General features: G+C 47.5%; 3 long non-coding RNA genes across 3 annotated transcripts; 1 reads left to right on the forward strand and 2 right to left on the reverse strand.

Moving 5' to 3' along the window:
* Positions 1 to 20,773: 20,773 nt before the first annotated feature.
* On the reverse strand, positions 20,774 to 21,348 carry LOC146769033 (uncharacterized). Its single transcript, XR_014976509.1, has 2 exons — positions 21,242 to 21,348; positions 20,774 to 20,914 (listed from the first exon to the last, which is right to left on the reverse strand). It is a non-coding gene; the product is annotated as an uncharacterized LOC146769033 (long non-coding RNA).
* Positions 21,349 to 25,192: 3,844 nt separating this feature from the next.
* On the reverse strand, positions 25,193 to 25,708 carry LOC146769034 (uncharacterized). Its single transcript, XR_014976508.1, has 2 exons — positions 25,661 to 25,708; positions 25,193 to 25,333 (listed from the first exon to the last, which is right to left on the reverse strand). It is a non-coding gene; the product is annotated as an uncharacterized LOC146769034 (long non-coding RNA).
* A 13,649-nt stretch (positions 25,709 to 39,357) lies between these two features.
* LOC146769035 (uncharacterized) lies at positions 39,358 to 39,858 on the forward strand. Its single transcript, XR_014976507.1, has 2 exons — positions 39,358 to 39,390; positions 39,718 to 39,858. It is a non-coding gene; the product is annotated as an uncharacterized LOC146769035 (long non-coding RNA).
* The last annotated feature ends 31,907 nt before the right edge of the window (positions 39,859 to 71,765 follow it).

Below are 71,765 nucleotides of genomic sequence, written 5' to 3' on the forward strand. Positions count from 1 at the left end.
ACCCATTTGTCTGCCTTCTTTCCCAATTCTTGGGGAGAGGTCAGATCAGAGTCAACCAAGTGTTGATGCAGTTGCTGGTTTTGACAGTTATTTAAAATCTGTTCTCTCATCATCAAATTGTACAATCCTGTATAATCAGATACCTTACTTCCCAGCAACCAACCCTCCAAAGCCTTAGTGGCACATTCAATGTATTCAGACCAGTCCTGAGTCTGTGTCTTCTGTGTGTCTCTGAACATTAACCTGTACTGTTCAGTGGTTAAGCCTAACCCATCAACTAGGACACTCTTCAGGACTCTGTAATTTCTGACATCCTCTTCTCTAGTAGTGAGGAGTCTGTCTCTGCCTCTTCCTTCAAAGGAGAGCCAGAGGATTGCTGCCCACTGGTCTTCAGGAACCTGCTGCACTTTGCAGGCTCTCTCAAGAGCAGTCATCCATTTGTGGATGTCATCCCCACTTTTGTAGGGGGGCACAACCTTAGACAGGTTCCTATTGTCAAAGACCCTATCTTTGTCCTTAGGGACAATGCTGCCACCAGTGGGTATAGACCCACTCTCTTTATGCTGCCTAGATTTGCTCAGTTTCTCTTCCATCAGGGCTACTTCTAGCTCCTGCTTCCTGATCCTCAGCTGGGCTTCTTGCATCCTGGCCTCATGCTCCCTCCTCTGAGGGGTGGTCATCCTTCTCCTGGAGTGACCTTGAGAGCCTCTAGAGGCATGAGAAGCATTAGAGTCACCTGAGTGATTCCTTTGCCTCCCAAGCCCCTGGTTAAGTCCACTAGGGAGATCCAATGGGGTGATCCCATTGTCAGTCCCCAGTAGCCTTAAGTTAGCTGGGCCACGTATAGCACTTGGCACTGGGCTAGTTCTCCCTTCATCCTCACTACCTTCTGTATCCCCACCACTTTCCTCCTCTGTAGTATGATTCTCATCTAAGGGATGGCTATTGGAAAGGGGTACTTCAGTAGCATCTTCAGAAGGGGGGCCTCCTGTTCCTGTCCCTAAGGGGCCTAACTGGGAGGCTTTCCTGAGAGCTTTCTGATCTTCATCAGCCTGTAAAAGCTCCCTGAGTTCAGCAGAAGTAGTATTCTTGGGCTGTTAAAGGCCCCTGATATTTGCCAACTGCCTGAGCTCATTTTGATTAAGGGTAGCAAAGATGGATGGTGCCCTCTGGGGGTCACTCTCAACAGAGATGGGTACAGTGGACCCCTCTGCCCCAGCCATTGCTCTTAAGTGTGGGTGGATGTGTTGCAATCTACCTACACTTGGGTTTACCTACTAAACCTATCTAGTAGTTGTAGTCAGGGTGTGCTACTCCCTTTGCTCTACAACAACTAAGTTCAGTAGAACTTAAGTATATCTAATCTTGTTTTATATGTACCTACAGGTACCTATGTGATCTTTCAATTGGTAACCAAGAGATTACAATGGTAAAACACAGCAAGCTCAAATCCAACCGCTGCTCACCAATGTGAGAAGTTGGCCTGGTATATGATGTTCACTAGTTAAAGTGACCACCTTGTACCATGCCAAGCAACCCTTATGGTGTGGTTGTAAGTCAACCTTTTCGGACTAGCTGCCCTAGTGGTAGCGTAGGCTAAGCAGTCTTTGAGGCTAAACTCGTGAAACGTGTTAAGCAAGCTGTTTTACCAAATGCAACCCCCTTTTATACCAATGAAAGGACACCACACAGATATATATTCAAAATATATATGTATTTATTTCTCAAAGTAACCCCTAGTCTCTTTATGAGCACAGGAGCACAAATCGTCAAACAAGATTACAGTAGAATACACAGAAGTTGCACTTTATATGGATAGGCCCTGGTGGCCGCTCAAACCATATACTAAAATAGTGGTATAAGTACCACGAACAGAAAAGGGAAAAGGCCTAGGGCCTCTAGAATCGCTGGGCCTACAAGGAGCTAACTTCAGTTAGTGACCAGGAGGTCCACGGGTTGCGTGTGCAGAGCAAATAGTCACACGCGTGCTCCCATAGGTTTTCAATGGGTGCGTAAAAGTTACAAAGTTACTGCAAAAAGGATCTTCCGGATGGACTATGAACTCAAGATTGGAAACACAGACACTAGAGATGATTCTCTACACTTGGGCACTGGAGTGCCAGCTTTACCTCACCCACAGGAAGCGGGTGCATAGGCCTCGAAGTGCGTCGGGTTTCTTCTATCTGTTCAATGGAGCCTGTGGACAAAGATGCTGCAGGCGGTCGGTCCGGAAGGGATGCGGTGGATCCAAGAGTGGATCGGAGTTGTAGAAGACCTGTAAGCAGAGGGGACAGTGTTCACAGTCACTAGCCAGTGACCAGCGTGGCACCAGGTGGGTACCAGGCGATGTCGGGTGTAAACAGGAAGAAAGGTGTAGCTTGTCTCTGCAGCCACGTGGTCCCTGAAGGTCGACGACGTCCAGGAGTTGGTTCACGAGCTGTCCCACACAGGCTCTCGCTGTCGGCAGTGTCGGCGACTTGGTCGAAGCAAACAAGCCTTGGCAAAAGCAATTGTTGTGGAAAACGAAATAAGCTGATGGTTCTGACCAGCAAGGTCAGAGGGACTGCTCCTTTGGAGGGGAGCAAGGGCCAGTCTGGAGCAACCAGACCAGTAGTGTATTTCTTGAAGTTCGTCACCAAGATGGCCACTAGCCAGCGGGCCAGCAACTGGTTAGGCGCGTCGAGTGGCAAAATGCAGAAGGGCCCCACGCAGATCGTGGAGATGCTGGAGGGCTCACCTTTGGTGCAGATGCTGCTCGGGTGTTGGGCTTCTCAGATCCCAAAGCACAACTTGGAGGGAGCCTAGGTTGTTGCACTTGCAGCTTGTCATGGTCGTTTCAAGGTGGCTGGCTCCACGTGTTTTGTGGCCTCCACGGGTCTCCTCTTTTCAGGGACTGTGGATCGGGCGGTGAGAGGTCTGGAGGTCCAGGTCTTGTCAGTCTCTGGGCTCGGGCTCCGGCGGGAGGCGGCGGCAAAGCAGACGTTGATTCGCTGGATGGTGCTTGCGTTAGCAAGGTGGTCACTCCCTGACCACAGGGGAGATTTCCTTCAGTCTTCTGTGCAGCAGAATGTCGAAGTTCCCGTCTTCTTCTTAGTTTCAAGTTGATTCCAGGATGTCTGAAGTCTTAGGACACAGCTCCTACCTTTAAGCGGATTCTAGGGGCCGGACTACCTGCTAGGTCCCTCCCTAAGGGTGGGACCAGGAAGGGGGGTGGTTACACCCCCAATCCTTTGTCCAGCTCGCCCCAGGCCCGGGACTGGTGTGCCCCAGGACCGGATTGAACTGGCATATGCACCGAGGCTCCTTGTGAGCCACAGGCATGTCTGGTTTCTTTCAAGCCCTACCTGACCAATACACAAAATCCTGTCTGGGGTGGTGCACGCACCTCCCCTGGCAGGAAACCCTTTGTCCACACCTCCCAAGCTGGAAGGACTCCCAGCAGCAGGAGGGCAGACTTGTGTCTGTGGTGGCAGCATCCATTTTGTGGAGCTGAGGCTATGTCTGATTTTACCCGGGTTTCAGGTACTGTACATGTCGTGTCCCTCTAGAAGGGTGGAATGCTAACCCCGTCGCCAGAATTGGCGAGGGGTTAGTGTGAGAAGTTGGCCTGGTATATGATGTTCACTAGTTAAAGTGACCACCTTGTACCATGCCAAGCAACCCTTATGGTGTGGTTGTAAGTCAACCTTTTCGGACTAGCTGCCCTAGTGGTAGCGTAGGCTAAGCAGTCTTTGAGGCTAAACTCGTGAAACGTGTTAAGCCAGCTGTTTTGCCAAATGTAACCCCCTTTTATACCAATGAAAGGACACCACACAGATATATATTGAAAATATATATGTATTTATTTCTCAAAGTAACCCCTAGACTCTTTATGAGCACAGGAGCACAAATCGTTAAACAAGAATACGTTAGAATACACAGAAGTTGCACTTTATATGGATAGGCCCTGGTGGCCGCTCAAACCATATACTGAAATAGTGGTATAAGTACCACGAACAGAAAAGGGAAAAGGCCTAGGGCCTCTTGAATCGCTGGGCCTACAAGGAGCTAGCTTTAGTTTGTGACCAGGAGGTCCACGGGTTGCGTGTGCAGAGCAAATAGTCACACGCGTGCTCCCATAGGTTTTCAATGGGTGCGTAAAAGTTACAAAGTTACTGCAAAAAGGATCTTCCGGATGGACTATGAACTCAAGATTGGAAACACAGACACTAGAGATGATTCTCTACACTTGGGCACCGGAGTGCCAGCTTTACCTCACCCACAGGAAGCGGGTGCATAGGTCTCGAAGTGCGTCGGGTTTCTTCTATCTGTTCAATGGAGCCTGAAGACAAAGATGCTGCAGGTGGTCGGTCCAGAAGAGATGCGGTGGATCCAAGTGTGGATCGGAGTTGTAGAAGACCTGTAAGCAGAGGGGACAGTGTTCACAGTCACTAGCCAGTGACCAGCGTGGCACCAGGTGGGTACCAGGCGATGTCGGATGCAACAGGAAGAAAGGTGTAGCTTGTCTCTGCAGCCATGTGGTCCCCGAAAGTCGACGACGTCCAGGAGTCGGTTCACGGGATGTCCCATGCAGGCTCTCGCTGTCGGCAGTGTCGGTGACTTGATCGAAGCAGACAAGCCTTGGCAAAAGCAATTGTTGTGGAAAACAAAATAAGCTGATGGCTCTGACCAGCAAGGTCAGAGGGGCTGCACCTTTGGAGGGAAGCAAGGACCAGTCTGGAGCAACCAGACCAGCGGTGTATTTCTTGAAGTTCGTTGCCAAGATGGCCACTAGCCAACGGGCCAGCAACCGGTTAGGCGCGTCGAGTGGCAAAATGTAGAAGGGCCCCACGCAGATCGTGGAGATGCTGGAGGGCTCACCTTTGGTGCAGATGCTGCTCGGATATTGGGCTTCTCAGATCCCAAAGCACAACTTGGAGGGAGCCTCTGTTGTCGCGCTTGCAGCTTGTCGTGGTCGTTTCAAGATGGCTGGCTCCACGTGTCTCGGTGCCTCCACGGGTCTCTCCTTTTCAGGGACTGTGGATCGGGCGGTGAGAGGTCTGGAGGTCCAGGTCTTGTCAGTCTCAGGGCTCGGGCTCCGGCGGGAGGTGGCGGCAAAGCAGACGTTGATTCGCTGGATGGTGCTTGCGTTAGCAAGGTGGTCACTCCCTGACCACAGGGGAGATTGGCTTCAGTCCTCTGTGCGGCAGAGCGTTGAAGTTCCCGTCTTCTTCTTGGTTTCAAGTTGATTCCAGGATGTCAAAAGTCTTAGGACACAGCTCCTACCTTTATTCGGATTCTAGGGGCCGGACTACCTGCTAGGTCCCTCCCTATGGGTGGGACCAGGAAGGGGGGTGGTTACACCCCCAATCCTTTGTCCAGCTCGCCCCAGGTCCAGGGCTGGTGTGCCCCAAGACCGGTTTGAACTGGCATATGCACCGAGGCTCCTTGTGAGCCTCAGGCATGTCTGGTTCCTTTCAAGCCCTACCTGACCAATACACAAAATCCTGTCTGGGGTGGTGCACGCACCTCCCCTGGCAGGAAACCCTTTGTCCACACCTCCCAAGCTGGAAGGACTCCCAGCAGCAGGAGGGCAGACTTGTGTCTGTGGTGGCAGCATCCATTTTGTGGAGCTGAGGCCATGTCTGATTTTACCCGGGTTTCAGGTACTGTACATGTCGTGTCCCTCTAGAAGGGTGGAATGCTAACCCCGTCGCCAGAATTGGCGAGGGGTTAGTATTCCAATTCGTATGACACCTTACTCGACATGTTTTGATAAAGCCAAACCAAAGATAGCATTTAACCGCGAGGTTCATAATGCACTTAAGAGTATATGGTATGACGATATCTGGAAACAGTAGAAGGAAGTGGTTCCGACCACTGCAGACAGGCTCAGCTCATGCCAGAGCACCATCTCACATGGAACCAAGCACTCTGCCTTCAGGATTGTTAAGGCCTGCCATAGGAGTGACTTATAGGTTACCAGGTGTCCCATTTAAGGTTAGGTATAGGTATACTACACCTAAGTAAGAGGTGGTTACACCAACTTACCCCAGCTGAGTGATCAGCCAGTTGTGTCAAATTTGTTAGGCCAGGCCAGGGGTGGCACAATACATGCTTCAGCCCCTGGTAGGCCTTAGATACACCACTGCCCTGGGTACCTAGTGTACACTGGTACAGTGGCTCACAGGGTGATCCACTTCCAATTGGTTATGCACCTAGGGTGCATAGTGTAAATTTAGTAGAGAGAACAGCAGGCTGGGGGTCTGATTGGCAGGCCCACAGCCTCAATATGTCAAAAACCAGTGAAGCAAAAAGCAAAAATTTGGGGTGACCATAGGATAGCAGACCCTACTCTCCTACACAACCCCCCTCCAAACGCAGGGACATTAAACTAGCCTTGACCAGTCTCGTCTTCATGTCCTAAGTGGAAGTACCTGGAGAGACCATCTGCATTCCCATGGTCAGTACCTGGCCGGTGCTCCACTGTAAAGTCCATCCCCTGTAGGGAAATGGACCACCTAAGCAGTTTGGGGTTTTCACCCTTCATCTGATTTAGCCACAAGAGGGGCTTATGGTCGGTCTGAATCTTGAAGTGAGTGCCTGTAGGAGAGTAGGGTCTGCTATCCTATGGTCACCCCAAATTTTTGCTTTTTGCTTCACTGGTTTTTGACATATTGAGGCTGTGGGCCTGCCAATCAGACCCCCAGCCTGCTGTTCTCTCTACTAAATTACAACTATGCACCCTAGGTGCATAACCAATTGGAAGTGGATCACCCTGTCAGCCCCTGTACCAGTGTACACTAGGTACCCAGGGCATTGGTGTACCCAAGGCCTGCCAGGGGCTGAAGCATGTATTATGCCACCCCGGGCTTGGCCTAACAATCTGACACAACTGGCTGATCACTCAGCTGGGGTAAGTTGGTGTAATCACCTCTTACTTAGGTGTAGTATACCTATACCTAACCTTAAATGGGACACCTGGTAACCTATAAGTCACTCCTATGGCAGGCCTTAACAATCCTGAAGGCAGAGTGCTTGGTTCCATGTGAGATGGTGCTCTGGCATGAGCTGAGCCTGTCTGCAGTGGTCGGAACAACTTCCTTCTACTGTTTCCAGATATCGTCATACCATATACTCTTAAGTGCATTATGAACCTCGCGGTTAAATGCTATCTTTGGTTTGGCTTTATCAAAACATGTCGAGTAAGGTGTCATACGAATTGGAATACTAACCCCTCGCCAATTCTGGCGACGGGGTTAGCATTCCACCCTTCTAGAGGGACACGACATGTACATTACCTGAAACCCGGGTAAAATCAGACATAGCCTCAGCTCCACAAAATGGATGCTGCCACCACAGACACAAGTCTGCCCTCCTGCTGCTGGGAGTCCTTCCAGCTTGGGAGGTGTGGACAAAGGGTTTCCTGCCAGGGGAGGTGCATGCACCACCCAAGACAGGATTTTGTGTATTGGTCAGGTAGGGCTTGAAAGAAACCAGACATGCCTGTGGCTCACAAGGAGCCTCGGTGCATATGCCAGTTCAAACCGGTCCTGGGGCACACCAGTCCCGGGCCTGGGGCGAGCTGGACAAAGGATTGGGGGTGTAACCACCCCCCTTCCTGGTCCCACCCTTAGGGAGGGACCTAGCAGGTAGTCCGGTCCCTAGAATCCGCTTAAAGGTAGGAGCTGTGTCCTAAGACTTCAGACATCCTGGAATCAACTTGAAACTAAGAAGAAGACGGGAACTTCGACATTCTGCTGCACAGAAGACTGAAGGAAATCTCCCCTGTGGTCAGGGAGTGACCACCTTGCTAACGCAAGCACCATCCAGCGAATCAACGTCTGCTTTGCCGCCGCCTCCCGCCGGAGCCCGAGCCCAGAGACTGACAAGACCTGGACCTCCAGACTTCTCACCGCCCGTTCCACAGTCCCTGAAAAGAGGAGACCCGTGGAGGCACCGAGACACGTGGAGCCAGCCATCTTGAAACGACCACGACAAGCTGACAAGTGCAACAACCGAGGCTCCCTCCAAGTTGTGCTTTGGGATCTGAGAAGCCCAACCCTCGAGCAGCATCTGCACCAAAGGTGAGCCCTCCAGCATCTCCACGATCTGCGTGGGGCCCTTCTGCATTTTGCCACTCAACGCGCCTAACCGGTTGCTGGCCCGCTGGCTGGTAGCCATCTTGGCAACGAACTTTACAAAATACACCGTGGGTCTGGTTGCTCCAGACTGGCCCTTGCTTCCCTCCAAAGGAGCAGTCCTTCTGACCTTGCTGGTCAGAACCATCAGCTTATTTCATCTCCTACAACAATTGCTTTTGCCAAGGCTTGTTTGCTTCGATCAAATCGCCGACACCGCCGACAGCGAGAGCCTGCGTGGGACAGCTTGTGAACCGACTCCTGGACGTTGTCGATCTCCAGGGACCACGTGGCTGCAGAGACAAGCTACACCTTTCTTCCTGTTTGCATCCGACATTGTCTGGTACCCACCTGGTGCCACGCTGATCACTGGCTAGTGACTGTGAACACTGTCCCCTCTGCTTACAGGTCTTCAACATCTCCGATCCACTCTTGGATCCACCGCATCTCTCCCGGACCGACCGCCTGCAGCATCTTTGTCCACAGGCTCCACGGAACAGATAGGAGGAACCCGACGCACTTCGAGGCCTATGCACCCGCTTCCTGTGGGTGAGGTAAAGCTGGCACTCCTATGCCCAAGTGTAGTATTACATCTCTAGTGCCTGTGTTCCAAATCTTGAGTTCCTAGTCCATCCGGAAGATCCTTTTTGCAGTAACTTTGTACTTTTTACGCACCCATTGAAACCTATGGGAGCACGCGTGTGACTATTTGCTCTGCACACGCCACCCGTGGACCTCCTGGTCACTAACTGAAGTTAGCTCCTTGTAGGCCCAGCGATTCTAGAGGCCTGTGGTAAATAAAAATACCGGACTGAATTTCATACGGAATCTTAAAATAAAGTAAATAGCTCAAAATAACAAGAGGCAGAATCCGTGGTATAAGAGGTTTTCTAATGGGCTTTATTCCATTCAAAATGGCCGACTCGAGTCGCGGCCTTCAGGTTCCGTCACCACGAGGGTTCAGGAAGTGAAGTACAATAATTCATTAACAGACATGTATTTTTATAATAAGTGCATTACAATGAAACGAATGTAGAAGGCGTAACATTTGATAAGAAAAGTGACAAAACAGTGACATAATCGAAACTAGGCGTAATAAGGAATAAAAGAAACATGATTGGTTAGAATTATCAGACATAGGTGGATCTATAAGATAATACTTGGCATAGATGCGCGCGCGGCAGCATGACGTGTAATTGACGTGCAACTAGGGGGTGAAGGGGACTTGACATTTAGCTCTACATGTGGAGACGAGAAGTCTGGGGTCAAGTCAACCTAATCCCAAATCATATCTAACATCCTATGTTTAAAGAACTATGTTATCCACAAGGAAGAACTCTCGGACAGAATCTATTCTATACTGACTGTGTGCGTGTACAAGCGTCTAAGTGTCTATATGAGATGCGAGGGATAGAAAACTTTCCATGGCAACAGGGCTATGAATCACTTGCAGGAGGACGGAAAGGCTGAGTCCTTTGCTTGTGAGCTAAAGGAAATGTTTACCTAAATCACTGGACAGGAATGCATCGGCTGAAGAGTAAAATAGATAATTCGAAGGTGAAATACAACTTCTTGGCAGACAGGCGAAAACTGGCCGAGGCAGTCACCGTTAGCTGCACAGGGAGTAGGACAAAGTTCATGGATACAGATGCGAGCTCAAGCTGAAGCTGTCAAAGACAGAGAGCAGGGAAAGGCTTTGAGGACAGAATCGGGCCTACTTGCCTGAACTGTAAAAATGGAGTAACTTAGCCATATAAAGTCGGTGGCTTTTCATACTTAGGAATCGAATATCCAACCTTGTGATGGCGGATCTGACAGAGAACATGTCAACGGTAGACACACATATGTTTGCGTCTTAGCAACTGGAACTGGAGGGAACATACATGTACTTGTAACATGCATATAGAACCGTTGGGGTCCAAGATAGGGGACATAACTGATCAGGAAAATCCACATTTCCACATTCCCTCCTTGTCCCCTTCTTGCCCTTCACGAGACATCAATCTTCATCATTCCATTGATTTGCTCATGGAGCATCATTTCTTCTTCCTTCTTCTTCCGGTATTTTGAACGAAAACCTTGATGTGGAATACACGATGTGGCACACAGACCACAAATCGCTGGTCCACATTGTAGGCATAAACAACAACTGAAGAGCATAAGAAGGCCAATACCTAGGAAGGATAGAACTCTCCATCCCCAGGCTGATATCACACTCCAAAACCACCCGGACCACGTCCAAGTGCCTGGATTCTCGTGTATCTGGCTTACAATCTTATGAAGGCGTGTTATAGCTTTATATACAGATGGCGAATTTTCTGGTATGAATATGCAGCAGCTGGATCCGATGACCCTGCAAGCTCCGCCCCTATCGGCCAGGATGACGTCAAGGACAAGACGATTCTGGAGAACAACAATTCTCATCACTGATTGTTCCTCTGTCAGATTGCCTAGGGCGGCTATAGTCTCGTTTACTACAGCTTCAAGAGTCTTGGTGAGTCTGCGTATCAGCTTACTATTTGATATTGTACCTATATAGGGAAAGATACCTTTATTGAAATCTACATACTTGTCCCATGCTGTTTCAGTATAATCGACAACTGGGAGATCTCTTTGCTCTCTATTGTGTACTAAATGAACATTTCGATAATAATCAGGGGGAGCTAGGAAAACAGGTGGCAAAAGGAATGCTATGTAACAGGTACCATCCCAATCTAGAGGCAGACGCATATATGCCGTCTGACCACATATAAAGTAAGAATGGCGAGAAGCTCTAAATGAAGATTTACCTTGATCACTATATTCTACTGTAGTAACGCATTGGCTATGGCCCATGTGTATGGAACCAACTTTTCTTACACATAATTCACCCTTAACTGGAAATACTGACATAGTGGGCAGAATTAGTTCAACTTCGGATTTGACATTCAAAATCATAAGATTAGGCGTAAAATTACCTAATTTATACACTTCATTTTCTAAATCAGTTCCTGTTCTACTGGGGTGACCCTCCTTATTAGGGTGACAGACTTTGAATAAAACTAGATTCAGATTTCCCCATATCCAATGTTGTTGATAAACTGCTGTGTCTGGGTCTATGGAATTTAATAAACTAAACCATGCTCCACAGGAGCCATTGTGTGTGAACGGATGTGGAAAGAAAGGCAGAACTCCTTTGTTATTCTGATAGGGAGGGAGTCGGCCACACACCCAACAATTGGTGGCATTACTAGTCTGATGGGAATGATGTAACATACTAATGAATGTGTTATTACGCAGCGCAAGTCTATAGGACAACTCATGTGGCGGTAGGTCACTAAAAGAGTGTTCATCAGTTATATTGAAAACACGTTTAGAATCAGGATAATACATATGCAACAATATACTTGCAGTAACTATTAAAAAACTCAAGAAAAACAAAATTAATAAAGTCACAATACAGTGGCTACGCAGTGATTTACAATACGCCTGTCGTTTCAACATTTCTCGGGTATTTTCTCTACTCAGGTCCAAGGGATACATGTCGGAGACAATTCAACCGCTTCACCTTGGAGAGGACTTAAACAATCAAATTGCTCGACTGTTTGGGCCTAAGCTTTAATTTATAGCACTGAGAGTCATTCTTTTCAACAAAAGGAAGTTTTGAATCAGTCTGTGAGGGAGTGCAGGGCACAGTGTCTATATCTGAAGGTAGTCCATGAAATTTTTTGACGTGACTTGAATGAATCCACCCTTTACGTCCCTCGATCTTCACGGCTGTTCTTGTGGTCAACAGGACCAACTTCGGTGCTTTCCACCTGGGCTCCAATTGACTTTTCCTGTCGAAATTTCTCACAAAGACAAGATTACCCGGAACAATGTCATGGGGTTTCGCCTCAGTGTTGTCGGGAAAGGCTGCAGCTACCTGTGAACGAGAAGATTGTAGTGCAGACATCAAGGAAGCCAAGTAATCTGTCAGCATGTTACAGTCAATGTCAGTTATTTTGCGTGGTATAGGCGTCCCCCACATATTCGGTGGTCTACCAAAGATCACCTCATACGGGGATAGCCCTGTTCTAGAGTGTGCTACCATTCTCATATAAAAGAGTGCAACTGGTAATGCTACTATCCAGTCGACACCTTTCTCTCTACATATTTTGGACAGTCTGATTTTCAGTGTCTGGTTATGTCTTTCTACGAGACCTGCTGCCTCGGGGTGTCGGACACAGTGGAATTTCCACTGATATCCCAACAAGAGTGAGACATGTTTCATTAATTCGGATGAGAAAGGCTGACCGTTATCTGAATATACAACACGTGGTAAACCGTACCGTGGGAAGAATTCTCGAACTAGCTGCTTGGCAGTAGTCGGGGCAGTGTAATCTGATACGGGATACGCCTCTGTCCAACGGGAGAGAGCGCAGACAACTACGAGGACATATTTGAATCCTCGACAACGTTCCATCTGAATATAATCCATCTGGAGGACTTCAAAAGGATGGTCAGGAGGCTGAAATCCACCCTGCTCTACGGGAACACTCTTTCCTGGATTAAACTGACAACATATCATACAGGTACGAACTTTTTGTTTAGCTGCTGCTCGTAAATGTTTGTTGAACCAAATGTGCTGAATGCTGTCTAGCATAGCCTTCTCTCCTAAATGTGCTGGACTGTGAACTGTAGCTATAATGGCTTGAACCATGGAATCAGGGAGAAACCATACAGATTTCTCCTTTGTCATCCACCCTTGATCTGTCTGGATCCCTCCTAGTTCAGTCCACTTCTTTATTTCTTCTGCTGTGGCATGTGTCTGTATGTCAATTACATCAAGTGCGGGATCCTTAATTGTCATACACTGTGTTGGTGTCTGAACTATTGGCTTTGTCATGTCTAATGTGCGATTCTGAGCAGTCTGTTTAGCTGTTCTGTCAGCTAAATCATTGCCTTGAGAAATGGTATCAGTAACCTTCGTGTGTGCTTTACATTTCATAATCGATATAGCAGTGGGTAGATGTATTGCGTCTAACAAAGCATGAATGAGGGGTCCGTGCTGAATGTGGGCACCATGGGACGTTAAATAACCTCTCTCTCGCCACAGCACGCCGAAGTCGTGTACAACTCCGAATGCATAACGTGAGTCAGTGTATACATTAACTTTCTTATTTGTGGCTTGAATACAGGCTTGCGTTAGAGCAATGAGTTCTGCTGCTTGGGCTGACAAAGTATCTATACAATTTGTTTCAATAACTTCAGTGTCTGTTGTGACTGCATACGCGGCCACTAAATCTCCTGTACTTGCTCTCATGCATGATCCGTCTACATACAACGTCAGGTCTGGATCTAACAATGGAACGTCTGTCAAGTCTTGTCTAGGTTTCGTCTTTATTTCAATGATTTCAACACAATCATGAGCTAGTGGGTCTGTTCCAATTACAGGTAATAGTGTAGCAGGATTCAATGTATTACACCGTCGGATCTCTATGTGTGGTTGAAACAATGTCAGTTCATAACCGGTAAGTCTTGCTATGGTCAAGTGTTGTGTTTGTGTTCGGTTCACAAGAACCTCTACTGCATGTGGTACTTGAACTGTCAATGGGTGTCCTAATACTATGGCATCGCTTTGTCTGATTGCTAAAGCTGTCGCTGCCACTGATTTCAGGCATGCAGGCAAAGCCTGAGCTACGGGATCTAATGTACTGGAAAAATAAGCACATGGCTTGCATGATCCTGCTTGATCCTGAGTGAGTACTGACAAGGCAGTACCTTCGCGTTCTGTAACAAAGAGTGTAAAATGTTTGCTATAACATGGCGTTGCTAAAACAGGTGCTTGACATAAAGCTTCCTTTAGGCTTTCAAAAGCTTGTGTATGTTCCTGAGTCCAAGGGAGAACAGTCGATGTGGCTGCCTCCTGTGTGGTTAACTGAATAAGTGGTTTTGCTAGAAATGCGTACTGAGGGATCCACTGCCTACAATATGAAGTGAGGCCTATGAAAGCTCGCACCTCCTTTTGTGTCTGGGGTATTGACATGTTAGCAATTAACTGAATGCGATCTGGTGTAAGCTGCCTTCCCTCCTTGGACAGCGAGTGACCAAGATAAATAACTCGCTGAACACAGAATTGCAGCTTAGAAGGGGACACCTTGTGCCCCTTGTCGGCTAGGAAATGTAAAACTGTCAGAGAAGCTTTTTCACATTCTGACTCGCTTCTTGCGGTGATCAGCAGATCATCGACATATTGAAGCAGTGCAGTATTGACTGGCATGTGGATACTGTCAAGTTCTCTTTTCAGTGCTTGGCTGTAGATGCTGGGGCTTTCTGTAAATCCTTGGGGAGCGCGTGAGAATTTAAAACTGCGCCCATTTAAACTGAATCCGAACAAGTATTGGCTTTCCGGATCTATTGGGACGCTGAAAAAGGCATTCTTGAGATCGATTACAGTAAAGAATGTTGCTTCGGAATCAATTGCTGTCAACAATGATGATATATCAGGGACCACAGGGAATTGTGGTACAATACACTTGTTTAGTTCACGCAAATCAATAACCAATCGGTATACTGGCGGAGCAGTAGGATCAGTTCGTTTAAGAATCGGAATTATCGGTGAATTACATACATTGGAGTCTGTTTCTACAACTACTCCCTGGGCAATTAGCTCATCAATGATTTTCAACAAAGCCACTACAGCATCATGCGGTAACTTGTATTGTCGCATTCGTGGTAGTACCACTCCTGCTTTCAATGTAACTCGATAGGGTGTAATGTTCATGCAGCCAACATCCGTAGGGCCTTGTGCCCATAGATGTACTGGTAAAGTCTGTAGTCGGGGATCCATGTCTCTAGACACATAGTGACCTTTAAAATCACGTAAAAACAACCTTACTCCTTCCGGAGAACAACATATTATGGCTCCTAGTGCTTTCAGAGTCTTAATTCCTAACAGATTTTCTGGGCATGATTTAGTAAGCAATAAATCTGTAGTTCGTGTCAAAGGTCCTAACGTAAGTGGTAGAGGCTGTGATACTTCATTAACAATAGGTTTTCCTGAAAAACCAAGGGAAACATTTTGAGAGCCTGAGAGGGGTGCCCCTGGAACTTCACTACGTTTTATGGTTGTTCGACTTGCCCCTGTATCGAGTAAGAATTTTCTATCTTGACCTAATAATTCACTATGTACATAAGGTCCTTCTTGATCTACAGGAATCTCGATAAGCGGTAAGTCGACTTCCCTCTCTAGGCTGGTTCATGCGTAGCGCTGATACTCAGGGTATTCATACTGTGCAGTCTGATACATTTGTCGTGTTGTGGTTTGTGTGGCAGTAGCAGGCAACGGTGGTGCAGCTGGCACAAACTGTATGGGTTGCTGTGAGGCTGGCATAGACTGTTGCTGAACTGGCATGGACTGTCCATGCTGCATAGCTCCTTGTTCATTCTGATCTTGTCTAACTAATCGTGGTCTCTCTTTTGCAATACCTGTAGCTATATTACGTTTCAGGACTTGACAATCATGTACATAATGGCCTAGTTGTTTACAGTAATTGCAGGTTCCTTTTACAGGAACTGCAGAATCACCAGAATGTGTCACACCCTTTTTGTGACCATCTGCTGGTACTGTCTGAGAAACTAGCATTTTCATTTTTGTATCCTTCATGCGTCTATGCTCGTGTTCTTGTTCATCCCTAATTCTATTGTGATGATACTGTAACATTTGTAGCATTTGCGACGGAGTGTTACTTTGCCAGGTACTCTCGAATTTCAATATTCTATTCTTCACTGGAGGCAATGCATTTTCCACCAATTTTGTCACAAATAAATGTGGATATGAGTCACTACTTGCTTTTATACCACTATTTATACCAAAACATTTTTCAAATCGAGCATAATAATCGCTTGTGTCTTCATCTTGCTTTTGTTTGCAGGCTGTGATTGCACCCCAATCTTCCTTTTTTGTAGTTAATAAACGTGGCAGTACCTGTACTAGTAAACCTGGTAACAGTTTAACTTTATCCCCGAGCCCTGAACCTGCAGCTCGGCTCCTTTCTTCCTCTGCTAATGCTGTCCAGTCTATCTTTTGGTCTCCCACTTCCCACTCTTTTTCTTTCAGTTTTTCATATATGCCAGCAGGCAAAAGCACCTTTAATATCGTCATAATATCAGGAAAGGTGTACTCTCCCATCAGTAACATGTCTTTAATTTCTCGGTGGAAACCCGCTGGGTCTTTGTCATGACTAGGTACTACTTTCTTCATTTCTAATAATTCCATTTTTGATATGGGTGTGTAAACAAATACACGGTGAAACTCATTGTCTTCGCCTTTTATTGGGTGCACTTCTCGTAAAGGATTTTGTCTATCCATATAGTACGGCGTTCTTTCTCTGTGGGGCAGCGAGAGAGAATCCGGACTTACAAAAAGGACGTACTGCTTACGTGACACTAATATCTCTTTAATTAGCTTATTACTAGAACCTCTCCATCTGTTTGTGAGTAGTTCCGTTAATATATCAGGTAAAGGACCAGGGTCAGCATGTTGGCTCTTATATAATATGAGAAGTTGCTGAATCATATAGATTCCAGCTAAGCGTTGTTCATCTGTACTGAGGTTGAGAAACGTGTGTGCTACGGTCTCATCACCGTATTTTTCAGGACTGTCAATCCAGTGAACGGCTGATCTGGCTAATTCTTGCTCATCCATAGAATCGAGGAGGTGGTAACCTCTTCGTTCTCGTAGTATCTTATCTGCGGCTTGAAACGAATGTTCAGGAGACTTCAGATTTATTACAGGCGTCGGATACGTTCTGCTATTATTTGGACATACGGAGTGTATGGGATCAGAAAAACATCTAGTATTTTCACAAGATCTTCCTCTGCCTACATAAGCTATGGTCTCTGACTGTCTTGCGGAATTCCCTGATTCGGACACTTCATCTTGCTCAAACTCGTCTATTCCCAATCTCTCTTCATGAATACGCTCTATTTCTTTACGTATTTTTCGGCACATGGCTATTATACAATTTTGCTTATCGTGTCTCCCTTCTGATATATTCTGACTCCATCTTGTAAGAATAAGCATTGCATTCGGGTCTACCCCCGGACGATCTTGATTTCTGATTACACAGTTTATGAGGAAACGTAACAGTTCCCCCTGTATCTCTACTTTCTGGAATTCCATAGCTCTGTTAATACATCCTGGATCTCGTCCTGTTTGAACAAAATGATATATGTTATCTAGATGCGTAGTCATCCCTGGTAACCTTGCTAAATATTCTGCGGCTCGCCTGATACGTAATGATGCCAGGACCATTTCGTCCTCTTTACCAACCACTGGGTCATATCTACAATTTACAAGGAGTTCTTTAAGCGTACGTTCACTTACGAATTTAGGTGTACGTGAATGCGCTGACTCTTGAAAGACAAGTTTATTTATTCTAGGTGGTGTAAAAGTACTGCTAGCACCTCCCGTGGCCCTATCTGGGGCGTCGGGTGTGAATGGGTTCGTTGAACGTGACACAGCAACTATGGGTGTCGATACCTCTGTAGAGTCGACTGCGGAGACAGATGCGGAAACAGATGTGCTTGCCGAAGCTTGTATCGGGACTTGCTGTTGCACGGGGACAGATACCTGATCCTGACGTTGGACCCCTCCGCCAGACGGTCTATGTGGTGTGGCGTTAGCATACTCGGGAGCTGCATCGTCTAGATATGAGGAAAGAAAAACATCTTCTGCGGTTCTGGGATGCCCCTTTGGATGTACCTTAATTGGAAATAATGGGGGTGGCAAGTCTTTTGGTATCTCTGGAGCAGCCTTAGGTAGTCCTTCGGCTAGAAGGGGATACATACCATTCATAAGAGCATTTCTTTGTCTATTCACTTGTTCTGATTTCACTCGGATACCTTCCTCAATTAATAGATTTTCTTGAACTTTATTTGAACTTTCTTTACTCCTCTCTTCTTGTCTACGTGCTTTTTCTGTTCGTCTATGAGATTCTTTACGCCATAACTCAACAGCGTCTTTCTGTGACTGTCTGACCTTTCTTTTCCATAACTCTTCCTCCACTTTCATGATGCACTCTGCATCCCAGGTTCCCGCTATGGGCCACCTTTGACTTTCCGGTAATCCTTTGGTATAATCTACCCATAGATCAAGAAACAATATGGCATCTAAGCCATGTTTATGGTACATGAAATGCCCTGGAGTATCCCTAGGAGGAATAGGAACTGCTTCTTCAAGCACCCCTTTTCTGGTAGTAATCTGTCTTAACTTCGAGAAGAGCGGCATATTTACAACTGATCTGATACTTACTCTTGAACTTGCTTAATACGAGAAACACAATAATGAACAGTGAACAATGAACAGTCATTCATACCACAATATGCAAGACATTTCTGAATACTTTAAACTTTAAACATTAAACATTATAACAATGGTCGACAATGATGACAGTCTGCCTAACTAATCACCACGCTGAATTCTTGACAATAACTGAATACTTCGGAATACTTGATATACTGCTAAACAGTACATATACACTGCTAAACAGTGCAGACCGGATTTGTGTACCCAAATCCGTCTTGACCGGCACAACCTATGTGCGCGTCAACACGCCTCCCCGGCGATGGTACTCACCGAGTAGCTCCTTGAAACGGAAGGCCTCAGAGAATGGACAGGACTCGATAACTGCGGACATCGGACCCTCTGGACGTCGGGATTTCGGAAAACCTGGTGGGCCTCTGTATACCTCGGATCTTGCTCTCTCAGCTAGGCTCTGGTCGGGATACTTCGCACTTCTCACCGCCTCGTCTGGGTTGATCGCAGCCTCAGTCGCCCCCGCTTGACCGGAGGGAGCTTACAGGAAATCCTGCTGGTACGCGTTTTATGGTCCGTCCAGCTGTGGCAGGAGACCGGGCCTGCAACGCACCGCCGGCGCGTGAGATGAGAAAGTGTCCCTGTTCGGGCGCCATTATGTGGTAAATAAAAATACCGGACTGAATTTCATACGGAATCTTAAAATAAAGTAAATAGCTCAAAATAACAAGAGGCAGAATCCGTGGTATAAGAGGTTTTCTAATGGGCTTTATTCCATTCAAAATGGCCGACTCGAGTCGCGGCCTTCAGGTTCCGTCACCACGAGGGTTCAGGAAGTGAAGTACAATAATTCATTAACAGACATGTATTTTTATAATAAGTGCATTACAATGAAACGAATGTAGAAGGCGTAACATTTGATAAGAAAAGTGACAAAACAGTGACATAATCGAAACTAGGCGTAATAAGGAATAAAAGAAACATGATTGGTTAGAATTATCAGACATAGGTGGATCTATAAGATAATACTTGGCATAGATGCGCGCGCGGCAGCATGACGTGTAATTGACGTGCAACTAGGGGGTGAAGGGGACTTGACATTTAGCTCTACATGTGGAGACGAGAAGTCTGGGGTCAAGTCAACCTAATCCCAAATCATATCTAACATCCTATGTTTAAAGAACTATGTTATCCACAAGGAAGAACTCTCGGACAGAATCTATTCTATACTGACTGTGTGCGTGTACAAGCGTCTAAGTGTCTATATGAGATGCGAGGGATAGAAAACTTTCCATGGCAACAGGGCTATGAATCACTTGCAGGAGGACGGAAAGGCTGAGTCCTTTGCTTGTGAGCTAAAGGAAATGTTTACCTAAATCACTGGACAGGAATGCATCGGCTGAAGAGTAAAATAGATAATTCGAAGGTGAAATACAACTTCTTGGCAGACAGGCGAAAACTGGCCGAGGCAGTCACCGTTAGCTGCACAGGGAGTAGGACAAAGTTCATGGATACAGATGCGAGCTCAAGCTGAAGCTGTCAAAGACAGAGAGCAGGGAAAGGCTTTGAGGACAGAATCGGGCCTACTTGCCTGAACTGTAAAAATGGAGTAACTTAGCCATATAAAGTCGGTGGCTTTTCATACTTAGGAATCGAATATCCAACCCTGTGATGGCGGATCTGACAGAGAACATGTCAACGGTAGACACACATATGTTTGCGTCTTAGAAACTGGAACTGGAGGGAACATACATGTACTTGTAACATGCATATAGAACCGTTGGGGTCCAAGATAGGGGACATAACTGATCAGGAAAATCCACATTTCCACAGGCCCTAGGCCTTTTACCTTTTCTGTTCGTGGTACTTATACCACTATTTTAGTATATGGTTTGAGCGGCCACCAGGGCCTATCCATATAAAGTGCAACTTCTGTGTATTCTACTGTAATCTTGTTTGACGATTTGTGCTGCTGTGCTCATAAAGAGACTAGGGGTTACTTTGAGAAATAAATACATATATATTTTGTATATATATATGTGTGGTGTCCTTTCATTGGTATAAAAGGGAGTTACATTTGGTAAAACAGCTGGCTTCAATTATTGTAATGGGAAGAAAGGCACTCAGTTTTTTAAGAATCTGTTTGAAAAACTAATTTTTAGAAAATCCAAAAAGGAAGGGGTGCTTCCGAAATTTGGGCTGTCTGTCTGATCAGGCCCAGAAGTGAAGTGTTTAGTGATGCAAGTGCTTCGCCTTGCTTCGGAGCAACGTACCCACCAGCCTCAGCTGGAAACGTTCTAAGTTACTTATTCAGTTTCAACAATTTCATAACAATGTGGTTAAATCATAATTAACATATATAAACTTCGCTCTATTAATTTTGCACAGTGATTGATTTAATCAAAATATACATTTCACAGCGATGTTTACATAGTATACAGGTATCAGAATTTCAATATGATCTGATTCGCCCAATGCATTTCGGGCCTTTAGCGGCCCTTCGTCAGGGGCTTCTCTGCAAATGAAAAAAATACAATCATAATAACGTCGGTGTACAGGAGAGCTACATATACAAGCAATACATATTTAAAAACTCCACATAATTTTTTACATAGTAAAAATGTCCTTGTATCAAAGAGAAAAGGTTTGTGATAAGAATGATCCACAGTAAAAACCAGTCACCCTGTGTGGTGAAAAAATCGTGCAAAACAAACTTAACAGAATACCTGATTATCTGGTACTCTCCCTGGCTGCAAAAAGGTAAAACAACTTCTGTAACTAAACAAACTTCCTCCTTAAATAAAAGATAATGAACGGACAGCCGTCCCTCAATTTAACTGACCTGCAAAATGAACCTGATCCTCGTGAACACTCCTTCACCGGATCAACTGTGGGAAAAGCGTATACAAAAAAAATGCTTACTAACAAGGCTTAACTTGCTTCTCTGCGTGCCTACACCACTCATACGTATCCGTCTAAACTAAACAACGGTGACCCTCACCTTTACTGAGAAAACATCTTGACTTCTCGTGACCTCCAGGTAAACAGCTAACCGAGCTCTTCAAAGCCGTGCTTAATCATCTGATCGGCGTCTACCTTATACGGACCTATTCTAATCGGCAAAGAAATAGGACTATGAATCTCTACTGCAAATACGGGCCGCCATTTTCGAATGGGAATCAGTTGCTATAATCCTAATAGATAAATACAGCCACGACTTTCAATGAGAAACGTGATCCCATAAAAAAGTAAACGAACGAAAATGTGAAAATAATGTGCAAAATTAAATAGAAAGGAGAGGAGAAAATTCGGAATATACCTCTAAAAAAAGATAGAAACTAAAACAGTTTAAGGACATTCATAATATAGACGTCTGTATGTCTCCTGTAGCTTGCCAAAGCATCGTTTTACAAAAAAAATGCTAAATCAACTTTTTCATTAATCCCATGGGGATCTTGTGTATTCAACCTCCTGATCCAAAATATTTCTCTTTGTAAAAGAGATTTTGATAGGTTCCTACCCGGGACTGGGACCATTTTATCTATAATTTGAAATTTCAGTTGGGAAATGGAATGTTTGCACCTATTCCAATGTGCCGCTAAACTACTCTTTTGGTTGTTATTACGAATAGTGCTTTTATGTTCAGAGATTCGAATTTTTATTTTTCTCTCTGTTTTCCCTATGTAAAGAAGTCCACACGGACATTTAATAGCATAGATGACGTTGGTTGAATCACAAGTGGAACTGTGATGTAGTTTGATGGTTTCCCCCGTGGTGGGGTGGTGTACTATGTCGCCTGCTATTACGTTGTTGCAATGTACGCAATTGGCACATCTTTGCGTGCCTTTAAATTCCAAGGTGGTGGTCTTGAATGAAGTAGATAAAATTTCTTTGATGTTCTTTGATCTCTTGTATGCAAATAAAGGTTTCTCTTTGAAAAGGTCTTTAAAATCCTCTTCGTTTTGTAGCATATCCCATCTATTCAAGATGATTTGTTTGATTTGTTTGGAACTTGTGGAATACTTAGAAACAAAAACTTGTCTAGTGGAACATTTCTTAGGTGCTTGTTGTAGTAAACTTTCTCTTGATCTTTGTTGTGTCTTGTTGATAGCTTCGTTCAAAATTTCCTCAGGATATCCTTTGGATAAATACTTTTTCTTCATGTACTCCGTGTTAGATTGACATGTTTGTTCTGATGAACATATCCTTTTAGCGCGTAGAAATTGTGAAAAAGGAAGATTTTTCAATAAATTCTGTGGATGGAAGCTTGTGAATCTCAAAGTGTTGTTCTTATCAGTTGGTTTATGATGTATTTCTGTTTGAATGGTACCCTCCTTGATTTTTATCGATACATCCAAAAAAGATAATGAGTGTTTACTGATGGTGTTAGTGAATTGTATATGTTCATTTTTTTGATTGAGTTCCGATATCTTTTTGTCCAACATTTCAGGACTGTTTTTCCAGATTAAAAAGATGTCGTCTATATATCTCACGTACATGAGAACATTATCCATCCATTCACTATCTGAGTAGATGTACTGGTCTTCAAAATGGGCCATGTAGGTATTCGCGTATGCGGGCGCCCCCGCAAAACCCATAGATGTGCCTTTGAGTTGTAGGTAGTATAGATCGTTCCACTCAAAGTAGCTATGATGTAAACAGAAATGCAACATTTCCAGTACAAAGATTTTGTCTGCTTTCAAGGTGGTTTGTTTCAATAATGCCCATTCTACAGCTTCCATCCCTCCGGAATGAGGGATGGAAGTGTATAACGATTTCACATCCAAAGTACATAATAAGCTTTCATGAGTGATCTGAACCCTTTGTAGTTTTTGTAAAAATTGGGTGGTATCTTTGATGTAAGAATTCCAATCCTGAACAAAAGGTTGTAAAAAACAGTCGATGTATTTACCAATGGGTTCAAAAATGGTCCCGCACCCGGTGACTATGGGTCTAAATGGCTGGATTGAAAAGATATTTATGAATTTTTGGCAGCATGTATAATCCAGGTGTACTTGGATTCTCTTGAGTTAAGAATAATCTTGTGTTGTCAGTAATCCATCCCATTTCTTTGGCTTTGGTTAAAATGGTGTTGAGTGTAACTGTGAGTTGGTTAATGGGATCTCCGTCTAAAAGGAGATACGTACTTGAATCAGAGATATGTTCCATGACTTTTTGATGATAAAATGTTTGGTCCATGATAACAATGGCTCCTCCTTTATCCGCCTTTTTAATGTTTATGGCATTGTCATTGGCGATGTTTTTAAGAATGGATTGGTCAGATTTGGTAAGATTGTTCCTGATTTGCTTTTTGGTATTCATCTTAAACAAATCTTTTTTCACCAAATTTTCAAACGCATCCAGGATTTTGTGAGATATGGGTGCTTGAAACGTTGATTTTCTTCTAAACTCTTCTAGTTCCTTTTCGGGAGGTGAACCCTCTACCGTTACAAACGTAGAAAAAAAGTATTTCAGTCTCAAGACTCGCATAAACTTAAATAACGTGATCTCGTTTTCCAATTGGTTGGTATGATATGTGGGAACGAATCTAATCCTTTATTCAGAGTCCTAATCTGATGGTTTGAAAATTGTTTGGAAGAGATATTGACGATTAGGTTATTTTCTGGCTCCTCAATGTTGGTTTTGACCTTTCTTTTGCTTCTCCTTGTTTTCCTGTCGTTTTTCCTGGAGGTAAACTGCTGTCCGTGACCTGGGTTAAAAAAGAACTTGATGTAGAAGCTTGACTCTCAGTTGTTCCTGCTCGTTCTGCCGGTGTTGTTTCACGGGACTTGTCTACATTCGGTGGTGGTCTGTTGATGTTAGTGTCAGTATCTGTTGCCAGACTCTCTTCTGAGGAAACGTTCGGATTTTTCTTAAAAAATACTCTCCTTTGAGCATACACTTCCGCCCATGTATAGACCTCGTTAAGTTTATAATCCAAGGTGTCCCTCTTGTACTTTCTCAATTTCCCCTCTTGTATTTCCTTGGAATAATTCTCTAGTTTCTTATTCATGTCTTCCAAGACTTTATGCCAATCTTCTGAATCCATTCTCGCTTCTATATCTATTTGTATTGTTTTAATCTCTTCCGTGATTTCTTGGATGATGACAGCCAATTCTTCAACTAGTAGTAGTATTAAATCCAATGAACACTTGTTTAATACAGCATACCATCGATCCATAAAGTCTTTCTTTAAATGGAACCTGAAAAGCATAGGCTTAATGGATAATCTTAGACCTCTGGGTATTCTTTTGGCACGATGGTATTGCACAAGCGTGGAGGCATGAAGACGTTGGTTTAATTGGCGTTTTGTGAGGAATTCTAATTGTTTTAATTGTTGCTGTAGAGTGTTCCCCTGTACGTTGAACGTTTTTACTTCTTGAATTAAAGAATAAATTTCGGTTGCTTGTTCATTTGTAAATGCCAGAACGTTGGCGCGATTATCAGTTAAACCACTGATTGTATCAAAAGACATTTTAAGGCAGGTGCTCTTTCTGAAAGGACAGAAGGTGCTTCAATTATTGTAATGGGAAGAAAGGCACTCAGTTTTTTAAGAATCTGTTTGAAAAACTAATTTTTAGAAAATCCTAAAAGGAAGGGGTGCTTCCGAAATTTGGGCTGTCTGTCTGATCAGGCCCAGAAGTGAAGTGTTTAGTGATGCAAGTGCTTCGCCTTGCTTCGGAGCAACGTACCCACCAGCCTCAGCTGGAAACGTTCTAAGTTACTTATTCAGTTTCAACAATTTCATAACAATGTGGTTAAATCATAATTAACATATATAAACTTCGCTCTATTAATTTTGCACAGTGATTGATTTAATCAAAATATACATTTCACAGCGATGTTTACATAGTATACAGGTATCAGAATTTCAATATGATCTGATTCGCCCAATGCATTTCGGGCCTTTAGCGGCCCTTCGTCAGGGGCTTCTCTGCAAATGAAAAAAATACAATCATAATAACGTCGGTGTACAGGAGAGCTACATATACAAGCAATACATATTTAAAAACTCCACATAATTTTTTACATAGAAAAAATGTCCTTGTATCAAAGAGAAAAGGTTTGTGATAAGAATGATCCACAGTAAAAACCAGTCACCCTGTGTGGTGAAAAAATCGTGCAAAACAAACTTAACAGAATACCTGATTATCTGGTACTCTCCCTGGCTGCAAAAAGGTAAAACAACTTCCGTAACTAAACAAACTTCCTCCTTAAATAAAAGATAATGAACGGACAGCCGTCCCTCAATTTAACTGACCTGCAAAATGAACCTGATCCTCGTGAACACTCCTTCACCGGATCAACTGTGGGAAAAGCGTATACAAAAAAATGCTTACTAACAAGGCTTAACTTGCTTCTCTGCGTGCCTACACCACTCATACGTATCCGTCTAAACTAAACAACGGTGACCCTCACCTTTACTGAGAAAACATCTTGACTTCTCGTGACCTCCAGGTAAACAGCTAACCGAGCTCTTCAAAGCCGTGCTTAATCATCTGATCGGCGTCTACCTTATACGGACCTATTCTAATCGGCAAAGAAATAGGACTATGAATCTCTACTGCAAATACGGGCCGCCATTTTCGAATGGGAATCAGTTGCTATAATCCTAATAGATAAATACAGCCACGACTTTCAATGAGAAACGTGATCCCATAAAAAAGTAAACGAACGAAAATGTGAAAATAATGTGCAAAATTAAATAGAAAGGAGAGGAGAAAATTCGGAATATACCTCTAAAAAAAGATAGAAACTAAAACAGTTTAAGGACATTCATAATATAGACGTCTGTATGTCTCCTGTAGCTTGCCAAAGCATCGTTTTACAAAAAACATGCTAAATCAACTTTTTCATTAATCCCATGGGGATCTTGTGTATTCTGTCCTTCTGTCCTTTCAGAAAGAGCACCTGCCTTAAAATGTCTTTTGATACAATCAGTGGTTTAACTGATAATCGCGCCAACGTTCTGGCATTTACAAATGAACAAGCAACCGAAATTTATTCTTTAATTCAAGAAGTAAAAACGTTCAACGTACAGGGGAACACTCTACAGCAACAATTAAAACAATTAGAATTCCTCACAAAACGCCAATTAAACCAACGTCTTCATGCCTCCACGCTTGTGCAATACCATCGTGCCAAAAGAATACCCAGAGGTCTAAGATTATCCATTAAGCCTATGCTTTTCAGGTTCCATTTAAAGAAAGACTTTATGGATCGATGGTATGCTGTATTAAACAAGTGTTCATTGGATTTAATACTACTACTAGTTGAAGAATTGGCTGTCATCATCCAAGAAATCACGGAAGAGATTAAAACAATACAAATAGATATAGAAGCGAGAATGGATTCAGAAGATTGGCATAAAGTCTTGGAAGACATGAATTAGAAACTAGAGAATTATTCCAAGGAAATACAAGAGGGGAAATTGAGAAAGTACAAGAGGGACACCTTGGATTATAAACTTAACGAGTTCTATACATGGGCGGAAGTGTATGCTCAAAGGAGAGTATTTTTTAAGAAAAATCCGAACGTTTCCTCAGAAGAGAGTCTGGCAACAGATACTGACACTAACATCAACAGACCACCACCGAATGTAGACAAGTCCCGTGAAACAACACCGGCAGAACGAGCAGGAACAACTGAGAGTCAAGCTTCTACATCAAGTTCTTTTTTAACCCAGGTCACGGACAGCAGTTTACCTCCAGGAAAAACGCCAGGAAAACAAGGAGAAGCAAAAGAAAGGTCAAAACCAACATTGAGGAGCCAGAAAATAACCTAATCGTCAATATCTCTTCCAAACAATTTTCAAACCATCAGATTAGGACTCTGAATAAAGGATTAGGATTCGTTCCCACATATCATACCAACCAATTGGAAAACGAGATCACGTTATTTAAGTTTATGCGAGTCTTGAGACTGAAATACTTTTTTTCTACGTTTGTAACGGTAGAGGCTTCACCTCCCGAAAAGGAACTAGAAGAGTTTAGAAGAAAATCAACGTTTCAAGCACCCATATCTCACAAAATCCTGGATGCGTTTGAAAATTTGGTGAAAAAAGATTTGTTTAAGATGAATACCAAAAAGCAAATCAGGAACAATCTTACCAAATCTGACCAATCCATTCTTAAAAACATCGCCAATGACAATGCCATAAACATTAAAAAGGCGGATAAAGGAGGAGCCATTGTTATCATGGACCAAACATTTTATCATCAAAAAGTCATGGAACATATCTCTGATTCAAGTACGTATCTCCTTTTAGACGGAGATCCCATTAACCAACTCACAGTTACACTCAACACCATTTTAACCAAAGCCAAAGAAATGGGATGGATTACTGACAACACAAGATTATTCTTAACTCAAGAGAATCCAAGTACACCTGGATTATACATGCTGCCAAAAATTCATAAAGATCTTTTCAATCCGCCATTTAGACCCATAGTCACCGGGTGCGGGACCATTTTTGAACCCATTGGTAAATACATCGACTGTTTTTTACAACCTTTTGTTCAGGATTGGAATTCTTACATCAAAGATACCACCCAATTTTTACAAAAACTACAAAGGGTTCAGATCACTCATGAAAGCTTATTATGTACTTTGGATGTGAAATCGTTATACACTTCCATCCCTCATTCCGGAGGGATGGAAGCTGTAGAATGGGCATTATTGAAACAAACCACCTTGAAAGCAGACAAAATCTTTGTACTGGAAATGTTGCATTTCTGTTTACATCATAGCTACTTTGAGTGGAACGATCTATACTACCTACAACTCAAAGGCACATCTATGGGTTTTGCGGGGGCGCCCGCATACGCGAATACCTACATGGCCCATTTTGAAGACCAGTACATCTACTCAGATAGTGAATGGACGGATAATGTTCTCATGTACGTGAGATATATAGACGACATCTTTTTAATCTGGAAAAACAGTCCTGAAATGTTGGACAAAAAGATATCGGAACTCAATCAAAAAAATGAACATATACAATTCACTAACACCATCAGTAAACACTCATTATCTTTTTTGGATGTATCGATAAAAATCAAGGAGGGTACCATTCAAACAGAAATACATCATAAACCAACTGATAAGAACAACACTTTGAGATTCACAAGCTTCCATCCACAGAATTTATTGAAAAATCTTCCTTTTTCACAATTTCTACGCGCTAAAAGGATATGTTCATCAGAACAAACATGTCAATCTAACACGGAGTACATGAAGAAAAAGTATTTATCCAAAGGATATCCTGAGGAAATTTTGAACGAAGCTATCAAGAAGACACAACAAAGGTCAAGAGAAAGTTTACTACAACAAGCACCTAAGAAATGTTCCACTAGACAAGTTTTTGTTTCTAAGTATTCCACAAGTTCCAAACAAATCAAACAAATCATCTTGAATAGATGGGATATGCTACAAAACGAAGAGGATTTTAAAGACCTTTTCAAAGAGAAACCTTTATTTGCATACAAGAGATCAAAGAACATCAAAGAAATTTTATCTACTTCATTCAAGACCACCACCTTGGAATTTAAAGGCACGCAAAGATGTGCCAATTGCGTACATTGCAACAACGTAATAGCAGGCGACATAGTACACCACCTCACCACGGGGGAAACCATCAAACTACATCACAGTTCCACTTGTGATTCAACCAACGTCATCTATGCTATTAAATGTCCGTGTGGACTTCTTTACATAGGGAAAACAGAGAGAAAAATAAAAATTCGAATCTCTGAACATAAAAGCACTATTCGTAATAACAACCAAAAGAGTAGTTTAGCGGCACATTGGAATAGGTGCAAACATTCCATTTCCCAACTGAAATTTCAAATTATAGATAAAATGGTCCCAGTCCCGGGTAGGAACCTATCAAAATCTCTTTTACAAAGAGAAATATTTTGGATCAGGAGGTTGAATACACAAGATCCCCATGGGATTAATGAAAAAGTTGATTTAGCATGTTTTTTGTAAAACGATGCTTTGGCAAGCTACAGGAGACATACAGACGTCTATATTATGAATGTCCTTAAACTGTTTTAGTTTCTATCTTTTTTTAGAGGTATATTCCGAATTTTCTCCTCTCCTTTCTATTTAATTTTGCACATTATTTTATATGATGCTCACTAGTTAAAGTGATCACCTTGTACCATGCCAAGCAACCCTTATGGTGTGGTTGTAAGTCAACCTTTTCGGACTAGCTGCCCTAGTGGTAGCGTAGGCTAAGCAGTCTTTGAGGCTAAACTCGTGAAGCGTGTTAAGCCAGCTGTTTTACCAAATGCAACCCCCTTTTATACCAATGAAAGGACACCACACAGATATATATTCAAAATATATATGTATTTATTTATCAAAGTTACCCCTAGTCTCTTTATGAGCACAGGAGCACAAATCGTCAAACAAGATTATCACAGAATACACAGAAGTTGCACTTTATATGGGTAGGCCCTGGTGGCCACTCAAACCATATACTAAAATAGTGGTATAAGTACCACGAACAGAAAAGGGAAAAGGCCTAGGGCCTCTAGAATCGCTGGGCCTACAAGGAGCTAACGTCAGTTAGTGACCAGGAGGTCCACGGGTGGCGTGTGCAGAGCAAATAGTCACACGCGGGCTCCCATAGGTTTCAATGGGTGCGTAAAAAGTACAAAGTTACTGCAAAAGGAATCTTCCGGATGACCTAGGAACTTAAGATTTGGAACACAGGCACTAGAGATGTATTACTACACATGGGCACCGGAGTACCAGCTTTACCTCACCCACAGGAAGCGGGTGCATAGGCCTCAAAGTGCGTCGGGTTTCTTCTATCTGTTCCGTTGAGCCTGGGACAAAGATGCTGCAGGCGGTCGGTCGGGAAGAGATGCAGTGGATCCAAGAGTGGATCGGAGATGTTGAAGACCTGTAAGCAGAGGGGACAGTGTTCACAGTCACTAGCCAGTGACCAGCGTGGCACCAGGTGGGTACCAGGCGATGTCGGGTGCAAACAGGTGATGAGGGGTAGCTTGTCTCCGCAGCCACGTGGTCCCTGAAGGTCGACGACGTCCAGGAGTCGGCTCACGAGCTGTCCCACGCAGGCTCTCGCTGTCGGCGGTGTCGGCGACTTGATCGAAGCAAACAAGCCTTGGCAAAAGCAATTGCAGGAGGATTCGGAAATCAGCTGTTGGTTCTGACCAGCAAGGTCAGAGGGATTGCTCCTTTGGAGGGGAGCAAGGGCCAGTCTGGAGCAACCAGACCAGCGGTGTTTGTCGTAGATTTCGTCGCCAAGATGGCCACTAGCCAGCGGGCCAGCAACCGGTTAGGCGCGTCGAGTGGCAAAATGCAGAAGGGCCCCACGCAGATCGTGGAGATGCTGGAGGGCTCACCTTTGGTGCAGATGCTGCTCGAGGGTTGGGCTTCTCAGGACCCAAAGCACAACTTGGAGGGGGCCTCGGTTGTTGCACTGGTCAGCTTGTCGTAGTCGTTCCAAGATGGCTGGCTCCACGTGTCTCGGTGCCTCCACGGGTCTCCTCTTTGCAGGGACTGTGGATCGGGCGGTGAGAGGTCTGGAGGTCCAGGTCTCGTCAGTCTCTGGGCTCGGGCTCCGGCGGGAGGCGGCGGCAAAGCAGACGTTGATTCGCTGGATGGTGCTTGCGTTAGCAAGGTGGTCACTCCCTGACCACAGGGGAGATTTTCTTCAGTCTTCTGTGCAGCAGAATGTCGAAGTTCCCGTCTTCTTCTTAGTTTCAAGTTGATTCCAGGATGTCTGAAGTCTTAGGACACAGCTCCTACCTTTAAGCGGATTCTAGGGGCCGGACTACCTGCTAGGTCCCTCCCTAAGGGTGGGACCAGGAAGGGGGGTGGTTACACCCCCAATCCTTTGTCCAGCTCGCCCCAGGCCCGGGACTGGTGTGCCCCAGGACCGGTTTGAACTGGCATATGCACCGAGGCTCCTTGTGAGCCACAGGCATGTCTGGTTTCTTTCAAGCCCTACCTGACCAATACACAAAATCCTGTCTGGGGTGGTGCACGCACCTCCCCTGGCAGGAAACCCTTTGTCCACACCTCCCAAGCTGGAAGGACTCCCAGCAGCAGGAGGGCAGACTTGTGTCTGTGGTGGCAGCATCCATTTTGTGGAGCTGAGGCTATGTCTGATTTTACCCGGGTTTCAGGTACTGTACATGTCGTGTCCCTCTAGAAGGGTGGAATGCTAACCCCGTCGCCAGAATTGGCGAGGGGTTAGTATTCCAATTCGTATGACACCTTACTCGACATGTTTTGATAAAGCCAAACCAAAGATAGCATTTAACCGCGAGGTTCATAATGCACTTAAGAGTATATGGTATGACGATATCTGGAAACAGTAGAAGGAAGTTGTTCCGACCACTGCAGACAGGCTCAGCTCATGCCAGAGCACCATCTCACATGGAACCAAGCACTCTGCCTTCAGGATTGTTAAGGCCTGCCATAGGAGTGACTTATAGGTTACCAGGTGTCCCATTTAAGTTTAGGTATAGGTATACTACACCTAAGTAAGAGGTGATTACACCAACTTACCCCAGCTGAGTGATCAGCCAGTTGTGTCAGATTGTTAGGCCAAGCCTGGGGTGGCATAATACATGCTTCAGCCCCTGGCAGGCCTTGGATACACCAATGCCCTGGGTACCTAGTGTACACTGGTACAGGGGCTGACAGGGTGATCCAACCAATTGGGTATGTACCTAGGGTACATGGAGTCCATTTTACAGAGAGAGCAGATAGCCTGAGAGCCTGAATGGCAGGATCTCAGGCCAACTAAGTCGAAAAACCAGCTAGACACTAGGCAAAAATTTGGGGGTAACCATAGTCAGATATCCACCTTCCTACACAACCCCCCCCCAAACGAAGGGAGATAAGGCTGACCTTGACCAGGTAAGCCTATATTGCCCAAGTGGCCATATAAGGAGGAACCAGCACTGGCATGGTTACCCCCTGTCTCATGGTCCACTAAGCAATCCCTCACCCTAAGGGTATCAGAGGGTCTCCACCATAGGGAATCTCTACCTGTGGTGTGTCTTGGCAAAGTAAAAGGCTGGTGTTGAGATGGAGTACTGAAGTGAGTGTCCTCAAAGTGAGGCCTCAGCTTCCTCCAATCATCCTCCACCATGGATGCCTTTCTTCCTTTAACTGAGTTGCACTGTGCTCTCAGGGTCAGCCTCTGGCTACCTAAAGCTGGAGGCTGGGTCCCTTTTGTGGGCTTACTGGAGGGACAGGTCAGGTTTGGGGCCCTAAGGTCCCATGTTTGCCTGTGCCCAACAGAATCCCCCTGGGGGAGGTCCCTAACTACCTGTAAAGGAGATCCCTCAGGAATGTTTTTACCCATCACCTGACTAGGGCTACTAGCCAGGCAATCCTCATTCTTTTGATGGGGGGGTTCTTGTGGACAGGGGCCCTCTGGGGGTCCACTGGCCTCCCTGACCTCTGCAGCCCTGGGCTGACTGAGGCAGGGTAGAGAGAGGCAGGCTACCTGCACCAGACTGGATCCCACCTTGGAAGGGGCCACTGACATCAGAGGCTCTGCCAGGCCAGGCCTGGCTACCTCTGGGGCAGTTCCTTCACAAGGGGTGAGGTCAGATCCCTGAGGAGGCTGACCTTTTCCTAATGTCTGGGGAGAGGGAGACTTTTCTTCCTCCCCACTACTCTCAGTTTGTGTGGAGTGATCCATTGTTTCAGGCTTCACTACACCTATGTCAGTCTGAGTATAGGCTGAGACCATTACAGCCTTGCCAACCTTTTCAGGGGGGCACTCAGTTTGTGTTTGAGCTGTGACTGTCACAGCTCTGCCAGTCCCTACAGGGAAGTCTGTCTGTGCCTGGGCTGTGGCTACCACTGCCCTTCCAACCTTTTCAGGGAGGAAATCTATTTGGACAGGGGTTGTGAATGGCACAACCCCCCTACCCTTTTGTGAAAGGCCTACCATTTTAAAATGGGTGTCTTGTTCAACTCCAGCCCAAGCTGAGAGTTCTAAGTCATTCCCCAGTAAGCAGTCTACAGGCAAGGTTGGGGACACTGCTACCCTTTTAGGGCCAGTGACCCCTCCCCAGCTGAGACATACCTCTGCCATGGGATGACTGTTCTGTTTGCCATCAATGTTAGTCACCTGGTAGGAGAAACCGGGCAAAAGCTGCTCAGAGGGAACTAGCCAATGGGCCACCATTGTGATGCTAGCCCCAGTGTCTCTGTAGGCCTCAGCTTTTGTACCATTGATGTAGGGCTCCTGTCTGTACCTACCAAAAGTGTTGGGACAGGCAGTGAAGTTGGCAAATCCCATGCCACCATCACAGACAAGAGTGGTTGCTGTAGGGGAATTGGCTAAGCCAGGGTCCCCCTGTGTTCCCCAAGTAAACCCACCCAGATTTTTGGGGGCACTCCCACCACCTGGGGGATTACTGCTGACAGTAATAGGTGGTGTGACAGGAGTAATTGGAGGAACAGTTTTGTTTTTAGCCCTTGGGCAACCGCTGTCAGTTTTCCAATGCCCAGGAGTTTTACACTCATGGCAGTAGGGCTTTTTAGCTGTGGTAGAGGAGGGAGCTTGGGACCCACCACCCTGTGTGGAGTTTTGGGGCCCTGAGGAAGGTTTCTCTTTTTCTTTATCCCCACCCTTCTCTTGAGGCTTGGTGGTATCTTTCTTTTGGTCACCACCCTGGTTTTTAGGCCTGATCCTGGTCCTGACCCATTTATCTGCCCTCTTTCCCAATTCTTGGGGAGAGGTCAAATCTGAGTCTACCAGGTGTTGATGGAGAAGCTGGTTTTGACAATTACTTAAAATCTGCTCTCTCATCATCAAATTGTACAATCCTGTATAATCAGACACCTTACTTCCCAGCAACCAACCCTCCAAAGCCTTAGTGGCACATTCCACATATTCAGACCAGTCCTGAGTCTGTGTCTTCTGGGTGTCTCTGAACATTAACCTGTACTGTTCAGTGGTTAAGCCTAACCCATCAACTAGGACACTCTTCAGGACTCTGTAATTTCTGACATCCTCTTCTCTAACAGTGAGGAGTCTATCTCTGCCTCTCCCCTCAAAGGAGAGCCATAAGATTGCTGCCCACTGGTCTTCAGGAACCTGCTGCACTTTGCAGGCTCTCTCAAGAGCAGTCATCCATTTGTGGATGTCATCCCCACTTTTGTAGGGGGGCACAATCTTGGACAGGTTCCTATTGTCAAAGACCCTATCTTTGTCCCTAGGGACATTGCTGCCACCAGTGGGTATAGACCCACTCTCTCTATGCTGCCTAGCCTTGCTCAGTTTTTCTTCCATCAGGGCTACTTCTAGCTCCTGCTTCCTGATCCTCAGCTGGGCTTCCTGCATTCTGGCCTCATGTTCCCTCCTCTGAGGGGTGGTCAGTCTCCTTCTGGAGTGACCTTGAGAGCCTCTAGAGCCATGGGAAGCATTGGAGTCACCTGAGCGATTCCTTTGCCTTCCAAGCCCTGTGTTAAGTCCACTGGGGAGATCCAATGGGGTGAACCCACTGTCAGTCCCCAATAGCCTTAGTTTAGCTGGGCCAAGTATAACACTTGGCACTGGGCTAGTTCTCCCTTCATCCCCACTCACATCTGTATCCCCATCACTTTCTTCCTCTGTGGTAGGCATCCCATCTAAGGGGTGACTATTGGGAAGGGGTACTTCAGTGGCATCTTCAGAAGGGGGGCCTCCTGTTCCTGTCCCTAAGGGGGCTAACTGGGAAGCTTTCTTGAGTGCTCTCTGATTCTCATCATTCTGTAAGAGCTCTCTGAGCTCAGCAGAGTTTGGGTTCTTGGGCTGTTTAAGGCCTCTAAGAGTTGCCAAATGCCTGAGCTCATTCTGATTAAGGGTAGCAAAGCTGGATGGTGCCCTCTGGGGGTCACTCTCAACAGAGATGGGTACAGTGGACCCCTCTGCCCCGGCCATTGCTCTTAAGTGTGGGTGGATGTGTTGCAATCTACCTACACTTGGGTTTACCTACTAAACCTATCTAGTAGTTGTAGTCAGGGTGTGCTACTCCCTTTGCTCTACAACAACTAAGTTCAGTAGAACTTAAGTATATCTAATCTTGTTTTATATGTACCTACAGGTACCTATGTGATCTTTCAATTGGTAACCAAGAGATTACAATGGTAAAACACAGCAAGCTCAAATCCCACCGCTGCTCACCAATGTGAGAAGTTGGCCTGGTATATGATGCTCACTAGTTAAAGTGATCACCTTGTACCATGCCAAGCAACCCTTATGGTGTGGTTGTAAGTCAACCTTTTCGGACTAGCTGCCCTAGTGGTAGCGTAGGCTAAGCAGTCTTTGAGGCTAAACTCGTGAAGCGTGTTAAGCCAGCTGTTTTACCAAATGCAACCCCCTTTTATACCAATGAAAGGACACCACACAGATATATATTCAAAATATATATGTATTTATTTATCAAAGTTACCCCTAGTCTCTTTATGAGCACAGGAGCACAAATCGTCAAACAAGATTATCACAGAATACACAGAAGTTGCACTTTATATGGGTAGGCCCTGGTGGCCACTCAAACCATATACTAAAATAGTGGTATAAGTACCACGAACAGAAAAGGGAAAAGGCCTAGGGCCTCTAGAATCGCTGGGCCTACAAGGAGCTAACGTCAGTTAGTGACCAGGAGGTCCACGGGTGGCGTGTGCAGAGCAAATAGTCACACGCGGGCTCCCATAGGTTTCAATGGGTGCGTAAAAAGTACAAAGTTACTGCAAAAGGAATCTTCCGGATGACCTAGGAACTTAAGATTTGGAACACAGGCACTAGAGATGTATTACTACACATGGGCACCGGAGTACCAGCTTTACCTCACCCACAGGAAGCGGGTGCATAGGCCTCAAAGTGCGTCGGGTTTCTTCTATCTGTTCCGTTGAGCCTGGGACAAAGATGCTGCAGGCGGTCGGTCGGGAAGAGATGCAGTGGATCCAAGAGTGGATCGGAGATGTTGAAGACCTGTAAGCAGAGGGGACAGTGTTCACAGTCACTAGCCAGTGACCAGCGTGGCACCAGGTGGGTACCAGGCGATGTCGGGTGCAAACAGGTGATGAGGGGTAGCTTGTCTCCGCAGCCACGTGGTCCCTGAAGGTCGACGACGTCCAGGAGTCGGCTCACGAGCTGTCCCACGCAGGCTCTCGCTGTCGGCGGTGTCGGCGACTTGATCGAAGCAAACAAGCCTTGGCAAAAGCAATTGCAGGAGGATTCGGAAATCAGCTGTTGGTTCTGACCAGCAAGGTCAGAGGGATTGCTCCTTTGGAGGGGAGCAAGGGCCAGTCTGGAGCAACCAGACCAGCGGTGTTTGTCGTAGATTTCGTCGCCAAGATGGCCACTAGCCAGCGGGCCAGCAACCGGTTAGGCGCGTCGAGTGGCAAAATGCAGAAGGGCCCCACGCAGATCGTGGAGATGCTGGAGGGCTCACCTTTGGTGCAGATGCTGCTCGAGGGTTGGGCTTCTCAGGACCCAAAGCACAACTTGGAGGGGGCCTCGGTTGTTGCACTGGTCAGCTTGTCGTAGTCGTTCCAAGATGGCTGGCTCCACGTGTCTCGGTGCCTCCACGGGTCTCCTCTTTGCAGGGACTGTGGATCGGGCGGTGAGAGGTCTGGAGGTCCAGGTCTCGTCAGTCTCTGGGCTCGGGCTCCGGCGGGAGGCGGCGGCAAAGCAGACGTTGATTCGCTGGATGGTGCTTGCGTTAGCAAGGTGGTCACTCCCTGACCACAGGGGAGATTTTCTTCAGTCTTCTGTGCAGCAGAATGTCGAAGTTCCCGTCTTCTTCTTAGTTTCAAGTTGATTCCAGGATGTCTGAAGTCTTAGGACACAGCTCCTACCTTTAAGCGGATTCTAGGGGCCGGACTACCTGCTAGGTCCCTCCCTAAGGGTGGGACCAGGAAGGGGGGTGGTTACACCCCCAATCCTTTGTCCAGCTCGCCCCAGGCCCGGGACTGGTGTGCCCCAGGACCGGTTTGAACTGGCATATGCACCGAGGCTCCTTGTGAGCCACAGGCATGTCTGGTTTCTTTCAAGCCCTACCTGACCAATACACAAAATCCTGTCTGGGGTGGTGCACGCACCTCCCCTGGCAGGAAACCCTTTGTCCACACCTCCCAAGCTGGAAGGACTCCCAGCAGCAGGAGGGCAGACTTGTGTCTGTGGTGGCAGCATCCATTTTGTGGAGCTGAGGCTATGTCTGATTTTACCCGGGTTTCAGGTACTGTACATGTCGTGTCCCTCTAGAAGGGTGGAATGCTAACCCCGTCGCCAGAATTGGCGAGGGGTTAGTATTCCAATTCGTATGACACCTTACTCGACATGTTTTGATAAAGCCAAACCAAAGATAGCATTTAACCGCGAGGTTCATAATGCACTTAAGAGTATATGGTATGACGATATCTGGAAACAGTAGAAGGAAGTTGTTCCGACCACTGCAGACAGGCTCAGCTCATGCCAGAGCACCATCTCACATGGAACCAAGCACTCTGCCTTCAGGATTGTTAAGGCCTGCCATAGGAGTGACTTATAGGTTACCAGGTGTCCCATTTAAGTTTAGGTATAGGTATACTACACCTAAGTAAGAGGTGATTACACCAACTTACCCCAGCTGAGTGATCAGCCAGTTGTGTCAGATTGTTAGGCCAAGCCTGGGGTGGCATAATACATGCTTCAGCCCCTGGCAGGCCTTGGATACACCAATGCCCTGGGTACCTAGTGTACACTGGTACAGGGGCTGACAGGGTGATCCAACCAATTGGGTATGTACCTAGGGTACATGGAGTCCATTTTACAGAGAGAGCAGATAGCCTGAGAGCCTGAATGGCAGGATCTCAGGCCAACTAAGTCGAAAAACCAGCTAGACACTAGGCAAAAATTTGGGGGTAACCATAGTCAGATATCCACCTTCCTACACAAGAGATCAAAGAACATCAAAGAAATTTTATCTACTTCATTCAAGACCACCACCTTGGAATTTAAAGGCACGCAAAGATGTGCCAATTGCGTACATTGCAACAACGTAATAGCAGGCGACATAGTACACCACCTCACCACGGGGGAAACCATCAAACTACATCACAGTTCCACTTGTGATTCAACCAACGTCATCTATGCTATTAAATGTCCGTGTGGACTTCTTTACATAGGGAAAACAGAGAGAAAAATAAAAATTCGAATCTCTGAACATAAAAGCACTATTCGTAATAACAACCAAAAGAGTAGTTTAGCGGCACATTGGAATAGGTGCAAACATTCCATTTCCCAACTGAAATTTCAAATTATAGATAAAATGGTCCCAGTCCCGGGTAGGAACCTATCAAAATCTCTTTTACAAAGAGAAATATTTTGGATCAGGAGGTTGAATACACAAGATCCCCATGGGATTAATGAAAAAGTTGATTTAGCATGTTTTTTGTAAAACGATGCTTTGGCAAGCTACAGGAGACATACAGACGTCTATATTATGAATGTCCTTAAACTGTTTTAGTTTCTATCTTTTTTTAGAGGTATATTCCGAATTTTCTCCTCTCCTTTCTATTTAATTTTGCACATTATTTTCACATTTTCGTTCGTTTACTTTTTTATGGGATCACGTTTCTCATTGAAAGTCGTGGCTGTATTTATCTATTAGGATTATAGCAACTGATTCCCATTCGAAAATGGCGGCCCGTATTTGCAGTAGAGATTCATAGTCCTATTTCTTTGCCGATTAGAATAGGTCCGTATAAGGTAGACGCCGATCAGATGATTAAACACGGCTTTGAAGAGCTCGGTTAGCTGTTTACCTGGAGGTCACGAGAAGTCAAGATGTTTTCTCAGTAAAGGTGAGGGTCACCGTTGTTTAGTTTAGACGGATACGTATGAGTGGTGTAGGCACGCAGAGAAGCAAGTTAAGCCTTGTTAGTAAGCATTTTTTTTGTATACGCTTTTCCCACAGTTGATCAGGTGAAGGAGTGTTCACGAGGATCAGGTTCATTTTGCAGGTCAGTTAAATTGAGGGACGGCTGTCCGTTCATTATCTTTTATTTAAGGAGGAAGTTTGTTTAGTTACGGAAGTTGTTTTACCTTTTTGCAGCCAGGGAGAGTACCAGATAATCAGGTATTCTGTTAAGTTTGTTTTGCACGATTTTTTCACCACACAGGGTGACTGGTTTTTACTGTGGATCATTCTTATCACAAACCTTTTCTCTTTGATACAAGGACATTTTTTCTATGTAAAAAATTATGTGGAGTTTTTAAATATGTATTGCTTGTATATGTAGCTCTCCTGTACACCGACGTTATTATGATTGTATTTTTTTCATTTGCAGAGAAGCCCCTGACGAAGGGCCGCTAAAGGCCCGAAATGCATTGGGCGAATCAGATCATATTGAAATTCTGATACCTGTATACTATGTAAACATCGCTGTGAAATGTATATTTTGATTAAATCAATCACTGTGCAAAATTAATAGAGCGAAGTTTATATATGTTAATTATGATTTAACCACATTGTTATGAAATTGTTGAAACTGAATAAGTAACTTAGAACGTTTCCAGCTGAGGCTGGTGGGTACGTTGCTCCGAAGCAAGGCGAAGCACTTGCATCACTAAACAAAACAGCTGGCTTAACACGCTTCACGAGTTTAGCCTCAAAGACTGCTTAGCCTACGCTACCACTAGGGCAGCTAGTCCGAAAAGGTTGACTTACAACCACACCATAAGGGTTGCTTGGCATGGTACAAGGTGATCACTTTAACTAGTGAGCATCATATACCTTGCCAACTTCTCACAGTGCCAAACAAGTATGGCCTCAGCTTCTTCAGGGCCCACACCACAGCAAAGGCCTCCCTCTCAATAGCTGACCAATTCTTCTCTCTGGGGGTCAACCTCCTGCTAATAAAAGCAATGGGTTGGTCTTGACCATCTACATTAAGTTGTGACAGCACAGCTCCCACACCCAACTCAGAAGCATCTGTTTGGACAATAAACTCTTTGGAGTAGTCAGGACTTTTCAGGATAGGTGCAGAGCACATGGCCTCCTTCAGGTCATCAAATGCCTTTTGACAGCTTACTGTCCACTGAACCTTTTTGGGCATCTTCTTGGATGTCAGATCATTAAGAGGAGTCACAATGGACCCATAGTTCTTAACAAACTTCCTGTAGTACCCAGTCAAGCCCAAGAAAGCTCGAACTTGAGTCTGGGTGGTTGGAGGGGACCAGTCCTTGATGGATTGTATCTTACTCTCCAGTGGTTGAACTTGGCCTCCACCTACAAGGTGGCCCAAGTACACAACCTTACTCTGCCCTATCTGGCACTTAGTAGCCTTGATAGTGAGGCCTGCCTTTTGCAGAGCCTCAAGTACCTTCTTCAGGTGGATCAGTTGATCCTCCCAGGTGGAGCTAAAGACAGCAATGTCATCAAGATATGCTGCTCAAAAGTCATCCAACCCAGTAAGGACTTGATTCACCAACCTTTGGATGGTGGCAGGTGCATTCTTCAGACCAAAGGGCATCACCAAAAATTGATAATGCCCACCTGGGGTTGAGAATGCTGTTTTGGCCTTAGACTCCTCAGCTAATCTGATTTGCCAATAGCCAGCTGTCAAGTCAAATGTGCTCAAAAACTTAGCAGAAGCTAGTTTATCTATGAGCTCATCTGCCCTTGGAATAGGATGTGCATCTGTCCTAGTGACAGCATTGAGTCCTCTGTAATCCACACAGAACCTCATCTCTCTCTTGCCATCTTTGGTGTGAGGTTTGGGGACCAGAACCACTGGGCTAGCCCAGGGGCTCTCTGAGGGTTCAATGACACCCAGTTCCAGAATTTTGTGTACCTCAGCCTTTATACAGTCCCTGACGTGGTCAGGTTGTCTGTAAAGTTTGTTCTTCACAGGCAGACTGTCACCAGTGTCCACCACATGGGTACACCAGTCAGTTTGACTAGGTATCAAGGAAAACATGTGTTGAAATGATTGTAGAACCTGTCTACATTCAATCTGCTGATGCTCAGTGAGGTTGCCTCCAAGGGTCACTCCTTCAACTGAACCATCTTCAGGGTTCTGAGACAACAGGTCTGGGAGAGGGTCACTCTCTTCCTCCTGTCCCTCATCTGTAGCCATGAGCAAGCCCATGTCTGCCCTGTCAACATATGCTTTTAACCTGTTAACATGGAGTACCCTGTGGGGACTCCTGGGAGTTCCTAGGTCCACCAAGTAGGTGACCTCTCCCTTCTTTTCCAGGATTGTATGGGGTCCAGACCATTTGTCTTGGAGTGCTGCTGGGGCCACTGGCTCCAACACCCATACCTTCTATCCTGGCTGAAACTCAACCAAGACAGCCTTTTGGTCATGCCAAGCTTTCTGTAAGGCCTGGCTTGCCTCAAGGTTTTTGGATGCCTTCTCCATATACTCAGCCATCCTGGAGCGGAGACCAAGCACATAGTCCACTATGTCTTGTTTAGGCTTTTTGAGAGGTAACTCCCATCCTTCATACACTAAACACAGTGGGCCTCTCACAGGGTGCCCAAACAACAATTCAAAGGGGCTGTAGCCAACTCCTTTTTATGGGACCTCTCTGTAAGCAAATAGAAGGCAGGGTAGAAGGATGTCCCATCTTCGCCTGATCTTTTCCGGTAATCCTTTGATCATACCCTTTAGGGTCTTGTTGAATCTCTCAACAAGCCCATTGCATTGTGGGTGATAAGGAGTGGTGAACTTGTAGTTGACACCACATTCCTTCCACATAGCTGTCAAGTATCCTGACATGAAGTTGGTACCTCTGTCAGAAACCACCTCCTTAGGAAACCCCACTCTGGAGAATACTCCCAGCAGGGCCCTGGCCACAACAGGAGCTGTAGTGACTCTGAGGAGAATTGCCTCTGGATTCCTGGTGGCATGATCCACTACCACCAGTATAAACCTGTGCCCAGATGCAGTGGGAGGATCCATGGGACCCACTATATCTATTCCCACTCTTTCAAAGGGGACCCCTACCACAGGTAGTGGTATTAGGGGGGCCTTTGTTGTGCCACCTGATTTGCCACTGGCTTGGCAGGTCACACAGGAGCGACAAAACTCCTTTGTATCTTCATTCATGTGAGGCCAGTGAAAGTGAGGGACAAGCCTGTCCCAAGTCTTGTTGTGGCCTAAGTGTCCTGCTAGAGGAATATCATGGGCCAAGGTAAGAAGGAAGCCCCTAAATTGCAGAGGTATAACCAACCTCCTGGTTGCACCAGGTTTTGGGTCTCTAGCCTCTGAATAAAGGAGCCTTTCATCCAATACACTTTATGGGTACCTTGAGCATTCCCAGCAGCCTCAGCAGCAGCCAGCTGTCTGAGGGGTTCAAGAGAAGGACAGGTTAACAGAGCCTGCCCCAAGTCAGCCCTGGAAGGTCCCCCTGTCCCCAGAAACTCAACCTGATCAGGTTCAAGCTCTTCAGGGACAGTTCCTTCAGGGTTCTCTAGATCATCTTCCTGGGAAGGCTGATCATCACTTGGAGGCAGGGGGGAAGGCACAGCCTTAACCCTCCTGTTCTTCTTCTTGGTAGGTGCTTGGTCCATTGTTCCAGGATCCAAGACCTGAGGTTCAGTGAGGCACTTTTTGGCCTGTGACCTGGTCACAGCAAGGACATGTGGTGATATACCTAACATCTCTGCATGTGTCCTGGACTCCACTTCTGACCATAGAGAACTCTCTAGGTCATTGCCCAACAAACATTCTACTGGGAGGTCTGCACTAACCACAACCCTTTTGAGGTCAGTTACCCCTCCCCATGAGAAGTTAACAACTGCCACACTATGTGAAGTAGTGGCATTGCTGGCATTGGTCACCAGGTAATTCTCACCTGGTATGTACTGTCCAGGATCCACAAAGCCTGGTGTCACCATAGTGACACTGGCACATGTGTCCCTGTAGGCTTGAGCCACTTTTTCATTAATTAAAGGAGTCTGTCTGTACTTGCCCAGGTTACTGGGGCTCACAGTCAGGGACAAATCCATGTCTCCATCACAGATCAAGACTGCCTGTGTCAGGGTTCTGTCTAAGTCAGAATCTCCTTCAGTTCCCATAGTGATTCCCACTACACCCTTTGTCTGGGGACCAACACTGCTAACAGTAGTACTGGGAGCAGGTGCCTTAGGGGCAACAGTGTTGGGGGCTCCACCCTTTCTACAATCACTAGTCCAGTGAGTTGTATTCTTGCAATGTTTGCACCAGGGTTTCTTTGGACCTTCTTTCTTCTTCCCTTTAGGCTGGGACCCACCCTCGTTAGTACTAGTTTGGGGCCCTGTTGAAGACTTCTGGTCTTTAGATTTCTGATCTCCACCCTTCTGGTCTGTTTTCTTCTGATCACCCCCTTGGCCCTGGTTCTGGTTCTTTTGCTTAACCCTGGTTCTGACCCATTTGTCTGCCTTCTTTCCCAATTCTTGGGGAGAGGTCAGATCTGAGTCAACCAAGTGTTGATGCAGTTGCTGGTTCTGACAGTTATTTAAAATCTGTTCTCTTATCATCAAATTGTACAATCCTGTATACTCAGATACCTTACTTCCCAGCAACCAACCCTCCAAAGCCTTAGTGGCACATTCAATGTATTCAGACCAGTCCTGAGTCTGTGTCTTCTGGGTGTCTCTGAACATTAACCTGTACTGTTCAGTGGTTAAGCCTAACCCATCAACTAGGACACTCTTCAGGACTCTGTCATTTCTGACATCCTCCTCCCTAACTGTGAGGAGTCTATCTCTGCCTCTTCCTTCAAAGGAGAGCCATAAGATTCTTGCCCACTGGTCTTCAGGAACCTGCTGCACTTTGCAGGCTCTCTCAAGAGCAGTCATCCATTTGTGGATGTCATCCCCACTTTTGTAGGGGGGCACAACCTTGGACAGGTTCCTATTGTCAAAGACCCTATCTTTGTCCTTAGGGACAATGCTGCCACCAGTGGGTATAGACCCACTCTCTTTAGGTTGCCTAGCCTTGTTCAGTTTTTCTTCCATCAGGGCTACCTCTAGCTCCTGCTTCCTGATCCTCAGCTGGGCTTCCTGCATTCTGGCCTCATGTTCCCTCCTCTGAGGGGTGGTCATCCTTCTCCTGGAGTGACCTTGAGAGCCTCTAGAGGTATGAGAAGCATTAGATTCACCTGAGTGATTCCTCTGCCTCCCAAGCCCCTGGTTAAGTCCACTGGGGAGATCCAATGGGATGATCCCATTGTCAGTCCCCAATAGCCTTAGGTTAGCTGGGCCACGTATAACACTTGGCACTGGGCTAGTTCTCCCTTCATCCTCACTACCTTCTGTATCAGTACCCTTCTCACTTTCATCCTCTGTAGTATGAATCTCATCTAAGGGGTGACTATTGGAAAGGGGTACCTCAGTAGCATCTTCAGAAGGGGGGCCTCCTGTTCTAGTCCCTAAGTGTGAGAAGTTGGCCTGGTATATGCTGTTCACTAGTTCTAGTGACCACCTTGTACCATGCCAAGCAACCCTTATGGTGTGGTTGTAAGTCAACCTTTTCGGACTAGCTGCCCTAGTGGTAGCGTAGGCTAAGCAGTCTTTGAGGCTAAACTCGTGATGCGTGTTAAGCAAGCTGTTTTACCAATAGTAACCCCCTTTTATACCAATGAAAGGACACCACACAGATATATATTCAAAATATATATGTATTTATTTCTCAAAGTAACCCCTAGTCTCTTTATGAGCACAGGAGCACAAATCGTCAAACAAGATTATCACAGAATACACAGAAGTTGCACTTTATATGGATAGGCCCTGGTGGCCACTCGAACCATATACTAAAATAGTGGTATAAGTACCACGAACAGAAAAGGGAAAAGGCCTAGGGCCTCTAGAATCGCTGGGCCTACAAGGAGCTAACGTCAGTTAGTGACCAGGAGGTCCACGGGTGGCGTGTGCAGAGCAAATAGTCACACGCGTGCTCCCATAGGTTTCAATGGGTGCGTAAAAAGTACAAAGTTACTGCAAAAGGAATCTTCCGGATGACCTAGGAACTTAAGATTTGGAACACAGGCACTAGAGATGTAATACTACACTTGGGCACAGGTGTGCCAGCTTTACCTCACCCACAGGAAGCGGGTGCATAGGCCTCGAAGTGCGTCGGGTTTCTTCTATCTGTTCCGTGGGGCCTGTAGACAAAAGTGCTGCAGGCGGTCGGTCGGGAAGAGATGCAGTGGATCCAAGAGTGGATCGGAGATGTTGAAGATCTGTAAGCAGAGGGGACAGTGTTCACAGTCACTAGCCAGTGACCAGCGTGGCACCAGGTGGGTACCAGGCGATGTCGGGTGCAAACAGGAAGGAAGGTGTAGCTTGACTCTGCAGCCACGTGGTCCCTGAAGGTCGACGACGTCCAGGAGTCGAGTCACGAGCTGTCCCACGCAGGCTCTCGCTGTCGGCGGTGTCGGCGACTTGATCGAAGCAAACAAGCCTTGGCAAAAGCAATTGTTGTAGGCAAGGAGTTTAAGCTGATGGTTCTGACCAGCAAGGTCAGAGGAACTGCTCCTTTGGAGGGGAGCAAGGGCCAGTCTGGAGCAACCAGACCAGCGGTGTTTGTCGTAGATTTCGTCGCCAAGATGGCCACTAGCCAGCGGGCCAGCAACCGGTTAGGCGCGTCGAGTGGCAAAATGCAGAAGGGCCCCACGCAGATCGTGGAGATGCTGGAGGGCTCACCTTTGGTGCAGATGCTGCTCGAGGGTTGGGCTTCTCAGGACCCAAAGCACAACTTGGAGGGAGCCTCGGTTGTTGCACTGGTCAGCTTGTCGTAGTCGTTTCAAGATGGCTGGCTCCACGTGTCTCGGTGCCTCCACGGGTCTCCTCTTTGCAGGGACTGTGGATCGGGCGGTGAGAGGTCTGGAGGTCCAGGTCTTGTCAGTCTCTGGGCTCGGGCTCCGGCGGGAGGCGGCGGCAAAGCAGACGTTGATTCGCTGGATGGTGCTTGCGTTAGCAAGGTGGTCACTCCCTGACCACAGGGGAGATTGGCTTCAGTCCTCTGTGCAGCAGAGCGTCGAAGTTCCCGTCTTCTTCTTAGTTTTAAGTTGATTCCAGGATGTCTGAAGTCTTAGGACACAGCTCCTACCTTTATTCGGATTCTAGGGGCCGGACTACCTGCTAGGTCCCTCCCTATGGGTGGGACCAGGAAGGGGGGTGGTTACACCCCCAATCCTTTGTCCAGCTCGCCCCAGGCCCGGGACTGGTGTGCCCCAGGACCGGTTTGAACTGGCATATGCACCGAGGCTCCTTGTGAGCCACAGGCATGTCTGGTTTCTTTCAAGCCCTACCTGACCAATACACAAAATCCTGTCTGGGGTGGTGCACGCACCTCCCCTGGCAGGAAACCCTTTGTCCACACCTCCCAAGCTGAAAGGACTCCCAGCAGCAGGAGGGCAGACTTGTGTCTGTGGTGGCAGCGTCCATTTTGTGGAGCTGAGGCTATGTCTGATTTTACCCGGGTTTCAGGCACTGTACATGTCGTGTCCCTCTAGAAGGGTGGAATGCTAACCCCGTCGCCAGAATTGGCGAGGGGTTAGTATTCCAATTCGTATGACACCTTACTCGACATGTTTTGATAAAGCCAAACCAAAGATAGCATTTAACCGCGAGGTTCATAATGCACTTAAGAGTATATGGTATGACGATATCTGGAAACAGTAGAAGGAAGTTGTTCCGACCACTGCAGACAGGCTCAGCTCATGCCAGAGCACCATCTCACATGGAACCAAGCACTCTGCCTTCAGGATTGTTAAGGCCTGCCATAGGAGTGACTTATAGGTTACCAGGTGTCCCATTTAAGGTTAGGTATAGGTATACTACACCTAAGTAAGAGGTGATTACACCAACTTACCCCAGCTGAGTGATCAGCCAGTTGTGTCAAATTGTTAGGCCAAGCCTGGGGTGGCATAATACATGCTGCAGCCCTTGGCAGGCCTTGGGTACACCAATGCCCTGGGTACCTAGTGTACACTGGTACAGGGGCTGACAGGGTGATCCACTTCCAATTGGTTATGCACCTAGGGTGCATAGTTTTAATTTAGTAGAGAGAACAGCAGGCTGGGGGTCTGATTGGCAGGCCCACAGCCTCAATATGTCAAAAACCAGTTAGACACTAGGCAAAAAATTTGGGGGTAACCATAGTCAGATATCCACCTTCCTACACAACCCCCCCCCAAACGAAGGGAGATAAGGCTGACCTTGACCAGGTAAGCCTATATTGCCCAAGTGGCCATATAAGGAGGAACCAGCACTGGCATGGTTACCCCCTGTCTCATGGTCCACTAGGCAATCCCTCACCCTAAGGGTATCAGAGGGTCTCCACCATAGGGAATCTCTACCTTTGGTGTGTCTTGGCAAAGTAAAAGGCTGGTGTTGAGATGGAGTACTGAAGTGAGTGTCCTCAAAGTGAGGCCTCAGCTTCCTCCAATCCCCCTCCACCATGGATGCCTTTCTTTCCTTAACTGAGTTGCACTGTGCTCTCAGGGTCAGCCTCTGGCTACCTAAAGCTGGAGGCTGGGTCCCTTTTGTGGGCTTACTGGAGGGACAGGTCAGGTCTGGGGCCCTAAGGTCCCATGTTTGCCTGTACCCAACAGAATCCCTCTGGGGGAGGTCCCTAACTACCTGTAAAGGAGATCCCTCAGGAATGTTTTTACCCATCACCTGACTAGGGCTACTAGCCAGGCAATCCTCATTCTTTTGATGGGGGGGTGCTTGTGGACAGGGGCCCTCTTGGGGTCCACTGGCCTCCCTGACCTCTGCAGCCCTGGGCTGACTGAGGCAGGGTAGAGAGAGGCAGGTTACCTGCACCAGACTGGGTCCCACCTTGGAAGGGGCCACTGACATCAGAGGCTCTGCCAGGCCAGGCCTGGCTACCTCTGGGGCAGTTCCTTCACAAGGGGTGAGGTCAGCTCCCTGAGGAGGCTGACTTTTTCCTAATGTCTGGGGAGAGGGAGACTTTTCTTCCTCCCCACTACTCTCTGTTTGTGTGGAGTGATCCATAGTTTCAGGCTTCACTACACCCATGTCAGTCTGAGTATAGGCTGAGACCATTACAGCCTTGCCAACCTTTTCAGGGGGGCACTCAGTTTGTGTTTGAGCTGTGACTGTCACAGCTCTGCCAGTCTCTACAGGGAAGTCTGTCTGTGCCTGGGCTGTGGCTACCACTGCCCTTCCAACCTTTCCAGGGAGGAAATCTATTTGGACAGGGGTTGTGAATGGCACAACCCCACTACCCTTTTGTGAAAGGCCTACCATTTTAGAATGGGTGTCTTGTTCAACTCCAGCCCAAGCTGAGAGTTCTAAGTCATTCCCCAGTAAGCAGTCTACAGGCAAGGTTGGGGACACTGCCACCCTTTTAGGGCCAGTGACACCTCCCCAGCTGAGACATACCTCTGCCATGGGATGACTGTTCTGTTTGCCATCAATGTTGGTCACCTGGTAGGAGAAACCAGGCAAAAGCTGCTCAGAGGGAACTAGCCAATGGGCCACCATTGTGATGCTAGCTCCAGTGTCTCTGTAGGCCTCAGCTTTTGTACCATTGATGTAGGGCTCCTGTCTGTACCTACCCAAAGTGTTGGGACAGGCAGTGAAGTTGGCAAACCCCATGCCACCGTCACAGACAAGAGTATCTGCTGCAGGGGAATTGGCTAAGCCAGGGTCCCCCTGTGTTCCCCAAGTAAACCCACCCAAATTTTTGGGGGCACTCCCACCACCTGGGGGATTACTGCTGACAGTAATAGGTGGTGTGACAGGAGTAATTGGAGGAACAGTTTTGTTTTTAGCCCTTGGGCAACTGCTGTCAGTTTTCCAATGCCCAGGAGTTTTACACTCATGGCAGTAGGGCTTTTTACCTGTGGTAGAGGAGGGAGCTTGGGACCCACCACCCTGCGTGGAGTTTTGGGGCCCTGAGGAAGATTTCTCTTTTGTTCTATCCCCACCCTTCTCTTGAGGTTTGGTGGTATCTTTCTTTTGGTCACCACCCTGATTCTTAGGCCTGATCCTGGTCCTGACCCATTTATCTGCCCTCTTTCCCAATTCTTGGGGAGAGGTCAAATCTGAGTCTACCAGGTGTTGATGGAGGAGCTGGTTTTGACAGTTACTTAAAATCTGTTCTCTCATCATCAAATTGTACAATCCTGTATAATCAGATACCTTACTTCCCAGCAACCAACCCTCCAAAGCCTTAGTGGCACATTCAACATATTCAGACCAGTCCTGAGTCTGTGTCTTCTGGGTGTCTCTGAACATTAACCTGTACTGTTCAGTGGTTAAGCCTAACCCATCAACTAGGACACTCTTCAGGACTCTGTAGTTTCTGACATCCTCCTCCCTAACAGTGAGGAGTCTGTCTCTGCCTCTTCCTTCAAAGGAGAGCCAGAGGATTGCTGCCCACTGGTCTTCAGGAACCTGCTGTACTTTGCAGGCTCTCTCAAGAGCAGTTATCCATTTGTGGATATCATCCCCACTTTTGTAGGGGGGCACAACCTTAGACAGGTTCCTATTATCAAAGACCCTATCTTTGTCCTTAGGGACAATGCTGCCACCAGTGGGTATAGACCCACTCTCTCTAGGTTGCCTAGCCTTGTTCAGTTTTTCTTCCATCAGGGCTACTTCTAGCTCCTGCTTCCTGATCCTCAGCTGGGCTTCCTGCATTCTGGCCTCATGTTCCCTCCTCTGAGGGGTGGTCATCCTTTTCCTGGAGTGACCTTGAGAGCCTCTAGAGCCATGAGAAGCATTGGAGTCACCTGAGCGATTCCTTTGCCTCCCAAGCCCTGTGTTAAGTCCACTGGGGAGATCCAATGGGGTGAACCCATTGTCAGTTCCCAATAGCCTTAGTTTAGCTGGGCCAAGTATAATACTTGGCACTGGGCTAGTTCTCCCTTCATCATCACTACTTTCTGTATCCTCACCACTTTCCTCCCCTGTAGTATGGTTCTCATCTAAGGGATGGCTATTGGAACTGGGTACCTCTGTAGTCTCTTCAGAAGGGGGGCCTCCTGTTCCTGACCCTAAGGGGGCTAACTGGGAAGCTTTCTTGAGTGCTCTCTGATTCTCATCATTCTGTAAGAGCTCTCTGAGCTCAGCAGAGTTTGGGTTCTTGGGCTGTTTAAGGCCTCTAAGAGTTGCCAAATGCCTGAGCTCATTCTGATTAAGGGTAGCAAAGCTGGATGGTGCCCTCTGGGGGTCACTCTCAACAGAGATGGGTACAGTGGACCCCTCTGCCCCGGCCATTGCTCTTAAGTGTGGGTGGATGTGTTGCAATCTACCTACACTTGTGTTTACCTACTAAACCTATCTAGTAGTTGTAGTCAGGGTGTGCTACTCCCTTTGCTCTACAACAACTAAGTTCAGTAGAACTTATGTATATCTAATCTTGTTTTATATGTACCTACAGGTACCTATGTGATCTTTCAATTGGTAACCAAGAGATTACAATGGTAAAACACAGCAAGCTCAAATCCAACCGCTGCTCACCAATGTGAGAAGTTGGCCTGGTATATGCTGTTCACTAGTTCTAGTGACCACCTTGTACCATGCCAAGCAACCCTTATGGTGTGGTTGTAAGTCAACCTTTTCGGACTAGCTGCCCTAGTGGTAGCGTAGGCTAAGCAGTCTTTGAGGCTAAACTCGTGATGCGTGTTAAGCAAGCTGTTTTACCAATAGTAACCCCCTTTTATACCAATGAAAGGACACCACACAGATATATATTCAAAATATATATGTATTTATTTCTCAAAGTAACCCCTAGTCTCTTTATGAGCACAGGAGCACAAATCGTCAAACAAGATTATCACAGAATACACAGAAGTTGCACTTTATATGGATAGGCCCTGGTGGCCACTCGAACCATATACTAAAATAGTGGTATAAGTACCACGAACAGAAAAGGGAAAAGGCCTAGGGCCTCTAGAATCGCTGGGCCTACAAGGAGCTAACGTCAGTTAGTGACCAGGAGGTCCACGGGTGGCGTGTGCAGAGCAAATAGTCACACGCGTGCTCCCATAGGTTTCAATGGGTGCGTAAAAAGTACAAAGTTACTGCAAAAGGAATCTTCCGGATGACCTAGGAACTTAAGATTTGGAACACAGGCACTAGAGATGTAATACTACACTTGGGCACAGGTGTGCCAGCTTTACCTCACCCACAGGAAGCGGGTGCATAGGCCTCGAAGTGCGTCGGGTTTCTTATATCTGTTCCGTGGGGCCTGTAGACAAAAGTGCTGCAGGCGGTCGGTCGGGAAGAGATGCAGTGGATCCAAGAGTGGATCGGAGATGTTGAAGATCTGTAAGCAGAGGGGACAGTGTTCACAGTCACTAGCCAGTGACCAGCGTGGCACCAGGTGGGTACCAGGCGATGTCGGGTGCAAACAGGAAGGAAGGTGTAGCTTGACTCTGCAGCCACGTGGTCCCTGAAGGTCGACGACGTCCAGGAGTCGAGTCACGAGCTGTCCCACGCAGGCTCTCGCTGTCGGCGGTGTTGGCGACTTGATCGAAGCAAACAAGCCTTGGCAAAAGCAATTGTTGTAGGCAAGGAGTTTAAGCTGATGGTTCTGACCAGCAAGGTCAGAGGAACTGCTCCTTTGGAGGGGAGCAAGGGCCAGTCTGGAGCAACCAGACCAGCGGTGATTGTTGTAGATTTCGTCGCCAAGATGGCCACTAGCCAGCGGGCCAGCAACCGGTTAGGCGCGTCGAGTGGCAAAATGCAGAAGGGCCCCACGCAGATCGTGGAGATGCTGGAGGGCTCACCTTTGGTGCAGATGCTGCTCGAGGGTTGGGCTTCTCAGGACCCAAAGCACAACTTGGAGGGAGCCTCGGTTGTTGCACTGGTCAGCTTGTCGTAGTCGTTTCAAGATGGCTGGCTCCACGTGTCTCGGTGCCTCCACGGGTCTCCTCTTTGCAGGGACTGTGGATCGGGCGGTGAGAGGTCTGGAGGTCCAGGTCTTGTCAGTCTCTGGGCTCGGGCTCCGGCGGGAGGCGGCGGCAAAGCAGACGTTGATTCGCTGGATGGTGCTTGCGTTAGCAAGGTGGTCACTCCCTGACCACAGGGGAGATTGGCTTCAGTCCTCTGTGCAGCAGAGCGTCGAAGTTCCCGTCTTCTTCTTAGTTTTAAGTTGATTCCAGGATGTCTGAAGTCTTAGGACACAGCTCCTACCTTTATTCGGATTCTAGGGGCCGGACTACCTGCTAGGTCCCTCCCTATGGGTGGGACCAGGAAGGGGGGTGGTTACACCCCCAATCCTTTGTCCAGCTCGCCCCAGGCCCGGGACTGGTGTGCCCCAGGACCGATTTGAACTGGCATATGCACCGAGGCTCCTTGTGAGCCACAGGCATGTCTGGTTTCTTTCAAGCCCTACCTGACCAATACACAAAATCCTGTCTGGGGTGGTGCACGCACCTCCCCTGGCAGGAAACCCTTTGTCCACACCTCCCAAGCTGAAAGGACTCCCAGCAGCAGGAGGGCAGACTTGTGTCTGTGGTGGCAGCGTCCATTTTGTGGAGCTGAGGCTATGTCTGATTTTACCCGGGTTTCAGGCACTGTACATGTCGTGTCCCTCTAGAAGGGTGGAATGCTAACCCCGTCGCCAGAATTGGCGAGGGGTTAGTATTCCAATTCGTATGACACCTTACTCGACATGTTTTGATAAAGCCAAACCAAAGATAGCATTTAACCGCGAGGTTCATAATGCACTTAAGAGTATATGGTATGACGATATCTGGAAACAGTAGAAGGAAGTTGTTCCGACCACTGCAGACAGGCTCAGCTCATGCCAGAGCACCATCTCACATGGAACCAAGCACTCTGCCTTCAGGATTGTTAAGGCCTGCCATAGGAGTGACTTATAGGTTACCAGGTGTCCCATTTAAGGTTAGGTATAGGTATACTACACCTAAGTAAGAGGTGATTACACCAACTTACCCCAGCTGAGTGATCAGCCAGTTGTGTCAAATTGTTAGGCCAAGCCTGGGGTGGCATAATACATGCTGCAGCCCTTGGCAGGCCTTGGGTACACCAATGCCCTGGGTACCTAGTGTACACTGGTACAGGGGCTGACAGGGTGATCCACTTCCAATTGGTTATGCACCTAGGGTGCATAGTTTTAATTTAGTAGAGAGAACAGCAGGCTGGGGGTCTGATTGGCAGGCCCACAGCCTCAATATGTCAAAAACCAGTTAGACACTAGGCAAAAAATTTGGGGGTAACCATAGTCAGATATCCACCTTCCTACACTAAGGGTCCTAACTGGGAGGCTTTCTTGAGAGCTTTCTGATCTTCATCAGTTTGTAAAAGCTCTCTGAGTTCAGCAGAAGTAGGATTCTTGGGCTGTTTAAGGCCCCTGATATTTGCCAACTGCCTGAGCTCATTTTGATTTAGGGTAGCAAAGAGAGTTGGTGCCCTCTGGGGGTCACTCTCGACAGAGATGGGTATCTTGGACCCCTCTGCCCCCTCCATTGCTCTTAAGTGTGGGTGGATGTGTTGCAATCTACCTACACTTGGGTTTACCTACTAAACCTATCTAGTAGTTGTAGTCAGGGTGTGCTACTCCCTTTGCTCTACAACAACTAAGTTCAGTAGAACTTATGTATATCTAATCTTGTTTGATATGTACCTACAGGTACCTATGTGATCTTTCAATTGGTAACCAAGAGATTACAATGGTAAAACACAGCAAGCTCAAATCCAACCGCTGCTCACCAATGTGAGAAGTTGGCCTGGTATATGATGCTCACTAGTTAAAGTGATCACCTTGTACCATGCCAAGCAACCCTTATGGTGTGGTTGTAAGTCAACGTTTTCGGACTAGCTGCCCTAGTGCTAGCGAAGGCTAAGCAGTCTTTGAGGCTAAACTCGTGAAGCGTGTTAAGCCAGCTGTTTTACCAAATGTAACCCCCTTTTATACCAATGAAAGGACACCACACAGATATATATTCAAAATATATATGTATTTATTTCTCAAAGTAACCCCTAGTCTCTTTATGAGCACAGGAGCACAAATCGTCAAACAAGATTACAGTAGAATACACAGAAGTTGCACTTTATATGGATAGGCCCTGGTGGCCGCTCAAACCATATACTAAAATAGTGGTATAAGTACCACGAACAGAAAAGGGAAAAGGCCTAGGGCCTCTAGAATCGCTGGGCCTACAAGGAGCTAACTTCAGTTAGTGACCAGGAGGTCCACGGGTGGCGTGTGCAGAGCAAATAGTCACACGCGTGCTCCCATAGGTTTCAATGGGTGCGTAAAAAGTACAAAGTTACTGCAAAGAGGATCTTCCGGATGGACTAGGAACTGAAGATTTGGAATACAGGCACTAGAGATGTAATACTACACTTGGGCACAGGTGTGCCAGCTTTACCTCACCCACAGGAAGCGGGAGCATAGGCCTCGAAGTGCGTCGGGTTTCTTCTATCTGTTCCGTGGAGCTTGAAGACAAAGATGCTGCAGGCGGTCGGTCCGGGAGAGATGCAGTGGATCCAAGAGTGGATCGGAGATGTTGAAGACCTGTAAGCAGAGGGGACAGTGTTCACAGTCACTAGCCAGTGACCAGCGTGGCACCAGGTGGGTACCAGGCAATGTCGGGTGCAAACAGGAAGAAAGGTGTAGCTTGTCTCTGCAGCCACGTGGTCCCTGGAGGTCGACGACATCCAGGAGTCAGTTCACGAGCTGTCCCACACAGGCTCTCGCAGTCGGCGGTGTCGGCGACTTGATCGAAGCAAACAAGCCTTGGCAAAAGCAATTGTTGTAGGAGATGAAATAAGATGATGGTTCTGACCAGCAAGGTCAGAGGGACTGCTCCTTTGGAGGGGAGCAAGGGCCAGTCTGGAGCAACCGGACCAGCAGAGTATTTTGTAAAGTTCGTCGCCAAGATGGCTACTGGCCAGCGGGCCAGCAACCGGGTAGGCGCGTCGAGTGGCAAAATGCAGAAGGGCCCCACGCAGATCGTGGAGATGCTGGAGGGCTCACCTTTGGTGCAGATGCTGCTCGAGGGTTGGGCACTTCTCAGATCCTAAAGCACAACTTGGAGGGAGCCTTGGTTGTTGCACTTGTCAGCTTGTCATGGTCATTTCAAGATGGCTGGCTCCACGTGTCTCGGTGCCTCCACGGGTCTCCTCTTTTCAGGGACTGTGGATCGGGCGGTGAGAGGTCTGGAGGTCCAGGTCTTGTCAGTCTCTGGGCTCGGGCTCCGGCGGGAGGCGGCAGCAAAGCAGATGTTGATTCGCTGGATGGTGCTTGCGTTAGCAAGGTGGTCACTCCCTGACCACAGGGGAGATTTCCTTCAGTCTTCTGTGCAGCAGAATGTCGAAGTTCCCGTCTTCTTCTTAGTTTCAAGTTGATTCCAGGATGTCTGAAGTCTTAGGACACAGCTCCTACCTTTAAGCGGATTCTAGGGGCCGGACTACCTGCTAGGTCCCTCCCTATGGGTGGGACCAGGAAGGGGGGTGGTTACACCCCCAATCCTTTGTCCAGCTCGCCCCAGGCCCGGGACTGGTGTGCCCCAGGACCGGTTTGAACTGGCATATGCACCGAGGCTCCTTGTGAGCCACAGGCATGTCTGGTTTCTTTCAAGCCCTACCTGACCAATACACAAAATCCTGTCTGGGGTGGTGCATGCACCTCCCCTGGCAGGAAACCCTTTGTCCACACCTCCCAAGCTGGAAGGACTCCCAGCAGCAGGAGGGCAGACTTGTGTCTGTGGTGGCAGCATCTATTTTGTGGAGCTGAGGCTATGTCTGATTTTACCCGGGTTTCAGGTACTGTACATGTCGTGTCCCTCTAGAAGGTTGGAATGCTAACCCCGTCGCCAGAATTGGCGAGGGGTTAGTATTCCAATTCGTATGACACCTTACTCGACATGTTTTGATAAAGCCAAACCAAAGATAGCATTTAACCGCGAGGTTCATAATGCACTTAAGAGTATATGGTATGACGATATCTGGAAACAGTAGAAGGAAGTTGTTCCGACCACTGCAGACAGGCTCAGCTCATGCCAGAGCACCATCTCACATGGAACCCAGCACTCTGCCTTCAGGATTGTTAAGGCCTGCCATAGGAGTGACTTATAGGTTACCAGGTGTCCCATTTAAGGTTAGGTATAGGTATACTACACCTAAGTAAGAGGTGATTACACCAACTTACCCCAGCTGAGTGATCAGCCAGTTGTGTCAGATTGTTAGGCCAAGCCTGGGGTGGCATAATACATGCTTCAGCCCCTGGCAGGCCTTGGGTACACCAATGCCCTGGGTACCTAGTGTACACTGGTACAGGGGCTGACAGGATGATCCAACCAATTGGGTATGTACCTAGGGTACATGGAGTCCATTTTAAAGAGAGAACAGCCAGGCTGAGATCCTGAATGGCAGGATCTCAGGCCAACTAAGTCGAAAAACCAGCTAGACACTAGGCAAAAATTTGGGGGTAACCATAGTCAGATATCCACCTTCCTACACCTGGTATATGATGCTCACTAGTTAAAGTGATCACCTTGTACCATGCCAAGCAACCCTTATGGTGTGGTTGTAAGTCAACCTTTTCGGACTAGCTGCCCTAGTGGTAGCGTAGGCTAAGCAGTCTTTGAGGCTAAACTCGTGAAACGTGTTAAGCAAGCTATTTTACCAAATGCAACCCCCTTTTATACCAAATAAAGGACACCACACAGATATATATTCAAAATATATATGTATTTATTTCTCAAAGTAACCCCTAGTCTCTTTATGAGCACAGGAGCACAAATCGTCAAACAAGATTACAGTAGAATACACAGAAGTTGCACTTTATATGGAGAGGCCCTGGTGGCCGCTCGAACCATATACTAAAATAGTGGTATAAGTACCACGAACAGAAAAGGGAAAAGGCCTAGGGCCTCTAGAATCGCTGGGCCTACAAGGAGCTAACTTCAGTTAGTGACCAGGAGGTCCACGGGTGGCGTGTGCAGAGCAAATAGTCACACGCGTGCTCCCATAGGTTTCAATGGGTGCGTAAAAAGTACAAAGTTACTGCAAAGGGATCTTCCGGATGGACTAGGAACTCAAGATTGGAAACACAGGCACTAGAGATGTAATACTACACTTGGGCACAGGAGTGCCAGCTTTACCTCACCCACAGGAAGCGGGTGCATAGGCCTCGATGTGCGTCGGGTTTCTTCTATCTGTTCCGTGGAGCCTGAAGATAAAGATGCTGCAGGCGGTCGGTCCGGGAGAGATGTGGTGGATCCAAGAGTGGATCGGGGATGTTGAAGACCTGTAAACAGAGGGGACAGTGTTCACAGTCACTAGCCAGTGACCAGCGTGGCACCAGGTGGGTACCAGGCAATGTCGGGTGCAAACAGGAAGAAGGGTGTAGCTTGTCTCTGCAGCCACGTGGTCCCTGGAGGTCGACGACATCCAGGAGTCGGTTCACAAGCTGTCCCACGCAGGCTCTCGCTGTCGGCGGTGTTGGCGACTTGATCGAAGCAAACAAGCCTTGGCAAAAGAAATTGTTGTAGGAGATGAAATAAGCTGATGGTTCTGACCCGCAAGGTCAGAGGGACTGCTCCTTTGGAGGGGAGCAAGGGCCAGTCTGGAGCAACCAGACCAGCAGTGTATTTTGTAAAGTTCGTCACCAAGATGGCTACTAGCCAGCGGGCCAGCAACCGGTTAGGCGCGTCGAGTGGCAAAATGCAGAAGGGCCCCACGCAGATCGTGGAGATGCTGGAGGGCTCACCTTTGGTGCAGATGCTGCTCGAGGGTTGGGCTTCTCAGATCCCAAAGCACAACTTGGAGGGAGCCTCGGTTGTTGCACTTGCAGCTTGTCGTCGTCGTTCCAAGATGGCTGGCTCCACGTGTCTTGGTGCCTCCACGGGTCTCCTCTTTTCAGGGACTGTGGATCGGGCGGTGAGAGGTCTGGAGGTCCAGGTCTTGTCAGTCTCTGGGCTCGGGCTCCGGCTGGAGGCGGCGGCAAAGCAGACTTTGATTTGCTGGATGGTGCTTGCGTTAGCAAGGTGGTCACTCCCTGACCACAGGGGAGATTTCCTTCAGTCTTCTGTGCAGCAGAATGTCAAAGTTCCCATCTTCTTCTTAGTTTCAAGTTGATTCCAGGATGTCTCAAGTCTTAGGACACAGCTCCTACCTTTAAGCGGATTCTAGGGGCCGGACTACCTGCTAGGTCCCTCCCTATGGGTGGGACCAGGAAGGGGGGTGGTTACACCCCCAATCCTTTGTCCAGCTCGCCCCAGGCCCGGGACTGGTGTGCCCCAGGACTGGTTTGAACTGGCATATGCACCGAGGCTCCTTGTGAGCCACAGGCATGTCTGGTTTCTTTCAAGCCCTACCTGACCAATACACAAAATCCTGTCTGGGGTGGTGCATGCACCTCCCCTGGCAGGAAACCCTTTGTCCACACCTCCCAAGCTGGAAGGACTCCCAGCAGCAGGAGGGCAGACTTGTGTCTGTGGTGGCAGCATCCATTTTGTGGAGCGGAGGCTATGTCTGATTTTACCCGGGTTTCAGGTACTGTACATGTCGTGTCCCTCTAGAGGGGTGGAATGCTAACCCCGTCGCCCGAATTGGCGAGGGGTTAGTATTCCAATTCGTATGACACCTTACTCGACATGTTTTGATAAAGCCAAACCAAAGTTAGCATTTAACCGCGAGGTTCATAATGCACTTAAGAGTATATGGTATGATGATATCTGGAAACAGTGGAAGGAAGTTGTTCCGACCACTGCAGACAGGCTCAGCTCATGCCAGAGCACCATCTCACATGGAACCAAGCACTCTGCCTTCAGGATTGTTAAGGCCTGCCATAGGAGTGACTTATAGGTTACCAGGTGTTCCATTTAAGGTTAGGTATAGGTATACTACACCTAAGTAAGAGGTGATTACACCAACTTACCCCAGCTGAGTGATCAGCCAGTTGTGTCAGATTGTTAGGCCAAGCCTGGGGTGGCATAATACATGCTTCAGCCCCTGGCAGGCCTTGGGTACACCAATGCCCTGGGTACCTAGTGTACACTGGTACAGGGGCTGACAGGGTGATCCACTTCCAATTGGTTATGCACCTAGGGTGCATAGTTTTAATTTAGTAGAGAGAACAGCAGGCTGGGGGTCTGATTGGCAGGCCCACAGCCTCAATATGTCAAAAACCAGTGAAGCAAAAAGCAAAAATTTGGGGTGACCATAGGATAGCAGACCCTACTCTCCTACAGTGTGGAAGTGGTGTTGTGTGGGTGTGGTGTTGTGTGTGTGGTGTTGTGTGTGGTGTTGTGTGTGTGTGGTGTTGTGTGGGTGTGGTGTTGTGTGTGTGTGGTGTTGTGTGTGGTGTTGTGTTTCATGTGTGGTGTTGTGTGGGTGTAGTGTTGTGTGTGGCATTGTGTGGGTGTGGTGTTGTGTGTGTGTGGTGTTGTGTGTGGTGTTGTGTGTGGGTGTGGTGTTGTGTGTGGTGTTGTGTGTGTGTGTAGTGTTGTGTGGGTGTGGTGTTGTGTGTGTGTGGTGTTGTGTGTGGTGTTGTGTGTGTGTGTGGTGTTGTGTGGATGTGGTGTTGTGTGTGTGTTGTTGTGTGTGTGTGTGTGGTGTGTGTGTGGTGTTGTGTGTGTGTGGTGTTATGTGGGTGTGGTGTTGTGTGTGTGGCGTTGTGTGTGGGTGTGGTGTTGTGTGGGTGTGGAGTGGTGGTGTTGTGTGTGTGGAGTTGTGTGGGTGCTGTGTTGTGTGTGGTGTGTGTGCATGGTATTGTGTGTGTGGTGTGTGTGTGGTATGTGTGTGTGTGGTGTGTGTGTGTGTGTGTGTGTTGTGTTGTGTGTGTTGTGTTGTGTGTGTTGTGTTGTGTGTGTGGTGTTGTGTGTGTGGTGTTGTGTGTGTGTGGTGTTGTGTATGTGTGGGTGTGGTGTTGTGTGTGGGTGTGGTATTGTGTGTGGGTGTGGTGTTGTGTGTGTGGTGTTGTGTGGGTATGGTGTTGTATGTGGGTGTGGTGTTGTGTGTGGGTGTGGTGTTGTGTGTGGGTGTGGTGTTGTGTGGGTGTGGTGTGGTGTTGTGTGTGGGTGTGGTGTTGTGTGTGTGGTGTGTGTGGGCTTGGTGTTGTGTGTGTGGTGTGTGTGTATGTGGTGTGTGTGTGTGGTGTGGTATTATGTGTGGGTGTGGTGTTGTGTATGTGGTGTGTGTGTGGTGGTGTGTGTGTGTGGTGTGTGTGGTGTGTGTGGTATGTGTGTGTGTGGTGTGTGTGGGTGTGGTGTTGTGTGTGGGTGTGGTGTTGTGTGTGTGGTGTGGTGTTGTGTGTGTGGTGTTGTGTGGGTGTTGTGTTATGTGTGTGTGGTGTGTGTGTATGGTGTTGTGTGTGTGGTGTGTGTGTGGTGTGTGTGTGTGGTGTGTGTGTGTGGTGTGTGTGTGTGTTGTGTTGTGTTTGTTGTGTTGTGTGTGTGGTATTGTGTGTGTGTGGTGTTGTGTGTGTGTGTGGGTGTGGTGTTGTGTGTGGGTGTGGTGTTGTGTATGGGTGTGGTGTTGTGTGTGTGTGGTGTTGTGTGTGGTGTTGTGTGTGTGTGTGGTGTTGTGTGGGTGTGGTGTTGTGTGTGTGTGGTGTTGTGTGTGGTGTTGTGTGTGTGTGTGGTGTTGTGTGGTGTTGTGTGGGTATGGTGTTGTGTGTGTGGTGTTGTGTGTGGTGTTGTGTGTGGTGTTGTGTGTGGGTGTGGTGTTGTGTGTGGTGTTGTGTGTGTGTGGTGTTGTGTGTGTGTGGTGTTGTGTGTGTGTGGTGTTGTGTGTGGTGTTGTGTTTCGTGTGTGGTGTTGTGTGGGTGTAGTGTTGTGTGTGGCATTGTGTGGGTGTAGTGTTGTGTGTGTGGTGTTGTGTGTGGTGTTGTTTGTGGGTGTGGTGTTGTATGTGTTGTGTGTGTGTGTAGTGTTGTGTGGGTATGGTGTTGTGTGTGTGTGGTGTTGTGTGTGGTGTTGTGTGTGTGTGTGGTGTTGTGTGGGTGTGGTGTTGTGTGTGGTGTTGTGTGTGTGGGTGTGGTGTGTGTGTGTGGTGTTGTGTGTGTGTGGTGTTGTGTGGGTGTGGTGTTGTGTGTGTGGTGTGTGTGTGGGTGTGGTGTTGTGTGTGGGCGTGGTGTTGTGTGTGGGTGTGGTGTTGTGTGTGTGGTATTGTGTGTGTGGTGTTGTGTGGGTGTGGTGTTGTGTGTGTGTGGTGTTGTGTGTGGTGTTGTGTGTGTGTGGTGTTGTGTATGTGGGTGTGGTGTTGTGTGTGTGTGGTGTTGTGTGTTGTGTGTGGTATTATGTGTGGGTGTGGTGTTGTATGTGGTGTGTGTGTGTGTGTGGTATTGTGTGTGTGTGGTGTGTGTGTGTGGTGTGTGTGTGTGTGTGTGTGGTGTGTGTGTGTGTGTGTGTGGTGTGTGTGTGTATGGTATTGTGTGTGTGTTTGTGGTGTTGTGTGTGTGGTGTGGTGTTGTGTGTGTGTGGTATTGTATGGGTGTGGTGCTGTGTGTGTGGTGTGTGTGTGTGTGTGTGTATTGTGTTGTGTGTGTGGTGTAAGTGTGTGGTGTGTGTGTGTGCGTGGTGTGTGTGTGTGGTGTGTGTGTGTTGTGTTGTGTGTGTTGTGTTGTGTGTGTGGTGTTGTGTGTGTGGTTTTGTGTGTGTGGGTGTGGTGTTGTGTGTGGGTGTGGTGTTGTGTGTGTGTGTGTGTGTGGTGTTGTGTGTGTGGTGTTGTTTGGGTATGGTGTTGTATGTGGGTGTGGTGTTATGTGTGGGTGTGGCATTGTGTGTGGGTGTGGTTTTGTGTGGGTGTGGTGTTGTGATGTGTGTGTGTGTGTGTGGTGTTTTGTGTGAGTGGGTGTGGTGTTGTGTGTGTGGTGTGTGTGTGTGTGTGTGTGTGTGTGGTGTGTGGGTGTGGTGTGTGTGTGTGTGGTGTGTGTGTGGTGTGTGTGTGGGTGTGGTGTTGTGTGTGGGTGTGGTATTGTGTGTTTGGTGTGTGTGTGTAGTGTGGTGTTGTGTGTGTGTGTTGTTGTGTAGGTGTGGTGTTCTGTGTGTGTGTGGTGTTTGTGTGTGTGGTGTTGTGTGTGTGTGTGGTGTGTGTGTGTGTGGTATGTGTGTATGTGGTGTGTGTTGTGTGTGTGTAGTGTGTGTGTGGTGTTGTGTGTGTGGTGTTGTGTGTATGGTGTATGTGTGTGTGGTATGGTGTGTGTGTGGTGTTGTGTGTGTGTGGTGTTGTGTGTGTGTGGTGTGTGTGTTGTGTGTGTTGTGTTGTGTGTGTGGTATTGTGTGTGTGTGGTGTGTGTTTGTGGTGTTGTGTGGGTGTGGTGTTGTGTGTGTGGTGTGGTGTGGGTGTGGTGTTGTGTGTGTGTGTGGTATTGTGTGTGGTGTTGTGTGTGGTGTTTTGTGTGGGTGTGGTGTTGTGTGTGGTGTTGTGTGTGGGTGTGGTGTTGTGTGTGTGTGGTATGGTGTTGTGTGTGTGGTGTTGTGTGTGTGGTGTTGTGTGTGTGTGGGTGTGGTGTTGTGTGTGGGTGTGGTGTTGTGTGGGTGTGGTGTTATGTGGGTGTTGTTGTGTGTGGTGTTGTGTGTGTGTGTGTGGTGTTGTGTGTGTATGGTGTTGTGTGTGGTGTTGCGTGTGGGTGTGGTGTTGTTTGGGTGTGGTGTTGTTTGTGGTGGTGTGTGTGTGTGGTGATGTGTGGGTGTGGTGTTGTGTGTGTGTGGTGTTGTGTATGGTGTTGTGTGTGGTGTTGTATGTGGGTGTGGTGTTGTGTGTGGTGTTGTGTGTGTTTTGTGTGTGTGTGTGGTGTTGTGTGGGTGTGGTGATATGTGTGGTGTTGTGTGTGTTGTGTGTGTGTGGTGTTGTGTGTGGTGTTGTGTGTGTGGTGTTGTGTGGGTGTGGTGTTGCATGTGTGTGGTGTTGTGTGTGGTGTTGTGTGTGTGTGTGGTGTTGTGTGGGTGTGGTGTTGTGTGTGTGTGTGGTGTTGTGTGTGGTGTTGTGTGTGTCTGGTGTTGTGTGGGTGTGGTGTTGTGTTGTGTGCGTGTGGTGTTCTGTGTGGTTGTAGGAGAGTAGGGTCTGCTATCCTATGGTCACCCCAAATTTTTGCTTTTTGCTTCACTGGTTTTTGACATATTGAGGCTGTGGGCCTGCCAATCAGACCCCCAGCCTGCTGTTCTCTCTACTAAATTTACACTATGCACCCTAGGTGCATAACCAATTGGAAGTGGATCACCCTGTCAGCCCCTGGACCAGTGTACACTAGGTACCCAGGGCATTGGTGTACCCAAGGTCGGCCAGGGGCTGAAGCATGTATTATGCCACCCCAGGCTTGGCCTAACAATTTGACACAACTGGCTGATCACTCAGCTGGGGTAAGTTGGTGTAATCACCTCTTACTTAGGTGTAGTATACCTATACCTAACCTTAAATGGGACACATGTTAACCTATAAGTCACTCCTATGGCAGGCCTTAACAATCCTGAAGGCAGAGTGCTTGGTTCCATGTGAGATGGTGGTCTGGCATGAGCTGAGCCTGTCTGCAGTGGTCGGAACAACTTCCTTCTACTGTTTCCAGATATCGTCATACCATATACTCTTAAGTGCATTATGAACCTCGCGGTTAAATGCTATCTTTGGTTTGGCTTTATCAAAACATGTCGAGTAAGGTGTCATACGAATTGGAATACTAACCCCTCGCCAATTCTGGCGACGGGGTTAGCATTCCACCCTTCTAGAGGGACACGACATGTACAGTACCTGAAACCCGGGTAAAATCAGACATAGCCTCAGCTCCACAAAATGGATGCTGCCACCACCGACACAAGTCTGCCCTCCTGCTGCTGGGAGTCCTTCCAGCTTGGGAGGTGTGGACAAAGGGTTTCCTGCCAAGGGAGGTGCATGCACCACCCCAGACAGGATTTTGTGTATTGGTCAGGTAGGGCTTGAAAGAAACCAGACATGCCTGTGGCTCACAAGGAGCCTCGGTGCATATGCCAGTTCAAACCGGTCCTGGGGCACACCAGTCCCGGGCCTGGGGCGAGCTGGACAAAGGATTGGGGGTGTAACCACCCCCCTTCCTGGTCCCACCCATAGGGAGGGACCTAGCAGGTAGTCCCGCCCCTAGAATCCGCTTAAAGGTAGGAGCTGTGACTTCAGACATCCTGGAATCAACTTGAAACTAAGACGAAGACGGGAACTTCGACATTCTGCTGCACAGAAGACTGAAGGAAATCTCCCCTGTGGTCAGGGAGTGACCACCTTGCTAACGCAAGCACCATCCAGCAAATCAACATCTGCTTTGCCGCCGCCTCCCGCCGGAGCCCGAGCCCAGAGACTGACAAGACCTGGACCTCCAGACCTCTCACCGCCCGATCCACAGTCCCTGAAAAGAGGAGACCCGTGGAGGCAACGAGACACGTGGAGCCAGCCATCTTGGAACGAAGACAACAAGCTGCAAGCGCAACAACCGAGGCTCCCTCCAAGTTGTGCTTTGGGATCTGAGAAGCCCAACCCTCGTGCAGCATCTGCACCAAAGGTGAGCCCTCCAGCATCTCCACGATCTGCGTGGGGCCCTTCTGCATTTTGCCACTCGACGCGCCTAACCGGTTGCTGGCCCGCTGGCTAGTGGCCATCTTGGCGACGAACTTCAAGAAATACACCACTGGTCTGGTTGCTCCAGACTGGCCCTTGCTCCCCTCCAAAGGAGCAGTCCCTCTGACCTTGCTGGTCAGAACAATCAGCTTATCTTGTTCTCCACAACAATTGCTTTTGTCAAGGCTTGTTTGCTTCGATCAAGTCGCCGACACCGCCGACAGCGAGAGCCTGCGTGGGACAGCTCGTGAACCGACTCCTGGACATCGTCGACCTCCAGGGACCACGTGGCTGCAGAGACAAGCTACACCTTTCTTCCTGTTTGCACCCGACATTGCCTGGTACCCACCTGGTGCCACGCTGGTCACTGGCTAGTGACTGTGAACACTGTCCCCTCTGCTTACAGGTCTTCAACATCTCCGATCCACTCTTCGATCCACCGCATCTCTCCCGGACCGACCGCCTGCAGTATCTTTGTCCACAGGCCCCACTGAACAGATAGAAGAAACCCGACGCACTTCGAGGCCTATGCACCCGCTTCCTGTGGGTGAGGTAAAGCTGGCACTCCTGTGCCCAAGTGTAGTATTACATCTCTAGTGCCTGTGTTCCAAATCTTGAGTTCCTAGTCCATCCGGAAGATCCTTTTTGCAGTAACTTTGTACTTTTTACGCACCCATTGAAACCTATGGGAGCACGCGTGTGACTATTTGCTCTGCACACGCCACCCGTGGACCTCCTGGTCACTAACTGAAGTTAGCTCCTTGTAGGCCCAGCGATTCTAGAGGCCCTAGGCCTTTTCCCTTTTCTGTTCGTGGTACTTATACCACTATTTTAGTATATGGTTCGAGCGGCCACCAGGGCCTATCCATATAAAGTGCAACTTCTGTGTATTCTACTGTAAACTTGTTTGATGATTTGTGCTCCTGTGCTCATAAAGAGACTAGGGGTTACTTTGAGAAATAAATACATATATATTTTGAATATATATCTGTGTGGTGTCCTTTCATTGGTATAAAAGGGGGTTGCATTTGGTAAAACAGCTGGCTTAACACGCTTCACGAGTTTAGCCTCAAAGACTGCTTAGCCTACGCTACCACTAGGGCAGCTAGTCCGAAGAGGTTGACTTACAACCACACCATTAGGGTTGCTTGGCATGGTACAAGGTGATCACTTTAACTAGTGAGCATCATATACCAGGCCAACTTCTCACATTGGTGAGCAGCGGTTGGATTTGAGCTTGCTGTGTTTTACCATTGTAATCTCTTGGTTACCAATTGAAAGATCACATAGGTACCTGTAGGTACATATAAAACAAGATTAGATATACATAAGTTCTACTGAACTTAGTTGTTGTAGAGCAAAGGGAGTAGCACACCCTGACTACAACTACTAGATAGGTTTAGTAGGTAAACCCAAGTGTAGGTAGATTGCAACACATCCACCCACACTTAAGAGCAATGGCTGGGGCAGAGGGGTCCAATGTACCCATCTCTGTTGAGAGTGACCCCCAGAGGGCACCATCCATCTTTGCTACCCTTAACCAGAATGAGCTCAGGCATTTGGCAACTCTTAGAGGCCTTAAACAGCCCAAGAACCCTACCTCTGCTGAGCTCAGAGAACTCTTGCAAAATGATGAAAATCAGAGAGAGCTCAAGAAAGCTTCCCAGTTAGCCCCCTTAGGGTCAGGAACAGGAGGCCCCCCTTCTGAAGATGCTACAGAAGTACCCCTTTCCAATAGCCATCCCTTAGATGAGAACCATACTACAGAGGAGGAAAGTGGGGAGAATACAGAAAGTAGTGATGATGAAGGGAGAACTAGCCCAGTGCCAAGTGTTATACTTGGCCCAGCTGAACTAAGGCTATTGGGGACTGACAATGGGGTCATCCCATTGGATCTCCCCAGTGGACTTAACCAGGGGCTTGGGAGGCAAAGGAATCGCTCAGGTGACTCTAATGCTTCTCATGCCTCTAGAGGCTCTCAAGGTCACTCCAGGAAAAGGATGACCACCCCTCAGAGGAGGGAACATGAGGCCAGAATGCAGGAAGCCCAGCTGAGGATCAGGAAACAGGAGCTAGAAGTAGCCCTGATGGAAGAGAAACTGAACAAGGCTAGGCAACCTAGAGAGAGTGGGTCTATACCCACTGGTGGCAGCATTGTCCCTAAGGACAAAGATAGGGTCTTTGATAATAGGAACCTGTCTAAGGTTGTGCCCCCCTACAAAAGTGGGGATGATATCCACAAATGGATAACTGCTCTTGAGAGAGCCTGAAAAGTACAGCAGGTTCCTGAAGACCAGTGGGCAGCAATCCTCTGGCTCTCCTTTGAAGGAAGAGGCAGAGACAGACTCCTCACTGTTAGAGAAGAGGATGTCAGAAATTACAGAGTCCTGAAGAGTGTTCTGGTTGATGGGTTAGGCTTAACCACTGAACAGTACAGGTTAATGTTCAGAGACACCCAAAAGACACAGACTCAGGACTGGTCTGAATACATTGAATGTGCCACTAAGGCTTTGGAGGGTTGGTTGCTGGGAAGCAAGGTATCTGATTTTACAGGATTGTATAATTTGATGATGAGAGAACAGATTTTAAATAACTGTCAAAACCAGCAACTGCATCAACACTTGGTTGACTCAGATCTGACCTCTCCCCAAGAATTGGGAAAGAAGGCAGAAAAATGGGTCAGAACCAGGGTTAAGCAAAAGAACCAGAACCAGGGCCAAGGGGGTGATCAGAAGAAAACAGACCAAAAGGGTGGAGATCAGAAATCTAAAGACCAGAAGTCTTCAACAGGGCCCCAAACTACTGCTAAGGAGGGTGGGTCCCAACAACAAACTAAGGGAAAGAAGAAAGAAGGTCAAAAGAAACCCTGGTGCAATCATTGCAAGAATACAACTCACTGGACTAGTGATTGTAAGAAGGGTGGAGCCCCCAACACTGTTGCCCCTAAGGCACCTGCTCCCAGTACTACTGTTAGCAGTGTTGGTCCCCAGACAAAGGGTGTAGTGGGAATCACTATGGGAACTGAAGGAGATTCTGACTTAGACAGAACCCTGACACAGGCAGTCTTGATCTGTGATGGGGACATTGATTTGTCCCTGACTGTGAGCCCCAGTAACCTGGGCAAGTACAGACAGACTCCTTTAATTAACGAAAAAGTGGCTCAAGCCTACAGGGACACATGTGCCAGTGTCACTATGGTGACACCAGGCTTTGTGGACCCTGGACAGTACATACCAGGTGAGAATTACCTGGTGACCAATGCCAGCAATGCCACTACTTCACATAGTGTGGCAGTTGTTAACTTCTCATGGGGAGGGGTAACTGGCCTCAAAAGGGTTGTGGTTAGTGCAGACCTCCCAGTAGAATGTTTGTTGGGCAATGACCTAGAGAGTTCTCTATGGTCAGAAGTGGAGTACAGGACTCATGCAGAGATGTTAGGTATATCATCACATGTCCTTGCTGTGACCAGGTCACAGGCCAAAAAGTGCCTCACTGAACCTCAGGTCTTGGATCCTGGAACAATGGACCAAGCACCTACCAAGAAGAAGAACAGGAGGGTCAAGGCTGTGCCTTCCCCCCTGCCTCAGAGTGATGATCAGCCTTCCCAGGAAGCTGATCTAGAGGACCCCGAAGGAACTGTCCCTGAAGAGCTTGAACCTGATCAGGTTGAGTTTCTGGGGACAGGGGGACCTTCAAGGGCTGACTTGAGGCAGGATCAGTTATCCTGTCCCTCTCTTGAACCCCTCAGACAGCTGGCTGCTGCTGAGGCTGCTGGGAATGCTCAAGGTACCCATAAAGTGTATTGGGATGAAGGGCTCCTTTATTCAGAGGCTAGACACCCGAAGCCTGTTGCTACCAGGAGGTTGGTTATACCTCTGCAATTTAGGGGCTTCCTTCTTACCTTGGCCCATGATATTCCTTTAGCAGGACACTTAGGCCAGAATAAGACTTGGGACAGGCTTGTCCCTCACTTTCACTGGCCTCACATGAATGAAGATACAAAGGAGTTTTGTCGCTCCTGTGTGACCTGCCAAGCCAGTGGCAAATCAGGTGGCACAACAAAGGCCCCCCTAATACCACTACCTGTGGTGGGGGTCCCCTTTGAAAGAGTGGGAATAGATATAGTGGGTCCCATGGATCCTCCCACTGCATCTGGGCACAGATTTATACTGGTGGTAGTGGATCATGCCACCAGGTATCCAGAGGCAATTCCCCTTAGGACCACTACAGCACCTGTTATGGCCAGGGCCCTGCTGGGAGTATTCTCCAGAGTGGGGTTTCCTAAGGAGGTAGTTTCTGACAGAGGTACCAACTTCATGTCAGGATACTTGACAGCTATGTGGAAGGAATGTGGTGTCAACTACAAGTTCACCACCCCTTATCACCCACAATGCAATGGGCTTGTTGAGAGATTCAACAAGACCCTAAAGGGTATGATCAAAGGATTACCTGAAAAGCTCAGGCGAAGATGGGACATCCTTCTACCCTGCCTTCTGTTTGCTTACAGAGAGGTCCCACAAAAGGGGGTTGGCTACAGCCCCTTTGAATTGTTGTTTGGGCACCCTGAAAGAGGCCCACTGTGTTTGGTGAAGGAAGGATGGGAGTTACCTCTCAAAAAGCCTAAGCGAGACATAGTGGACTATGTACTTGGTCTCCGCTCCAGGATGGCTGAGTATATGGAGAAGGCATCCAAAAACCTTGAGGCAAGCCAGGCCTTACAGAAAGCTTGGCATGACCAAAAGGCTGTCTTGGTTGAGTTTCAGCCAGGACAGAAGGTATGGGTGTTGGAGCCAGTGGCCCCAGCAGCACTCCAAGACAAATGGTCTGGACCCCATACAATCCTGGAAAAGAAGGGAGAGGTCACCTACTTGGTAGACCTCGGAACTCCCAGGAGTCCCCACAGGGTACTCCATGTTAACAGGCTTAAAGCATATGTTGACAGGGCAGACATGGGCTTGCTCATGGCTACAGATGAGGGACAGGAGGAAGAGAGTGACCCTCTCCCAGACCTGTTGTCTCAGAACCCTGAAGATGGCTCAGTTGAAGGAGTGACCCTTGGAGGCAACCTCACTGCCCATCAGCAGACTGAATGTAGACAGGTTCTACAATCATTTTCACATATGTTTTCCTTGATACCTAGTCAAACTGACTGGTGTACCCATGTGGTGGACACCGGTGACAGTCTGCCTGTAAAGAACAAGCTTTACAGACAACCTGACCACGTCAGGGACTGTATAAAGGCTGAGGTACATAAAATGCTGGAATTAGGTGTCATTGAACCCTCAGAGAGCCCCTGGGCTAGCCCAGTGGTTCTGGTCCCCAAACCTCACACCAAAGATGGCAAGAGAGAGATGAGGTTCTGTGTGGACTACAGGGGTCTCAATGCTGTCACCAGGACAGATGCACACCCTATTCCAAGGGCAGATGAGCTCATAGACAAACTAGCTTCTGCAAAGTTTTTGAGCACATTTGACTTGACAGCTGGCTATTGGCAAATCAGATTAGCTGAGGAGTCTAAGGCCAAAACAGCATTCTCAACCCCAGGGGGGCACTACCAGTTTGTGGTGATGCCCTTTGGTCTGAAGAATGCACCTGCCACCTTCCAAAGGCTGGTGAACCAAGTCCTTACTGGGTTGGATGACTTTTGCGCAGCATATCTTGATGACATTGCTGTCTTTAGCAACACCTGGGAGGATCACCTGATCCACCTGAAGAAGGCTCTTGAGGCTCTGCAAAGGGCAGGCCTCACTATGAAGGCTACTAAGTGCCAGATAGGGCAGAGTAAGGTTGTATATTTGGGCCACCTTGTAGGTGGAGGCCAAGTTCAACCACTGGAGAGTAAGATACAATCCATCAAGGACTGGTCTCCTCCAACCACCCAGACTCAAGTTCGAGCTTTCTTGGGCTTGACTGGGTACTACAGGAAGTTTGTTAAGAACTATGGGTCCATTGTGACTCCTCTTAATGATCTGACATCCAAGAAGATGCCCAAAAAGGTTCAGTGGACAGTAAGCTGTCAAAAGGCATTTGATGACCTGAAGGAGGCCATGTGCTCTGCACCTATCCTGAAAAGTCCTGACTACTCCAAAGAGTTTATTGTCCAAACAGATGCTTCTGAGTTGGGTGTGGGAGCTGTGCTGTCACAACTTAATGTAGATGGTCAAGACCAACCCATTGCTTTTATTAGCAGAAGGTTGACCCCCAGAGAGAAGAATTGGTCAGCTATTGAGAGGGAGGCCTTTGCTGTGGTGTGGGCCCTGAAGAAGCTGAGGCCATACTTGTTTGGCACTCACTTCAAGATTCAGACCGACCATAAGCCCCTCTTATGGCTAAATCAGATGAAGGGTGAAAACCCCAAACTGCTTAGGTGGTCCATTTCCCTCCAGGGGATGGACTTTACAGTGGAGCACCGGCCAGGTACTGACCATGGGAATGCAGATGGTCTCTCCAGGTACTTCCACTTAGGACATGAAGACGAGACTGGTCAAGGCTAGTTTAATGTCCCAGCGTTTGGGGGGTGGGGTTGTGTAGGAGAGTAGGGTCTGCTATCCTATGGTCACCCCAAATTTTTGCTTTTTGCTTCACTGGTTTTTGACATATTGAGGCTGTGAGCCTGCCAATCAGACCCCCAGCCTGCTGTTCTCTCTACTAAATTTACACTATGCACCCTAGGTGCATAACCAATTGGAAGTGGATCACCCTGTCAGCCCCTGTACCAGTGTACACTAGGTACCCAGGGCATTGGTGTACCCAAGGCCTGCCAGGGGCTGAAGCATGTATTATGCCACCCCAGGCTTGGCCTAACAATTTGACACAACTGGCTGATCACTCAGCTGTGGTAAGTTGGTGTAATCACCTCTTACTTAGGTGTAG

This window comes from Triturus cristatus, unplaced genomic scaffold, assembly GCF_964204655.1.
Source record: "Triturus cristatus unplaced genomic scaffold, aTriCri1.1 SCAFFOLD_269, whole genome shotgun sequence".
In the NCBI taxonomy this organism is placed as follows: Eukaryota; Metazoa; Chordata; class Amphibia; order Caudata; family Salamandridae; genus Triturus; species Triturus cristatus.